At 45.8% G+C, this 54211-nt stretch overlaps 1 protein-coding gene across 1 annotated transcript; it reads right to left on the reverse strand.

Moving 5' to 3' along the window:
- Positions 1–341: 341 nt before the first annotated feature.
- LOC142802689 (uncharacterized) lies at positions 342–48096 on the reverse strand. Its single transcript, XM_075887654.1, has 6 exons — positions 48079–48096; positions 47645–47790; positions 45422–45475; positions 43154–43226; positions 2978–3131; positions 342–346 (listed from the first exon to the last, which is right to left on the reverse strand). The coding sequence occupies exons 1-6, from the start codon at positions 48094–48096 to the stop codon at positions 342–344; spliced, it is 450 nt and encodes a 149-aa protein (XP_075743769.1).
- Between the last annotated feature and the right edge of the window lie 6115 nt (positions 48097–54211).

Consider the following 54211-nt stretch of genomic DNA (forward strand, 5'->3'; position numbering starts at 1 on the left):
ATAACGACGCGAATTTAAATGAACTAGGGCGGACAAAAAAATCATCCTTTCCGTTGGCGGGAAAACGTGTTTTAGTTCATTTTTGCTAATTTCAATTTGCGTCGTTCACTTAATCGGCAACTATCGATGGCCCATAAGTTTTCCCTGACCTAATTGTTCATTTATTCATGTGTTTGTGCTTTGCCTAATTAAACTTTCGCGAAAAGTTGAAATGGCAGCTCACGAGACCTCCATGTTGTGTATGAGCAGAATGATTTTATTTTTCGGCGTCGCACTGACAGAAAAGAGCCTTGACGAGTCCACGAAGCTGACGATGTGGTCGTGGAATTCGCCCGCTCCGATCACACTGCGGCACAAAAGAGCAAAGTTAGTGAGTGCTCATGCGTACACAGGTGCTTCTGGCAATGTGCGAAGCTACATGATAATTCTGAGGTGTTTACTTTGATGCTGCAATCAGGACGAGCACAAAGATCGGCAAGGGCTTATACGTATTTTCTTAATACTTTAGGGCAAGTAAATAAAGTTTTTCATCCACCCGGCCAAGTGTTCCTACCATCGATTGCTTTTGCTTATTTTTCTTTTTGTTCTAACAGTTTTTTCTGACCTGTCTGTTTCTTTGGATAGCTCTTTAAGTTTTCCTATTCTATTTTATCGTACACCATGTACTCCGATACAGACCTTGTGAGCAAAGGTGCCTGAGCGGTTCTTTCCGTTTTCCCCCCGCATTGATGTTTTAATCCTCCCAACCTCACTGCCGACAGCTTGTGAAACAGAGTGCCGCGTTTCCTGTGGAAATAAATCTACTGGAGGGAAAAGCGCCTGTAGGAATGGCGGTAAAGTCGAGAAAGAAAACCATTTCTCTCGCCGTGGAAATCGGAGCAGTTCAGGGGAAGCTGAAACCACATAGTTTATTTATTTATTTATTTAATATATTCTCAGGGCCCGAACGCTTTACACAGGGGAGTGGGTAATACACAAATACAGTGAGTTAAGTAGAGGCAGTATGAAGCACAAAACATTTCTTAATTATTTATTGTTAGCTAGGTAACAAAGCAAATAAGTGCAGTGAACAGTAATTAGAGGCAGGTAAGTAAAAAAAAAATGCTAATATACAATGTTAGCTAAGGTTTTTTTTGAAGAATACTTGACTTTGTATACAGGCAATGGAGTCGGGAAGGTGGTTCCAGTCTGTGGCTGTCCGCGGGAAAAATGACTGTGAGAAGGCGTTAGTCCGTGCATGGGGTATCCTGACTTTATTTGAGTGGTCTAAACGAGCAAAAATGTAATGAGGCACTTGAATGAATTCACTGCGTAGTTCAGAGTGATAGAATATTTTATAGAAAAGACTCAGACGACGAACTTTACGACGAGACGTTGGAGATGGTAGGTTAAGCCTCAATTTCATGTGTGTGACACTGGAGGTACGGTTATAATGGTACGGTTATAATTTTATGGTGGTTATAATGGTTATAAAGGTACGGTTATAATTTCATGTGAACTAATTCAACTTTTTGCGTCAGGTTGACTTGGCTTGAATCCCAGAGTGATGCCGCATATTCAAGCTTCGGACGAACCAGCGTCTTGTAAAGTAGTAGTTTTAGTGAAAAAGGTGCTCTTAAAAAATTACGTCAAAGGTATTCTAATGCGTGGTTAGCGTTGTTGGTGACGTAAATGGTGTGAGAGTTTCAGGTAAGGTCAGCTGAAAGGTGAACATCTAGGTATTTATAACAAGAAAGATTTTCTAGAAGGGAGTTATTAATAGAGTAATAAGGTAGCTCTTGAGGAGTTCGAGGCACACGCATATACTCGCACTTGTTTGTGTTAAGCTCCATGCACCAGATTTTACACCAAGATGTTACACTGTTTAGATCTGCTTGTAATGTTATGACGTCATTGTCAGAGATTATTTGACGATAAATTACACAATTATCGGCGAACAAATTGATGTGGGAAGAAAGGCAAAACGGTAAATCGTTAATAAAAATTAGGAAAAGGGGAGAACCCAATACCGAGCCCTGAGGCACACCTGAGTGAACGCTGCTGGACGCGGAGTCATAATTGATAGCTGAAACGTACTGGGAGCGGTTAGTAAGGAAAACTTCAAGCTATGTTAGTAGCTTGTCATCTAGGTTAAGCGAGCACAGTTTATGTAAGAGTAATTTGTGAGAAACTTTATCGAAAGCTTTAGAAAAGTCTAAAAAATACAATCAGAAATGGAGTATTTGTCGAGACTGAGGTTAAACTTATGTGTAAAGGAAATTAGCTGTGCTTCACATCAGTAGGTCTTTCGAAAGTCATGCTGCGATTTAGAGAAAAAGGAATTCGCTGAAAATAGAAAAGAGGATGTGCTCAAGAATTTTACATGGAATGCTGGTTAGGGAAATAGGCCTGTAATTGAGCGGGGAATGTTTGTTACCGGACTTATGTAGGGGGACCACCTTCCCGATTTTTAATTGAACAGGAAGGATACTTTCGTCGAGGGTTTGCTGGAAAATTTTTGTTAATATAATTGAGGAATATGTACATGTGTTAGTTAAAAACTTTGGTCATATTTCGTCACAACCAGAAGCAGAGGAAAGTTTCAGTGATTTTATAAGTTTCTCTACGCCACCCACGCCGAGTTGTGATGCATCAAACGAGCGATCACTGACAGTTAATATACACTTGTATATCAGAAGTGAAAGGAACACGACGTGAGCAGCCGAACAGGCAGACAGACAGACAGACAGACAGACAGACAGACAGACAGACAGACAGACAGACAGACAGACAGACAGACAGACACAGACAGACAGACAGACAGACACATAGATAGATAGATAGATAGATAGATAGATAGATAGATAGATAGATAGATAGATAGATAGATAGATAGATAGATAGATAGATAGATAGATAGATAGATAGATAGATAGATAGATAGATAGATAGATAGATAGAAAGATAGATAGATAGATAGATAGATAGGACAGTGCACCTGCTTGCTTTGTCGGCGAGTCGGATGCGCTCTGCGTGTGGAGGAAGTCGGCTGTCCTCTGGTACAGTCTGGCCACCAGCCCCGCCGCGGAGAACAGCGTCAGGCCGAGCCACATGCCGATGTGGCCCTCCAGGTACGAGAACAGTGTGTCGCCCTGCAAGCGTGGTGTACTGGGCGTCGGCACTCGTAAAATAATTGTAGTCTCTTGCATTATTAGAACCACCATTTCCGAAACATTCAATGGTGGCAATAATTTCGACGGTCATGTCGGTAATACTAATGATGAAGACGTATCCATTGGCTCGGGACTTTAGTGACGGCGCGAGTGCCGTGAGTGAAAACGACTGGCGGCGACGCACAGCTATAGTTTTTACGCTGGTGGCAGTGTGCACATGCCCAATTTCTTGTCCAACAAAGCCGATATCGGCAGCACGTGTTCGTTTCAAAGAAAATGCACCTTAGGGCATCGGCTTGTCATGTCGTCGTCATGGTCCATCATGAAAAGCGTCACAAAAATTCGTTTAATCTCACTACTCGCCTTACTATATGCACGTTAGGAGTTCGTCCTTACTGCCCAAAACATCAAGCTTGGCTTAGGAACAGTGTCGAAATTCCCGATGAAATTCATCGAGGCGCTCAAATTTTTTATAGAAAAACAGAGACGGTAATATCTGCGGCAAAGTCGTGTATTTGAATTACCACTTTTTGTAAATATATTTGCAAAGTGATTTAAACAACAGACACACCGTGGTGGTCTATGGCACTCGGCTGCCAACCCGCAGGCTGTGTGATTGAATCGCGGTTGCATTTTCTATGGATGCGAAAGTGCTGTAGGCTTGTGTGCCTACTTGAGATGCACGTTGACGAAACCTAGGCGGGCGGAATACCCGGTTTTCTCTATGGCGTCTCTCATAATCCTGTGGTTGCTGTGAGACACCACAAACAAGGTGACAGTTAGCCCAACAACGTCTTTAGTTGAACGTTAACAGCCTTCCACAGATGTCACGGGCAACTGATACCAGGCATGTGGAGAACATAAAAAAAAAAACACCACTTTCAGGTAAGCTGTATTCCGATGCAATTTTCCGATGAGGAGCTGAAACACCCATCGCTACATGCCCGCTTCCGGGCTTGGTGCCCTCTATAGAGGGCACCAAGCCCGGAAAGAATGAATTGTTCATTCGGGCACCAAGCCCGAATTGTTCATTCAGCCCGAATTGTTCATTCATTCGGGCACCAAGCCCGAATGAAAGAATGAATTGTTCTTTCGATAAGGCGCTATAGCGCCTTATCGAAAGAACAATTCATTCTTTCATTCTTTATTCATTTAAGGCCCCAGAAAGGGGTATTACATAAGGAGTGGGTTTACAAAAATAGGAAGAGAAAAAGTAAAAAAAATGAAAAATTATGGTGACAGAAATGCAGACACTTCTTTGATGGACTCAGATGAGCAGATGATAGTAGCGATGTCGTAGGGAAGGCCGTTTCAATCTATTGCTACACGAGGGAAAAAAGATGAAAAAGTGACAGTGCGCACTCTGTGGCGAGCAACATTCAATGAATGACCGTTGTGGTGTGATACTTCCGTGGCAATGTGGTTGAAGAAAGAACCTTCTGTCTCCCATTAGCAGTGCTGTGGGAAACAAGGGCGCCTATGCTTCACACACCCATCGTCATGTTCCAGCTGAAACACCGTTGTTGAGATGCAGAGTTTTTCTTTCTCTATTTTTTGCTCTCGCTCACACCTGTTTCTGCATGCACGTTTTTTTTTCGGCACTGCGCGTTTCACGTATATGTCACCGAAGTGACTTCCTGCAGCTAAGGCCTTTTTGAAGTCTTTCCAGTGCCTGCTGATAATAATCGACCAACAAACCCATGCAATCAGGCCGTAACGTCAAGTTGCACCCACATGTCACTCCGTTAAGAGTTGCCATAAATGTATAGCAATACCACTGAAGCAGTCTCGCGAATGCATAGTTCAGTTTTCAGTTGCCATAAAACGCCACTCAGGCTGATGGCGCGTGGTTGTGGTTTTCCAACGTACGCACTCGCGTATCCAGCTGGGGTTACGCGCATCGTTGGTACGCGGGCTCGAATCTCGCTGCTTCATAAAATAGTAGCATAGTAGTACAAAACTTTGTTGTATTGTAAGCACAGTTATCGTAATTCATCTTCTCATTTGTACATTACCATCATCATTGCCATTGGTCTCACTCGTTGCTGTTCTGAGCCAAGGCAGACATCGCACTTCTGCTGACCCTGCCTGATGAAGTCTTCCTGCGTCTTCCAGAGTGGTGGAGGTGGGTCAAATCCCGACTTCTACGTTCGGGTCCCACCTAGAGCTACAATCCGGTCGCCACTTGCGCCCGGTCATCCCCACAGCTATGGAGACAACGGGACCAATACCTAGCCCTAACCCTACCGCACCGATAACCTGCGGCTGCCCTCCTTTCGTCCACTGTCACCCACCCTCAGCGCGAACCACTCTTGTTGGCGGGTCTCCGCGGTGACGACGTCGAGGACTGGCTCGGCCTCGACGGCCTCAACCGTGTGGCTTGAGCCAATCGGTGGACCGAAGCGAAGGAATCCAGCTATTTCCCATTTTATCTGACCAGCGTAGCCAAAAAACGGTATTTTAACCACGAAACTGGCTCGTCGATTGGTTGACCTTTGCCACCAAGCTGTCTTAATCTTCGCATGCTCGTGAGGTCGTTACTAAAGCACAAAACAAACGGGCTGCGCGGGTTTCACTTACATACGAGACATACCCTTCTTATATCGAGGATGTTCTGGCCCTCTGTCGCCGTGCGAAGAGCAATATGATGCAAGACGAGTGCGTTCACCACATCCTTAAATAAATCGGCACGATTGCATTCAATGCCTTGGCTGAAGTAGACAGACAGCCAGCCAGAAAGAAAGACAGAGGGACGTAGAAACAGACAGACATACAGAGACAAATGGGCAGACAGACGCACAAACAGACATATGGAGCTCGTGGATATGCTGGGATTTTTCGCCATTCTCTCTTTATATATTTCTGCTTGTGCCCCGCCGTAGTGGTCTAGTGGCTAAGGTACTCGGCTGCTGACCCACAGCTCACGGGATCCAATTCCGGCTGAGGCGGCTGCATTTCCGATGGAGGCGAAAATGTTGTAGGCCCTGTAAAGAGTACGATGTTTATGATGACATCCCGCCGTCGCCACCGGTTGTAAAAGGCTCGAAGGTTTGATGGAAGGTACGGTGGGTTCTCTTTAGTGTAGCTGGCTCCCCGCCGTCGTCCGCATAGCCGATCTTCGCCAGTGAGAGTAGGCGTTATTAGAGAAAGAACGAAGGTTTATTTACATGATAGTTGAAATATGGAATTGTAGAGTGATTCAGCAGAGAATCAGCTATGTACAAAGAATCAGCGATTATTTACAAAGTGTATTCGGCCTTTATAGTCCGTCGTCCCCTTACATGGAGGTCCGAAGAAGGTGGTGACCACTCGTGCCACAAATCAGGTGACGCAGTCTCAGTGGTCCACCCACCAGAAATGTGGCAGATTTGGACAACTCGGCTGGTGAAAAACGCGGGTAAAAAGTCCAATGGTAACGAGAGCGCACCAAACAATGACGCACCCGGCCCACGTCTGGAAGACGCGGAAAGGCGAGGAGGTAGAGTCTGGTGGAGGGGGAAGTTGAACTTCTCCGGGGAAACGGCCGCTGACAAGAACGTCAGCAGTGGTCCAAGGCAGTGTTCTGCTACAGTGTTGCCAGAGGTTTCGCGAACTCGGCAGGCCAGGTGCTCAATCCCTGAGAACTGTGACTGCGGCGCCTTCCCTCGCTTCCGGACTGTCTGTGCTTTTGTGACAATTTCGCGTCGGTGACGACAGCCGAGTTGAGAGATTGACTCCATGAGAACTGCCAGAGTGGCGCTTTCCCACGCTGTTCGAACCCGTTCAACAAAAGGGTCGTCTCGCGAAGCTTCGTTGAGACCCGACCACTACCTGGAACATCTACAGGACAGCCTGTAGCTGACTGGGTGCCGATGGGGTCGAAAGCATCCTAGCAGACCACCTTCGGCAGACCACCCGGCAGTTCGTCTGGGCGTCTACCCAGACGAACTGCCGGGCCAAACGTACCAGCTCCTCCGCAGCCCGGAAAATCTCGACTGGCTAGCGCTTCCCACCGCTGGTCACGAAGAGAATGGCTGGTGACGAGGACGATGGCCTGACTAGGAACCACTAGCTGCAAACTTGCAACCAACTTCCTAACCACCTTACAATGATTAACAACAGCAAAACTAACCACACAACATGATACCATGCTGCAGTCAAGTTTATTGGACTCGCTTCAATGCCTCCAGGCTTTTCAAGAAACACAAATAAATAAAAACCGCCACACTAAAATTTTGACACCATTTCCTGCCGACAGAGTTACAACAATCATGGATGTGCAGATGCGTATAGAAGATGAATCAATTCGCCGTTGAAGAAAAGCACTCAAAAGAAACTACAATTTGGCCCCAGATAACCAAAACCAATCTCTTTTAAAAGTAGTGTTCGCCTACCATCCGCACTACTATGTTGTCACAGATCTGCTAAATCATCACTGGCTTCAAGCAACTAGATCGTTTTTACTCGAATGCTGCCAGGAACCAACACAATATAACTGGGCGCATTCATTCTCTCAAAACATGCATTCAATGCGTAGTCGTGAGTACCTGCTTGTGGGACACCCTGACGCCAACAAAACTCTCTTACAACAAACCAAACTGTGTCGTTGAACTCCTTGAAAAGTATTCCTAACCTTATCGTTTGTAAAGCGTAACGCTAAGCCCATGCGATCACACGACCGTTATTATGACTCACTAAAATAACAAAAGGGAATAAACCTCGTGTACTAACGCGCTCATTTGCTGAATGTACCCTTATGTCAGCCGATGTTTTTCAAGAACGCATAGGACTCGGCTATATGCCCTAGCATGACATCATACTCACTATAATAGAACGTTATCATATCAATACACACCTACCATAGGCCTTATCCCATAACTCAGGCACCACTAAGCACGCGCCTGAACATAAATGCTTGCAAAGAACAACACGCAATGAAAATAACACTTGACGCCGTACAAGTCAGGAGCACGTGACAAAACCTGCGTAGGTTTTGTGCTAAATACCCTGTATCAAATGATTTTAAACATGAGAATTTCGAAAGTCGCTTTTGGATTTATTTTAAAACCTTCTTTATTATTGCTCACTTACTCCATTAAGACGATATACAACTTCGCACAACACACACACACGAAAAAAAACTACAAAGCATACACCCTTCGGCTCCGCTCGACAAGGCTACCGCGCTTTAAAAATTAGCGGGCATACCAAATCTTCATTTACGACTTACTTGCTCTTATCTCAAAGCATAAAAAAACTTACACGGCTGACCGATGCAGATCACTGCTTCGGCATAGCGCTTAACAATTTAACTCGAAGCTCTTACAAAGCTTACAAAAAGATCTAGAAGGAAAAAATAAACTGTATCTAAACCAAGTAGCCGTGGAGATGACAAGAGATAATATACTTTAAAACCAAAAATAAGCAAACAAACACGCTTCTAGAACTCTATCATATGACGGAGGGGACCCTAGCAATGCGTGGGAAAGAGTGACCATGCCCTCTTTGAGTTTGTTCCCGTGTGGTGCTTAGCTACTGTGGCGTTTCTTCTAGGACCCCTTTGACACTCCTGTCCCCGCAAATCTTTAAATCTCCGGCGTGCATTTCGCCGCGAGCATATGCGCTGTGGCCTACCCTTTCGCCGCTGACGCCTTACTTCACGCCACAAAGGCCTCTTCATTGAACTGGCCGAAGAGGTACCCTCTTTTCTCTCTCCCAGATGCCTGATTCCTCCTTCTTGCCTTCGCTTTGTCGCGCACGTACGCTTCACTCTTTTAGGGCAACGTTTGCGACTGACTTTTACTGTACTGCTAGGAAATCCCCCTCGGGTTGCGTCATCGGAGGTTGTACAGCTGAAGGGTGCTTCTGCACCACCTTCCATAGCAATTTGGCAGTTCGATTTCGTAGCACTGTTGCCATGTCGGTCCGATTCACTTGTGCTAAATCTCTACTCGCGCGCACCGTGAAACGGGCTGTCGATAAAACTCAAGTACCGACACCTTACACGGGAATGCATTAGGGAAGAACTCGCTTTTCTTTTTCTTTTCGTCCGGTGGCTCGGATGCATGCAGATCAACTTTGACGCCGATGCGAAACAACTAGTTTTGCCTGCTACGCTCAAATGCTGCGAGCTTTTTTTCAACACGCGTAGTGCCCTTTGCCTCGTTCGCGGCTCTCTGATGTCTCTTGCGTCTGCGCCGCTTCTTGCGGATCGTTTCTGAGCCTCTCGATCGCATCTAAAGCTGGTGAACCCGCTCACAGCTTTCGTCAGCTCTCTCACCCACGCAGTATAAATGATTTCCGACCGAATAATCTTTCTATTTACACTCTGCACTGGAGGACAGGTTAACAATAAGGAACACAATAAGAAACAACGCAGCTCTTTGAACTATCTCGATCGCATTCCTGGGAGCAATTTGCCACTGCGCTGGTGCACCCCACTCTCTACTTCGGCTGCTTCTCTTGAGCTTTCTCCGGTGTTCTTGGTCACTTCGACCTCATTTTCAAGATCCACCGTTGCGACAACCACAGTTGAGGCCTGTACCAGATTTTCTACCGCTATTCTAGCTGTTTCGCTAGCATTTAACTGGCACAGCACCTCGTCGCATTCGCTCTGACCCTTAGTGGCCTCTCTCATGGGAGCAGCATTTTCGCAGCTCTCGCATTCGGTTCACCTTTGAACCTGCTGCTGTTTTCACACGTGCTAGCCTTCTCTATGGCTGTCCACTGCACCTCACTCATTTGATCATCGCACTTCTCGTGCGCTACAGTCGCGGATGGCTGAATCTTCCACCGCATTGCCTCAACTTTGCATTCCAGCATTTCAATCTCTAGATCGAGTGCTCACTTGCGCTCTTCCATATCTCGCTCACGTTTCTCTCTTTCTCACTTTTTCAACTTCTCTTTTTCTCTCTCCTTTATTCGTCCCTCCAATCTTGTGAAAGCTTTCAACGCGTACATTCAATATCTTCCTCACTGGCATTTTGCAAAATCAGTTCTAAAACTTGTGACCTACCCATTCCTTCCTTAACCGTAATACCCAGCTCTTCGGAAACATACAAAAGACCATCTATCAGCAGTGTCTTCACCTCCATGATTGCTGTTCTACTTTGGTCCTACATCTTACAAATATTTATTTGATCCCTCTCACTCAATACTTACAAATAGGTTATATCCCTAACTCGCACACAATATAGCTTCTACTTAATTCACAAAATGAAGCCTGGAAAGTCAAAGCAAAAACCAAGTACTCCCCACAACACGCCCCCCCCCCTCGTGAGGCCATCTCACCGCTGCCAACCAATTGTAAAAGGCTCGAAGGTTTGATAGCAGGTACGGTGGGTTCTCTTTAGGGTAGCTGGCTCCCCGCCGTCGTCCGCATAGCCGATCTTCGCCACTGAGGGGACGCGTTAATAGAGAAAGAACCAAGGTTTATTTACACGAGAGTTGAAATATGGAACTGTACAGAGATTCAGCAGAGAATCAGCTATGTACAAAATTCAGCGATTATTTACAAAATGTCTTTGGCTTTTATAGCCTATCGTTTCCTTACATGGAGGTCCGAAGAAGGTGGGGACCACTTTTGCCACAAATCAGGTGACGAAGTATCAGTGGTCCACCCAGCAGAAAGGATGCAGATTTTGAACCACTCGGCTGGTGAAAAACGCGGGCGAGAAAATCCAATGGCAACGCGAGCGCACCAAACAACGACGCACGCGACCCATGTTTTGAAGACGTCGAAGGGCGAGGAGGTAGAGTCTGGTGGAGGGGGAAAGTTGAACAACTTCCGGGAGATGATTGTCGACACGAACGTCAGCAGTGGTCCAAGGCAGCGTTCTGCTACAGTGTTGCCGGAAGTTTCCCGAACTCGGCAGGCCAGGTGCTCAAGCCCTGAGAAATGCGACTGCGACGCCTTCCCACGCTTCCGGACTGTCGTTGCTTTTGTGACAATTTCGCGTCGGCGACAACAGCCGAGCCTAGAGGTTGGCTCCATGAAAACTGCCACAGTGGCGCCGTCCCACGCTGTTCCAACCCGTTCAACAAAAGGGTCGTCTCGCGAGCTTTCGTTGATACCCGATTACTGCCTGGAACACCTACAGGGCAGCGTCTAGCTGACTGGGCGCCGATGGGGTTGAAAGCATCCTAGTAGGCCGGCTTACGCACAATGGCGTCTGCCGAGACGAACTACCGGGCCAAAGGTAACAGCCCGTGTGCTCAGAGTTGGGTGCACGTTAAAGAACCCCAGGTGGTCTAAATCTCCGGAGCCCTCCACTATGGCGGCTCTCATATTCATATGGTAGTTTCGGGGCGTTAAACCCCACATAACGATCAATCGTATTTCTTCTCGTGTTTCTTTCTGTCACTCGGTACTCGTTCTCTCTTCTCACCCATCAGGATTGTTGACACGCTGGTGAAATCGGTGCACGTGTTTTTGAATCGAAGGTGAAGACAATTCACGATGGTGGTGATTTCTGTTCGCGCCACCCGGGGCCACGATGAAGAGCATTGCTATAGGGAAAAAAAAACAAACTTCCTCTTGCTAACCTTTCGTGACGCTGTCGATAGTAAGTATTTGTTTTAAATGCGAAGCATTTCTTAGTGAACTTTGGTGAATTTGAATCTATCTATCTATCTATCTATCTATCTATCTATCTATCTATCTATCTATCTATCTATCTATCTATCTATCTATCTATCTATCTATCTATCTATCTATCTATCTATCTATCTATCTATCTATCTATCTATCTATCTATCTATCTGTCTGTCTGTCTGTCTGTCTGTCTGTCTGTCTGTCTGTCTGTCTGTCTGTCTGTCTGTCTGTCTGTCTGTCTGTCTGTCTGTCTGTCTGTCTGTCTGTCTGTCTATCTATCTATCTATCTATCTATCTATCTATCTATCTATCTATCTATCTATCTATCTATCTATCTATCTATCTATCTATCTATCTATCTATCTATCTATCTATCTATCTATCTATCTATCTATCTATCCACCCACGTCTGGCTGCTCTCGTGATCACCCCCTTTCTTGGGTTAAACCAAAATTAGTTATTGAAGGTAAGATGGTTTACCTACTACGAATCGCTGGTCACGTCATAAATAATGTCACAATATCATCATGTACGTCGTCAAACATCTTCCGCCATAAAGTGGCACATACCCGTGGGCGGGTGTGTGTAGCTGGTATGCGCCTGTTGCCATTGGTGATTGACACAGAGTGGAACCAATCAAAGTGGTGTGGCAGCGTTTCTTTCTTCCGGGCCGTTACGTCTTGCGACACCGTGTTTTCCCCAAGCACCTGAGCTCTTACGCAGTACCGCCAAATCTTTCATTATTTATTTTACCGTAAAGTGAAGTAGCCCAGTTTTTTAACATGGAGAAGAGGAATGACAAGGACACGACACTCGCTACTCTCGCAACTAAATTTGTTACAGAAAAATACTTCATTATGTGCGCCCACACTGACCCCCAGTGACACGGCTATGAAATAACAGGCACTGAAAACTTGTCTAATATCAAATTGTTGAGCACCTAATGATAAAATAATCCTGCCACGTGTGGAAAGGAGCTTAACATATACGCTGTTTTACCAACGAAACACACTATGTGCAAACTCAAGCAACAAGAAACGAAGCATGCGTGGCTTTTAGACTTTAAAAACATACAAACATAAAAATTAGTAAAAAATAAAAAAAACAGGTCAAGGTAAAAGAGTGGATGCTTGGGCTGGTCGGTATTGCATTTTTGAAAGAAATATACTTCCTTAGTGCGCAGGGAACGTTTAGGAAGGAAGAAATAGCAGAGAGATAGGACAGAGAGCACATTTACAACGAATTTTATTGCACAGATGGCTGGAATATATATATATATATATATATATATATATATATATATATATATATATATATATATATATATATATATATATATATATATATATGGGAAAGACGTCTATACCTAAGGGCTAGTTTTTCCGTGTTTTAACACAATATTAATCAGATCTAACAGACAGTAATGCCAAGGAATGTACAGGGGAAGTTATTAGAACCAATTGAATGTAAATAAGAAGAAAGAAAAGTGGATGAAAAAATAACCAGCCGTGAGCAGGCTATTTTTTCATCCACTTTTCTTTCTTCTTATTTACATTCAATTGGTTCTAATAACTTCCCCTGTACATTCCTTGGCATTACTGTCTGTTAGATCACACACACACACACACACACACACACATATATATATATATATATATATATATATGTATATATATATATATATATATATATATATATATATATATATATATATATATATATATATATATATATATATATATATATATATATATATATATATATATAGTCAAGAGGGCGAGGAGATCACACACAGAAGAAAGGTCAAATGATAGTGCATGCACCAGACCACCTTATTCTAATCTTGAAATGACAACTTAACTGAAATGATACTTGCATTCATTATCCAACAGATTGATGGATGGCGCACTTACAAACGCAGTTTCTGCTCGAAAAAGTTTCATATATTTCACGTGCCCTCTTGTACTTCAGTTCAGAGTAAGTTGGAAGACATTCAAGTATAAGTCGTATGTGCTCAACACGCAAGTCTGCAACAAGAACCAGTGTTACAAATGTAAACCTATGTACTTTCACTTAATGTTTTTCCAGGAAGGTGGCGTCCCGATGACCCAATGAAACTGATGATGGGCTGGCGCAGCAGTCTTTTCTTTTGTTAATGTGAAATGTTTCAGCTATTTCTCCGGTTAGTTAGTTTCCTTGATTAACAAGCACTGTGGTGTCATCAAATAGTGGCACGCAGCCACACTGAGAACAGTGATGCTTAAGGTGGGAATAATTGTTTGTCACTAAAGATTGCTTATGTTCTAACAGCCTGGTGTTCAGACACCGACCACTCTCGCCATTGTAGACTTTCCCACATGACAAGGGTAAACAATATACAACAGATGATTTTCATATAACAAACTCTGTGTTGTGGTTGATCTGGCATCTGTTGACATTAAAATTTCCCGTCACCGAAAGTTTGCGGTCTAATTTTACACATACTTTACCAAGCTTTTATCGTAGCAAAAAGCTTTTTCTAGGCCAAACCAGGTCGACCCCTCACACACCCGTGTCTTCATAGACCCTCGCGCTGCCATTCGGGCTCACGAAAGTGGGAACATCGCTCGAGAAGCAGCCTACATTCTACAAACACGCAAATGCATTGTCTTTCACTGCCTCTATTGGCTTCCTGGCCACATAGGCAAAGAGGTCCACCCACAGGAACCCAACCTCAAAGAAAATGGATCGAGCGTGAAAACTGACCCACCGTGGCGATCAATCAGCCACCAAATAGCTGGGCCCAGACGAACAGTCCTTCACTCACCTTTCACGAAATTACCACCTACTACCAAAACCATGGAAGCCAATACCCTTTACCACATGCAAATTTCGAACGCGCGCAAGAGGTAGCTTTTCGCATGCTACAAACGAGATCGTACCCATCACGGGGCCGACTCAGCTGTTACAACTCAGGCGTAGATTCACAATGCCCAGAGTGCTCAGAAATGTACTGTTCACTCGAACACATGCTCTGGCTATGCCCCGCGTCACCTCGAGGACCTCTCACCAGTGAGTCTGACTGGGAGGAGGCACTCAGATTGACATGTGGGGTTTAACGTCCCAAAACCGCCGTATGAATATGAGAGATGCTGTAGTGGAGGGCTCCGGAAATTGCGACCACCTGGAGTTCTTTGACGTACACCCAAATCTGAGCACACGGGCCTAGGAGACATTCAGGAGCCCCAGTCTCAGAAACCAACAAAAGGCAGTCCAGAGGGTCCAAGAACTGGCGGAAGGCCACCACGTTCTCGCCCCGACTCGGGCGTCGCCTACAATAGCGGCTGCTAGAATGTCTCTCGTGGACACCCTGGTGGCTTATACTCATCAGGACTATTTAATAAAGTTTTTGACTGACTGATAACTAGGCCAAACCTACTGCCCAGGTTTTTTAAGTTGTTATCTACACTGTGCGCATATGGTATAGAAACTACCTTTTTTCGGTCGCCAGCTGTTTCTGTCATTGCGTTCCCACAGTTACCTCGTACTTACCTAATCAGTTTGCTGATCTACGCAGCACGTGTTTTTCATACCCTACATTTAATAAATGTCTGCTGATTTGTTGGCTAAAGCTTTTGTTCACCTTTTCTGGGCACGACTTGATAGGGGCTGCTCTCAGACATGAAAAGGTTGTACCACTCGTCACCACCTCAGAATGTGCCAAACTGTAGCTAAACAATAGTTTGTCCGTTCGTGGATTGTATGACCAGCATACATGTTGTGCTGTGGCTGTGGACTCTACATCCATAAACTGCAGATTATTAGCATTTAGTAACTGAACAGTGAAATCCAGGCCTATACTATTCTTTATGAACACTCGTAAAATTTCTGCTGCCCTTCTTTCCAGATCAACCGTGTTTACAAAAAAAATCATTAACAAAATGGAAAACCTTTACTGCGCGTGCGTTGAGGTTCAAATCAATGGTCTTGTCCACTATAGCTAAATATATTGTGCTGAAAACCGGGGATACTTTTGATTTTACAGTAGTGCCAGATTTTTGATGGTACATTATGCTGTTTCATTTTATAAATGTCGAGCTTAGGTAAAAGGTTAACAGTTCATGAAAAGCATCAACCTACACACGACATTTGTTTACGAACTTTAACTCGTCGTTATCTTCTCTTATACATAACCTTACGCTTGACAATAGAGGACTATGCGGAATGTTGTAATACATATCTTGTACATCTATGCTGAAGAAACCACGATCACCCGGGTTATGCGAGCTTTGATACGCAACTAATGCATCCGGGTTTTGATGAAAAAATGAATCCGACACCTTTAAATTCTTAATGTGATTCTGATGATACGATGACAGACATAACTTCCACGAGTCTCTTTCGGTTAATGCGACTCGGAATGGAACACCAATCTTAAGTGTCTTGGCAGAAAAGAATACTCTAAGGTGCAAGCTGCCTGCGCGTTTGACTTTTGATGTCATACGTTTGAAATTATTTTTCTCTAGTAAAGCAATAGCTTTTTGCTTAACCTAATCTGCTTTACGTTAATACGGACAAAATTCTTTTCAACTGCAGCCAATGCCTTTTCTTGAAATAATCCCTCTGGTATTACAGGTAAGCATCCTTCATTATCCGAAGAACATGTAGATTGTTCTTTCTTTACATCAAATCTCCTGTTAGGCTTCTTTCTACATTTTTCAATTTTTTTTCGTTAAGTGCTCAAAAAATTTGACATTAGATAAGTTTTCAGTGCCTGTTATTTCATATCTGTGTAGCTGGGGCTCAGCGTGGGTGCATATAAAGAAGTATTTTTCCGTAATAAAATTAGTTGCAAAAGAAGCAATTGTCATGTCCTTCTTACCCCTGTAATCATCATCATCATCATCATCATCATCATCAGCCTGACTACGTCCACTGCAGGACAAAGGCCTCTCCCATGTTCCACCAGTTAACCCGGTCCTGTGCTTGCTGCTGCCAATTTATACCCGCAAACTTCTTAATCTCATCTGCCCACCTAACCTTCTGTCTCCCCCTAACCCGCTTCCCTTCTCTGGGAATCCAGTCAGTTACCCTTAATGACCAGCGGTTATCCTGTCTACGCGCTACATGCCCTGCCCATGTCCATTTCTTCATCTTGATTTCAGCTATGATATCCTTAACCCCCGTTTGTTCCCTAATCCACTCTGCTCTCTTCTTGTCTCTTAAGGTTACACCTACCATTTTTCTTTCCGTTGCTCGCTGCGTCGTCCTCAATTTAAGCTGAACCCTCTTTGTAAGTCTCCATGCCTTGCCATACTTCTATTTGAATTCGAATGCATTTCTTAGCCGGGCTATGTCGGGCATTCGGCGTCATCCGAAGCGGTCCTCCGCCAACACTCCATCTTGCATAGCAACAGTTGTGGGCACATGCGCTTATTCTCGCCCCTAGTAACCGGGTAATGTGCTGCGAGAATGTGTCGGAGAGGGTAAGTAGAGTACTTCGCCGCTCTTTGTATCTCTGTTCGCTCTTTCGGCTCCCTGCGCCCCACTATCCTATCCACTCGTGCCTCACTCTCGACCGTTCGCTAACTGGTCGATTCTCAAGAACATCTGGAAACGTGTGCTCGAGACGCCGCTTCGAAACGCTAACGCCTAGCCAAGAAAACTGGCGCCCCACTCTCCCGTTCACTCGCTCCTCAATCTCGACCATTCGCTGGCTGGGCGCCTCTCAAGGCGATGGCAGAAGTCGGTGAAGGCGAATGTCTGGCGGCAACGGTACCCTCTTTCGGCGCGAGAAATGCATTCGAATTTCCTCAGAATTTCTTTCGGGGAGGTGGGGACATTTTTTACTGTATTGTGTGCTTGAAAATACGTGGCTAAGTTTGCCTAAAAGCTCAAATCTATCCTCGAGCGTGCGCATCTGGAGTACGACTTCACAGCGCTCTTTTCTGTCCTTGTTTTTTCACTTCCGTAGTTACGAAGTAACTACTTCTAGGTTGCGCTGTTCCCGCATTCAGACTTCATACGCTCGCACGATCACTCGCAACTTGCCGCGTCCGCGAACGAAACATCCAGGTGGCGCACGCCGCCTCGAAAACAATACATGGTGAGCTGCCGCGCCGCTGACGGCTTAACAAGCTCACGCCGTCTTAGTACAAGTATCAATCACTGCACAACACGATGCCAAATCACGCGAAAGCGATCGTGTTCCAAAAAAGCTATAGGATGTATACCTGCTCAGCTATCGCGTAGTATACGTCGCAAACACTCATTCACCAACTTGTGTCTTAATTGCAAATGCATTTCTTAGTCGGGCTATGTCAGGCATCCGGTGTTGTCGGCGGCGGTGTCCGCGTGCCTGCAGGTGTTATCTCTTCGCTCTCAATCTCTCTGTCATAGCAAGAGCTGTGGGCGCGCGTGCTTATCCTCGCCCCTAGCGAACAGAGCATGTGGTGTGAGAGAGTGTAGGAGAGGGTAGGTGCAGTGCTTCGCCGCTTCTTCTCTTGCCATTTGCTCTCTCTCTCCTCTCTATGCGCTACTCTCCCGTGTGCCCTCTCCTCACTCTCGATCGTTCGCTGGCTGGGTGCCTCTCAAGGCGATGACAGAGAAAGGTGAAGGCGACCTTTGTCAATGTTAACGGCAACGGTACCCTCTATCGGTAGTGAAATGCATGCGCATTTCCTCACAATTCCCTTCGGTGAAGTGGGGGCATTTTCACAACTAAAGCTGTTATAAGATCACAACTCGAGTGACGTGCAGTTGTCCGCCGCCGCCGCCGGTGTCCGTGACTACATCGCGCGAAATTAGAAAAAGAAACCTAGCACTAATGACACAGCGTGGCTTGAACCTGGGCTTGCTGCGTGCCATCTAGTATTCTATCACTGAGACACACCGGTTCTTGGGACTTGTTGGCAAACTTGCGTTAGGCAAGCTTGATCTCTGGAAAGCAAACGCGTTAATACGAATTATAAAGCGTTTTAAAACACGAAAGAACAACCAGTCGTCACAATATGTGAAAAGCGTAACGAGTGGTTCGTCCAATGCTTCAACCCATTACAAAAGCTTGTTCTTGTTTCCCTATTAACTGCGGCGCATACAGACTAGCCATAATTCCTCATCGTCGTCAGCCACTGGATGAAGAATTGGCACAAAATTCCTTACATGTGTTTAGCGGATACCACGCTTCTCAGAAGAATGACGAAAAACAGCATAGCGAATGCCAGCCTACTACTACTACTAAGTGGTTCTTAAGAGAGAAATGAAGAGAAAAGTGAGCCCCGTAACTGTCTGCTTCAGCGAGCGACACCTCAACAGTAGTTCACAAGAGATGGGGGTGAAGAGGGATTGAAAGGGAAGGAATAAAGGTGTAGAAAACAGAAAGAGGCGTGAGGTTGTAAGCCAGAGAGAGCGACGACAAATCGAGGGGATAGGAGAGATAGGAAAGATGCGATGCACAGGAGAGATAGGAAAGAAATTGGGATAGAGATGAGGACACACACATACAAAAGTAAAGAGAAGATATAGAAAGATGGACATGGTCGCAGGAGTCTGAGGACGGGACACCACTTAGCGAGAGCTTCACAGCGTCAGGAGATGGCGAAGGGTGAGCCGGTCGGCCAGAGCTGCCCTGTCGTCAGAGATCGTGGGGGCACATCGGTCGGTATGGAATCCAGTGAGCGAGTATTCTTTTTGAAGAAAATTATTTTCCGTAACGAGCAAATGCTTTGACAGGTCGTGGAAAAGTTTGCTCGTTCCCATTCTTAACTTCAGCAACAAGTCACAGCAGCATAAAAGCATGAACAAGTGATACAATATTATATGGACCCTGTTCAACGCTTGCCTGCTCTACAATACTTCAGAACAAGACGCAAAGGTGTCGCATAGGCGACCCGCACCGCAACGAGCCCACATGGAAAATCATCAGATAGAAAATGTTGGCGAAATTTCGCTATGTTGTAACACTGTCTCTTAGCATTTTCATTCTCCTAGCTGTAAGAACATAATTGAGAGATTACTGATGTGACGGAAAACTTCATCTTACTTGTCGGGTGGCCCAGCCACGGTGGTCTAGTGGCTAAGGTACTCGGCTGCTGACCCGCAGGTCACGGTATCAAATCCCGGCTTTGGCGGCTGCATTTCCGATGGAGGCGGAAATGTTGTAGGCCAATGTACTCAGATTTGGGTGCACGTTAAAGAACCCCAGGTGGTCGAAATTACCGGAGCCCTCCACTACGGCGTCTCTCATAATCATATGGTGGTTTTGGGACATTAAACCCCACAAATGAATGGATGGATGAAAAACTTTTATTGGCGTCCTGAAGGATTCCACCCCCGTTTTATAGGGGTAGAACCGCAGGCAATCAATCAAATCAATTTCTTGTCGGGTGTCTCAGCGCGCAGCAACAGAGACCACTATCAAAGGTGGGGGGGGGGGTGCTGGCACGCTTCTTGCCCCCTCCCCTTGGTTGATACGCTTATGGCGTAGTCTATAGCCACTATTACCCCAGGTCAATACAGTGGCAGGTGCAAAGTATGTAAGGAAAGGGCGGACCTATTTCACATCCTGGGGGCCTGCCCAAAGGCTGTTCGAAAGAGTCGCACAATTTATAATGATGAGCAGTGGGGGACCGTGCTTCTCAGCTCAGACTCAGAAGAACAGTTGAGGGCATTTCGACGGGCCGAGCACGCCGCCAGAGACCAAGGGCTTCTGGCTGACACCTGGGCGTGCCATGGGCTCCGCACCACCCAGGGAGCCGGATTTTCAAAGTCAAGTTTTTTTCCAGCTCCATCTCACGTGGCGATTACACGAACTTACATTCAGGCGAAGCAAGCGCGTTGCTCTATGCATTGTAGCGCTATTGTTGTTGTGGATGGACGCTTTGGGTAAAGCTGCCGCCTGGAAATGTGTTAAGGCGTTGACCAAATTGCTAGAAAGGCATCGAAAAGAACGAACGCATAGAAACGACGCGCTGAAGGAGCCAATCGTGGATTCCACGGTCATGATGCATCAAATACAGTTTACCTAGATAAGCGTGAAGGGGCACTGGTAGGTATACGAGGCAGCTTTTAATGTCTATAAGGTTTGTTTCCGTGGCGCATTTTATCGCGTGCCCAGCAGCTGTTGTCGCCAACCGAAAAGTCGTGGGCTCAACTTCCGTTGATGGAACTTGACCTTTTGAAAGTTATATTTAGGCGTCGATTTCGTGACGAAAGTACGTCAGTGAAATCTTGGTGAACCCCTGGCATAAAACACTTTCATGTTAAAGAAGCGTCGTTACATAAAGGTCATTTAGCGCGTATTCTTTTCAATATTTTGTAGTTGCCACTACCAATTGTTTCGTTATCGATGTTTACTCAATCAGTCTGAACTAAGTTTATAACTCTAAAAGTAATTATGCAATCTTTAAAATGCTAATGAGACATGTGGAGACATGTTGAACTGACACTTAACTAAGCTACTTTCAGCAACGTATTCATTACGGGCTTATTTTCCCGGCTGGTAGATTAAACACACAAACTATGAAAAACATCAATTCATTAGGCGTCTCATGAGGGTCAGCGCAAAAAGAAAATTACATCCGCAGCGACCAACTGCACACGCCACGTGGCGTCATTTACCTTCCACTCATCGGCGCAACCAGACCGGCCTCTCTCACAAGAACACTACACACGCAGTAATAAAGCTTGTTTTTGTCGGCCCTCACCTCGCGCGTAACCTTTATGCTATATTTTATACTGATCCTCTTTTTTTCCTCCAATGTAGCACTTTTCATTAACCACTTCTTCACAATGACTTCACTGGCAGAGATCTTCGATTGTTGCCACTAATATAAAAGAATGGGGCAGACCGCGTTCACACCTTGCATCGGTGACATAAAAGCGAAGTGCTTTTACCTTGGCGCACAAAACGAGCGGGCGTGCTCTCCCCAGATGCCGGCCTCGGCTTCGTCGCGAGATTAAATCCGATACACGACAAAAGCCTTTGGCACAAATGACGATTTTCCCCCCTCTCCTGTACGTCGAAGCCTTTGGCTTTCATGCCATCCTAATTGCCAGTTACGAAACTTGTTTCACGACTGCAGTCAATTTGCTGTCTTCCAATGCAAATGCATGTCGTAATTTTGTGACACTGCAGGGTAGGGCGGCGTATGCTATAGCCAGACACTGGACAATTATTGAACGCAGCATATAGACGATGACGCTGGTAGCTGATGTTATAGCTGTCTCGAATAAAAAACTCGGCGCCCACGTGCGACCTTGCGTTGCTCGTGTCCGCGGAATCGTTGTGGTGCACCAAGTTACGTCACCTGGTATCCTTTATAGAACCACGCTGCACCTGAATGATTGGACGGGGCTGCGTAGATTTGTATGCATTCCTCAGCTGTTGCGAAGTTACCGCTGGCGAAGTGCCCACAATATGGCGCCTGTTGCCATGATCGGATTCAAAGAGCCTAAAAAATTATAACGAAGTAGGATAAGTATGTTTTGATGTCTTACAATACCGAAAAGCTCAGGCAGTTGGTTAGGACCAACACCCATCCAAATCCAGTGGCCGTGGTTATGACTTTCAAATGCCAGTGTACAAAAACAGGGCTCAAGAAGGACCCCACAAACGCAATGGTGGAAAAGACACGAAGACATATATGCGCATGCCCATGCAATGTGTGAACTTGTCGGCCCACGTGAAACATAATTGTTAATATATTGGATGACATATTTATCCAAAGTAATCGGCAGATCGCTCCCCTATGTGCTATAGCAATATGTCGTGCTTCAACCACAAGACGCGTTTCCTGATTCCGGAGTATTTCGAGCAATATGAATTGCACGTAGTGAAGCCTACCGCTATGTTCATTGGCGATGAACGAGTTCGGGTGTCTGCCAGGCCCGTGGCGGCACAGGAAGCGGATGTCAGGCTAGGGGCCATCTGACGGTGATTACGTAACGAGCCGCAAGAGGTGTGGGCCTCTTCATCCCTTAACACGCCGAATGAAGGAAGGCCGCGAAAGCCCGAGGCCAACATTCTCGTTCCTGCTAAGCCCAAGGAGAAAATCAAGCACAGGCACTATGTTTCGGCGCTGCTCATGGCATTGACATCAGAGTGAACCCACGTAAGAATGTCATTGCGATTGGTGCTCGCATGTTGCCGCACTGAACATACTACGCAAGGTCAAGGAGCAGGATGGAATCAACGTCCGCTCCGACATCCCGATGGGCTCCAACGTCGTCACTGGTGTCATCTACAATGTCAGAAAGATAGTATGTGGGGTTTAATGTCCCAAAACCACCATATTATTATGAGAGACGCCGTTGTGAATGGATTCGGATATTTCTACCACCTGGGGTTCTTCAACGTGCACCCAAATCTGAGCACACGGACTTCACAGCATTTCCGCCTCAATCGGAAATGCAGCCGCCATCTACAACATCGACACTGCCAGTCCCAGCTCCGAATCCTGTGGCCTCGTCAAGCCAGGTAATGAAGCTAGCGTGATCGCCTAGGTTGCCCATTTTGGTACCTCACGCTGCGTGAAACTAGAGTTTAGATGCAACTATCAATCTTCGCACGTAAAGATAGGCCACTTTAGACGCCCTGTAAGATCTTTTGTGCCAAAGCCATTGCAATCTCGCAACTTGAAGCTCAGTCACGTGAGAAGCGTATGCGAGGGCAAGCGAGTACGCTCTCGCTGCACTGAAACCCATTCCGCGGACACTCCTAAAGCCAATGCTCTAAAGTGTTCCAATTGCAATGAATCCCACGAAGCTCCCCCAAAAGTTTGCCAGGAAACAAAAAGAGAGGTAACAGTATTGAGAGGAACGACGAGAGATCGTACATTGCGTCGCGAGGCCGTCGCATCCGTCAGAAAGCGGCGCCGTCAGCACCGAAGTTTATAAAAAAACGGCAGATCCCACGTGCAGTGGGAATCGATGATATGCGAAGCACGAATGAGAAAGGTTGATATGTCCTTTTAAAATCAGCACAACGTTACAAGGTGGAAGTAAATGATGACATACATGACTTCCCTCTCATGATTATTATCTTTGGATGTGTGGTTTATCTTCGTCATCTATTCACGTCACGTGATACCAAACTTAGTATATATGGATCTAGTTGAACGGCCGCGAGCATACTATGAGCGTGGTATGTTGTCATGTTGTTACATGAAAAGTCATGATTTTCATTTTAGGATCTGTCGCTTGTGTTCGCCATGTCATACCGTACCATGTCATACCGTACCAGTTTTGCAATATGCTATGTGATGAAAACCATCGCAGGAGCTGCAGGACCATGAAATTTATATCATAACATTCATGACATAAATGTTATGATTTTCATGGTATGACTAGTCAAATATGTTCTTCATACAGTCACGTTATGCTATACCAAGTTTGGTATCGATACCATTATCGAAACGGCTGGGAGAGCTAAAAGTCGTTGGCGGCTAGATAGATAGATGAATAGATAGATACGTTTTTGATTGATGCTGCAACAAAATGCATCCCACAAACAAATGGACACCTTGGAAAACGAGGTGTGCCATGGTGGAATTCTGAATGCCGAAACGCGCGCAAACAGCAAAACAGAGCTTGGAGGCTGCTTCGGAACTCACCGACAGCCGAAAATCTTGAAACCTTCAAGAACATAAAGTCTCAAGGCAGGAGAACGCGTCGGCAGGCCAGAAGAGAAAGCTGGCAGAAGTTTTTATCAGGGGTTAATTCATACACACAGGAGGCTAAAGTTTGGAACATGGTCGGTAGGATAGCAGGAAAACAAGTATACACACTTCCACTCGTAAACACTCAGGGTGATACCTTGGAAGATCAGGCAAACTTCCTCGGTGCACACTTCGAACAGGTATCCAGCTTGTCCCACTATACTGACACTTTCCAAAAATACAGAACAAGAATAGAAAAGCAGAAACTCGAACACAAATCCACTAGATACGAGGCATATAACCAAGCTTTCAATCTAGCTGAGCTCCAAACATCTCTAAACTCCTGCAGTACTTCTGCCCCAGGTTCTGACCGTGTGATGTATGAAATGTTAAAAAACCTACCAAACGAAACCCGAAAAACCTTACTTTGTTTGTACAATGCTATTTGGTCTTCTGGCACTATTCCTACCTCCTGGAGAGAGGCTATTGTTATTCCCATTTTGAAAGAGGGCAAGGACCCTTCTTTACCCTCGAGTTATAGGCCTATAGCACTTACAAGCTGCTTGTGCAAAGTCTTCGAAAAATAATAAACTGCCGACTTGTACATTTTCTTGAAACAAATAATTTGCTCGACCCATTCCAGTGCGGGTTTCGAGAAAGTAGATCCACCACAGACCACCTTATTCGTATCGAGGCACAGATCAGAGACGCGTTCGTCCATAAACAATATTTCCTCTCTGTGTTCCTCGATATCGAAAAGGCTTATGATACTACATGGCGTTACGGAATTCTAAGAGACCTGTCCCACCTTGGTGTGCGCGGAAGAATGTTTCATATAATCGAAAGTTACCTGTCAAACCGGACATTCCGTGTCCGTCTGGGCAGTGTGCTCTCCCAAACATTTGTCCAGGAAACAGGCGTGCCACAAGGTGGTGTGCTTAGTTGCACACTCTTTATTATTAAAATGAATTCTTTGCACTTGTCCATTCCCCGCAATATGTTCTATTGTACATATGTCGACGACGTTCAGCTTGGCTTCAAGTCATGCAACTTGGCCATGTGTGAGCGGCAGGTTCAGCTGGGCTTAAACAAGGTCTCCAATTGGGCAGATGAAAACGGATTTCGACTTAACCCCAAAAAAGCACGTGTGTCTTGTTCTCTCGAAAGAGAGGCATGCACTCTGAACCTGACATTCGACTGAACGGCCAACGTCTGTCCGTCAAAGCCGAACATAAATTCTTAGGCTTAATCTTGGACAACAAGCTGACCTTCGTTCCGCACATCAAGAATTTAAAAATAAAATGTTTAAAAGCCATGAATGTTATAAAAGTGCTGTCACGTACTACGTGGGGTAGTGACAGGAAATGCCTCATGAACCTGTATAGAAGCCTCATTCGCACCCGCTTAGATTATGGGGCCGTTATTTATCAGTCAGCGACTCAAAGTGCTTTGAAGATGCTGGATCCCGTGCACCATTCGGGCATCCGCCTTTCTACGGGTGCTTTTCGCACCAGCCCCGTAGAAAGCCTTTACGTTGAGTCAAATGAGTGGTCGCTTCATCTGCAAAGAACCTACATGTCCTTTGTATATTTCCTTAAGGTGAAAGCAGACAAGAGGCACCCCTCATACTCTACTATTAATGACTTGTCGAGCTCCATTCTTTTTCAAAACAGGCCTTCAATGAGACAGCCCTTCTCAGTTCGCCTGAAGGGTCTAGCTGAGGACACTGGAGTGTCACTGGAACACAGTTTAATGGCTCCTGTAGCATACCCGCCACCGTGGCAGTGGCAGACTATAGATTGCGATGTGTCTTTTTTAGAAGTTACTAAACATGCGCCTATTGCCCATATTCGAACATACTTCTTGGAGCTTCAACACAAATACACACGTCCTGAGTTTTTTACAGATGCCTCTAAGTCTAACTCCTCTGTGTCCTACGCTGCTGTTGGCCCTTCCTTTTCGGATGCTGGCCCTCTACATCCAGGCACAAGTATCTTCACCGCGGAAGCTTACGCGATACTTGTGGCAGCTAAACACATCAAACAATCACAAATACAAAAAGCAGTAATTTATACAGACTCCCTCAGTGTGGTAACGGCTCTGCACAGTCTTAAAAAACAAAAAAACCCTGTCCTCGTTTCACTTTACTCCATTTTATGCACCCTCTACACACTCAACAGACATGTTGTTGTGTGCTGGGTGCCAGGGCACCGTGAGATTCAAGGCAACGTGATGGCGGATCAGCTTGCTGCATCCGCCCACGAAAGCACCGCCATTACACCGACATCAATCCCGGCCCTTGATCTTAAGCCGTCTCTCAAACGAAAACTCAGGGACTACTGGCAGAGCAAGTGGGATACACACACACAAAACAAACTACACGTTATCAAGCCACACCTTGGCCATTGGCCACCAGTATCAAAATCACGTCTAACAGAGGTAACACTAACAAGACTCAGGATAGGACACATATACACGACACACACACATCTTTTGTCCGGTGGTGACCCACCATTGTGTGATAAATGTGGTGAGGCATTAACAGTACTTCACGTTTTAATTCAATGTAAACATTTAGACACTCTAAGAAGACAACACTTCCCACTACCCTACCGACAACATATACCTTTACACCCTGCAATGTTCGTCGGTAGGGAACCGCTTTTTAGTCACAAATAATTATTAGCGTTTTTAAAGAAAATTCATAATTTTCATATCATATACCCGGGCATACCGTAGCACGACCTCTCTAAAGAGGTTTTTGCTGCGGTGGCTACACAGGAAAGCACTTGCCTCACGGCCCTTGCACGCAAGGGTACTAACGTGTGAGGTACTTGTGCTAATGTCATACATGTCCACCATCGTTTTTCATTATCACCAACTTTTGTCACCTATTCACACGACACACACCTTTCACGGCATGGTCATGATTTTATTACTTGTATGTTTTTACCCGCTTTACTGCGAGGAATTTTATGGCCCCTATACAGCCGCTAATCACAACCATTGTCCACATTCCTGTCTCATGAACTGGCGCTCTTTGGCCATCGAATGGCCCTTGCGCCAAAAAACACCATATATCATCATGAATAGATAGATACGCTCAAAGTCACCGAAATTCGCTGAGAAATGCTTCGCATTTCAAAAACTAATGCCTCTGCATCCGCAGCGCCCAATCGGCGCCCTGCTTCACGAGCTTCTTTTCCAACCGGATTGTACTCGGCTGGTGTAAAGCAGTAGGCAATAAAAGGAATAGTTCCTGCGAATCGCACTTGGCTTACATTGCCAAAGGCGCCGCCACATGAATCAGCGACATTGGAGTATAAACAAGAACACCATGGACGCAAGTGAGGCAGCTTGGCCATCGTTGTTGAAGTCGCAGCGACATGCGGATGAACGGCGTACCTTGGCAAGAGTTAACCTTGAGTCTCCGACTGAGAAGTTGTCAGAAGAAGACAACTAAATTTTGATAGTTCTTTAACCATTGTTAGACTCACTTCGAGTGTTGGAGTCACTACACGCATCGGCAGTACAACAGCTACTGGAGTTTCTGCATCTAGTGCTTGCAAGCCTTCAGTAGGCACCGTGAAATGACGGTCTACAGTGCAACGTGACACGGTTGAAGTCCTGCGTCCACTACTGTTAAATGCATCAGTCTAGTAGAAGCTCACTTTGTATTTTTTTATGTTTTCAGCCTCTCTGTCTTTTCGTCCCTTAATGTCCTCTCCTCAGTGTAGGAACTGCACGTTCGTCCTTCCTCCTCCTTTATTCAATACTATGTCTGTACGAAACTGCGCATTCATCGAACATTGGCAGGTAATTACGTTTTCGGCAATGTAGAGGCAAATTGGATGATGAGCCTTCGGTTCGCAATCTCTTGTGGCTCAATGATCTCTGGTTATCGCAACCGCTCGTGTCTCCTACACAGAAGCGGCTGCCGCTGAAAGGGACCTATAAAGCTACACTTGGTGCTATGCAGGATGATTACCCACAGGGACAAGATCCAGCACGTGCCACGTTCCCCTTGGAGCGCGAGGCGGCCAGTGCTCGCTTCTGGGCTTGCAGTATGGCCCGCGCCTCCGTAGGGCAAGCGGGCACGCAAGAGTCTCCGTCCCTATCCCCCCCCCCCCCCCGTTTTACCGGATGGAACCTATAAAGTTCTCTCTCTCTCGGGCCGACACGTTTGTTCCGAGCTCGCTCCGCACTGGTCATGGCATGAAGACAGTGCGGAGTGCGTGATAAGAGGGTTGATAAAAATGGCTACAGGAACGCGCGCGGCGTGGGAAACGCATGTGGTACATTTGCGGCGTTTGTACAAGAAACACCACGCGCGCACACGTTGCCACTCAGTCAACATTTTAACAGTGCAGCGACATCGGCGTGATCGTCGTGCTACTTCTTTGCCAACTTAATACGCGCCTCCCACGGGCGTGTCGTGGGCGTTTTTCCTCTTTCGGACAGGTTCTTTCGCTTCGCCTACAGCATGGAAATTTACTGTCGAAGGCAGCAAGAGCGAACACGCAACACTCTCGTGCTGCTCGTTTCGCTTCTCTCAAATATCGCAATGAGGACAGGTGGTCAACAGGGGCGCTCGCATCATGACGGCGACGCGGCTGTGATTGGATACATCGTGAGCACGGTGAAAGTGAATGCGAGACATCGTAGCCGCGTCGTGATATCATTTTTACTTCTGTGTGCGTGTGTGCATAGTCTGCGCGAGAAATTTGATAGATTGATCGTTCTGCTCATGCTGCTCCTCGGCAAGAGCAAACGTGGTGGGCGTACCCAATCTTCGCCGTGGGCGTCTGTCAATCAAACTGATTGACGCGTCAACTCGGATACAAACTCGTTGATTCTGAGAAGGCCCCAGTTCAACTCATCACTGTCATGGTGCCGGTGTGACTGTCAACCGTTTCATGCGGTGAACTCTAAGCGGCAGCTTCTTTGAATATAAAATATTTTGGTGAGGTTGCTCATCTTGTTCAAGGCTGGAGCCATAGAGAACCTTGGTACAACCTAGCTTCTTGCAGCTTCTTAAGTTGGCCGTTTACAAATGTGCAAGGTCGGCTTTTAAGTGAACACCGCATCAGCTCTGTCTTAATTTTGATTGTACTAATTGACTAAGGCTTAACGACAGTTACACTGAGCTGTATTGTCTTCATTGATAAGGTTTCAATTAAATGGCGAAATTAACAATGGCATGATCAGTATGCAACTATAACGTAACCCTCATTAGCATGATACTAATTTACATACTGGTAAGGACTGGTTAGCATGGTTTTACGTAGCGTGCTTATGATCAGCGTCACGTTAATTAGCAAGGTTTAGTTAGCTCATGAACTAGCATGGTTTTGTTAGCCCAGTCTTAGCTTTACATGGCGTCATTAGCATTGGTTTCTTAAGATATGCCGTAATTACCTCAGCACAGGCGCGTAGACAGAAATTCTTTAGGCGCGAAGCTCCTAAAGCCGTAAGTATGTCCCTCCTAGCTCGTACTTGACCACCTATTTAGATGACTCTCTCAATAGGTGTGCACGGACTGACAGATGGATGGACAGACGGATGAACAGACAGACAGACGGACGGATGATTCACGGCTTACCGAGAAAGCCCTCTGAAGCTTCGCCCCACTCATCATCATTCACTCCTTGGATATGCTGTGATTATTTTTTTGGAGGGGGGGGGGGGAGGAGTGCACCTTTTTTATTTTGGGAGGGACACTCCCTTGAAATGATCTTTTTCTGCTCTTTATGCTATGGCGAAAAAAATTCGGGGGTGGGGGGCACGAACCCGGAATGCCAACTTCTCACGCCTCTGCCTCGGCCTCACCATGACTTGGCGCAATTAGCTTGGTCATAGCATGTACTGTCCTAACTAGCCAAATACACCGTCCAGCCGAATATCTAATTAGCCGATCGCACGTGCTCGGGTGCCAGCGAACGATGACAACGAAGAAACACACAGACCGAGCAGCGCGCTAGAATGTACAGGCTGCCCATGATGATTAACACGAAGCCTCGGGTTTAGTTGCACTTGCGACGTTGCAAGACGCTCGGCCGGTACTAATATCAGAGGCCACTGCACTGATCATTCTAATCAATGATTATTCTAGTCACGTCTTTGATGATGTAGTGGGCGATATTCACGTATGGTTCACGGTTTAGCCATGAAACCCTCCAGCGCTTCACCCCACTCATCATCATTCACTCCGCGGATATGCTGTGATTTTTTTGTGGTTTACCATGTGTGCTAATCGTCTAACCTTATGGGGTCATTAATTGGCGGATGCGGAGTGGCCAATGAACTCCTCGCCGAAGCCCTCTACTCTGGCAGAGGGCAACTGACGGGAATCTGCCAATAGAACACACGTGCTCCCTCTGGAGCAAATGGCAGCGTCAGATTGGACCACGATATGCGCGTCTTTTTTCTTGTAACAATACTGATAGTTGGCGTTGTTGGAACTTGTCTAATGACATGCTTTGACCGCAAATAACACATACACACGCACAAAGTAAAGGAACATTCAACGACAAGCACAAGCGGCATTTCCAACTAAAGTAGACTGGGCGCAAACCCAGACTTGAGCAACAACATACAGACATGCGCAGTCTTCACACAGTCTTACGCTATTCTTCTATCAAACAATTCCTTTTCCGATACGTACAACGTCCCCGACGCTTGAGTGGGCACGCTGCGCACAGCAACGCTACGCAAGCAAGACGTGATCAACATCTTGCTAGCGTACTAACGTGAGTGGCGTCCGCTGGCAAGCCCAATGTTAGAACCGTTTCAAGGCACAGGGAGCTTGCGGCTTCCGGTCGAATCTGCCAATTTTTACGGAGTAGAAAAAAGTTGCTCCGTGGAGTGGATTTCACGAGAGCGCTGCCCCAGATCTGCCAATAGAAAATATAGGGAGAACTCTCTTCGCTATGATGTCTGAGCGAGCGAGCCCAAATTTATGTTGTCTTTCAGCATCAGTGCTCCGCTTGTTGCATGCCACCTAGCATCGTTATGTAACCCTGGGAAATCCTTCCGGCTTGTGAAACTCCCGGAAGTAGCGGCGATATCTTCCGGGCACGCCTCCTTGGGCGGAAACGCCGCAAAGCTGCAGAGTGAGAATGGAGCGAAGGACGGAATGCCGCAAAAGAAGCACTCGTGAGCGCGGTATGCGCACGTAGCAGCTCCGTGACCGGTTAAATCCGGACTGCACCGCCGATTCTAAGAAAGTGTGTCGCCCGACTTTTCAGTCAGCACGCTATGAAAGGGCTGCCGTTGGGTAGATCTGAAAGCGAGCCATAACTCAATTGCTAAAATTAGCCAAGCAGCCATGTCGTTTAGTCTCAACGCCAAACTAGTGGGCAACTAAAAAAGTGATTATATATAGAGTAATATTGTCAATATGATTCACTAGTAGATATGATTTTAAGCGAGCCAAAACGAAGTGTCAGTCCTCTTGCTTGGTTTCAAAGCTGAAGGCAAGTTGCAAATAAAATGATCAATAATAAAGAAACTTTCAGTGCACCAGCATACAGTTCGTGTACAATAGATAGAGGTCTCGCAAAAGTAATTTCGTGCCAACGCGTTATTGGGGACATTAAACGTTGAAGCGCTTTTTCCTTGACGCCGTGGACTGAAATTTACAGCAAGTTACACTAGTTCAGTTTCAAGTACCACAGTTTGGTCAAATTTGAACAGGTCAGGCCCTTGCTACTCCGGATATTTCTTTGACGTTTCAGCATGATAATCTGATAAGGTGGAAGGACAAGTAGACAGGAAAGCTTGCAAAAACTTCACACTAGCTTTCTATTTTACCTTCATAAAACACGCAGAAATAGCCAGTAAATGCGGCCACATACAAGTTCGAAATAGCCAGGAAATAGCCATGGCGCCGACTTGAATTTTTTGTGGCCATATGGGGGTCGGAAAGTACCAGTTTGGCTCAATGTAGCCACCAACAGCTATCCTGCGCTACGGTGTGTCTCAGGCGGCTGCTTTGTGCCGTAAGACAACCACGAAGTTTTTATTTTTTACTGTGTGGGCTTTAACCTCCTAAAAACACAATATTCTTATGAGGGATGCCGCAGTGAACGGCTCCGAAAATTTCGACCACCTGGGGTTCTTGACGCACACTGACATCGCACAGGGCCATTTCGCCTCCATCGAAATGCCGCGGCAGGGTTGAGCCTTGGGGCCAACACCCCTACCACTGCACCATGCACAGCACAACTGCTACACCGGCGTAATGTGGCTATTCATTCAGGCCCAACATATGCTGAGAGTCAAGGGAATTCGCATGGCTTGGTGTTGCAGCGTGAGGCCTAGACGAAATGATGGCGTCGTCAGTGACGTCATGCAATAAGATGACGTCATTTTGTCACTTCGTCGTGGTGTCACAGTTAATCGAAATTTATGACGCACATGGCGGACATGATGATGATGGTGACTTTATAACCGTCGCTTCGTCGAAAGTGCGCCGGCGCCTCTAAAAGAAGTGCAGCAAGTGAGACGCAGATAGGAAAGGTTGATTGACAGTGTAAAGCTTCGGGTGACTCGTAAGAGCTTTCTCCTGTTTCATCCTTAGCGTTAGCTAAAGGGAGTAGTCATAGGGAATTAATGATACAAGAGAAGTGACTCAAAAGGCACGCCATAAAATCGTTATGCACTTGACTTGTTGTTCAGTCACTGATGCAAGTGTGCCAGTACCGGGTGGGATATACAGTGCTCTGTGGGTCTTGTCTCTTCTTTATGCGCAGTAACTTTCGAGTGGTTATGACATTGTTACGAGAAGGATTCCTACTCGCAAGAGTAGACACCGATGTATTTACTGGCGGTTAGGCAAGCAGCGCTAGCCACACAGATTAGCTCGCGCCAGTATATCCGCTGTCGTCCTCCTCTTCATCATGTGGATCGCTGCGCCACTCGTACGTAGCAATATTTGAGGCGGCGATCATGGTACTTTGGTTTGAAACATACACAACAGCAGTGCCCTTAGGTCATGCTATAGTATGCAGTCAGTCATGATCACGGCCTGATAGGGACGTCGTGCGTAATCCAACATCGGGTGCCTTCCCGAATGAACTTCAGGTGCGCGGACGCTTACGCTAGTCGAGGGTTCTCCCAGGCAGCAGGCTAACTTTTTTATAAGCCGAAGGGGGTGCTGGTTTACGCGGACATCGGGTGACGGCGTTCAACAATGCTTCTCATATGACCCGGCATCGAGCCCATGGTGGTCGAGGTGCCATGCTTCGCTTGAAAGGTAACGGTGGCGTGTGTTCAGGATTCACACAAAAAAGCTGTATTAACACACCTGCATTAGTTAGCCCTAATTAACGCTCACTCACTTACAAATCTCACTGTGTATTGTATTTGTGTTCAAACGAAGGAAGGTACGATCTGGTGTAGGGCTTTATTGTTCGACGGGACTGGCTATTTCGACTATTCGCTTCCATAGCTGTAAGCATGCGATGAGCACAGTGGCACAGAGGGCTTCATCAATCGTGGAGTTAAGCACGGACTTGATAAAATAATATCCTGCAGAACCCACATACCATGGTATCGATGTCATGAGCATGCGGAGAGAAGTTGACCTTGGTGTAATTTTTCGTTGAGCGAACCATTGCGAAATTGCGCTAAACATATGTACGAATGCTGTACGCACAGGCAATTATGTTGAAGAGTCGCATATATTTTTATAAAATCAGTTTTTTAACGTTGCATAATGATGGCAAGAGTGACATGGGTATTGCCATCACCATAAGCGGTAAGCTGTAATGTAGGTAGCAGTTAATTTCAACTTCCTCGACTAGCTTCTACAATAGCTAAGTAAGGAAGAAGCTTGAAGTTCGGAAAGGGCGTCCCTAGATGTCTTGTGTGCTCGGTGGCAGCGGAAAAGAAGATCCGTTGTCCGGTGAAGAGACGCTTTATTATACAGCACTCAGGCGTCTGCCGGAGTCCAAACCCGAATCTCTGCTGTTCTTTCAGATCCAAACACTCTCCTTTCAACCCTCGGTCAAACGAAGGGTCTCCACACAAGCCAATCACATGTGGGGTCTCGCATCAGCACAACTAATTGCAGAAACGCGTTCATAGCAGACATTGCATTGGTAAAATGCACGTAACAAAATACAACATACGAGGGGATAGGTTCTCTGCGTGACGCGTGTCGTTACACTCTACCCCATGTTAGCCCGTGTATCGGCTGACTCCCCCGGTAGCCTTTCCCGGACTCGAGCTCCGTCAGCTCGCGCACTAACTGGCGCCTCGTAAAAGCCACCGTAAACGTGGTGTGAGGCCCTGTGCCCTGACAATACATGCATGCGACAGGGATGCGCCCCGCCATCCCTAGAACACTCGGTTATGCTGTGAAGCGGGAAGACAAGCTCAACCGCATGCTCGGAAAGCCGTATTGTCAAGGAGGCATTGATTGTCACCAAAGGTCAATATGCGTACCTCAACAATAGACAGTTATAGTATACCGGGCTTACCGGGATACCGGGCGCACCATGATAGCGGAATCAAAATGCGCATGCGCAGATACGTACGTCACCCGTACCACTTACTGCACGCGTGCTATTTTTCAGATTTCGCGTTACCGTGTTAACGTAGCTGTACGCAGTGTACGTGAAACATGGCGGTGCTCTCGGTCACCTGCTTTGAAGCGATTTTGGCGTAGTTGTTGAAAGATTCACTTTGTTCGCTGCAAACGACTGCTTAAAGTGGCTTCGCTTGCCTTCAGTTAACTTCAATGACCGAGTATTACGAATAAGTTGGCGTAGTTTTTGAGATAGCTTCCCTTTTCGAACGCGTCTAGGCCTAACTACAAGATCGGTGTAAACGAATCGGCAACATAGATGTTTTCACGTTTGGTACGTTGCTCATATTTATTTACTTTATTATCACTAAAATAATCTTCTAACGATGCTTCGTGCGGTGGCATAGGCAAACATTCTCGTTTCCTTTTTATTTTCACTGTTCTTACTTCTCATCCTTCCGATAGGTGGCTCCACCGTCCCAGCTGGGGCACGTAAACAACGTAAACGCTATCCGGCTAAACTATTAGATGCTGTCCACAACGACCGTTTGCTGCACGGTAACGCCAATCTCTTAACCTCCGCTATCATGCTAACGGTAAATTGTAACTGTCTAATGACTCAGCCGGCACATCCGCGTCGTTACAGCATTCGCAAACGGCGCACGTGAGTGCCAAACAATCAACTCGGAACCAGACGGCTCCTGCAAGACGCACCTTCCGGTGGGCTTCTTGTACCAAGCACTCGCGAACCGTGTGAAGTAGTGAGCCACCTTTCTGCGTGTCTTCCGCGTCCGAATGGCGGAACGGGAGCTTGCAGCACTCATGTGCACTGCACCCCACAACAACCATGCCGCCCTGCATACCTTATACTAACTGTAGCGCTTGTGCTTGCGCGGATGGTATACACCTTATTAATGGTACGGAGCCCAACAGTAGTGGATGTCACTTAAGTACGCAGTAAAAATGTTTACACCCTTAAGACTGTAATACAAAAATTTTCGTTAAAGGCACCCCAAAACACCTTTATTACACCCTCATAGAGCACTTTTTCAAACCCTAATTTACACCTTCATTCGAGTGGTGTTGTGAACAAGGCTAAAAACGCACGCTATTTTTGGGCATGTATTGCTTAAATTATAAGTATACCTTAATCGTCCTGACACACAATAAAAATCGAGTATTCGCTGAGCGTTTGTGCTACACAAAAATAATCGTCATCTACTGCGAGTACTGTCCTCGCGTTATCACCATGGTTCCGGTAGTTCGCGGTCGCGAACGGCGCGTGCGTTATCTGTGCGACATAGCATTCTCGACCGAAAGTGGCCAGCGCCAGGCTTTCACGAAAGGAAACGGGAGCTAGTTAGATGACGATTATTGTTGTGCAGCCGAACTACTCCCAGAATATATTTTAGATGGGAAGCATCTTTTTGACACACGCGTGACGTCAAGAACAAGAAAGTAGCTTCTAATGCCCTCGCAGAACATGTTGCGTCTACTGGGCACGCTATCGACTGGCATAAAGCCTGCATCATTGCCACAGAAAGAAAGTTGTTACCACGATTGCACATGGAATCTCTGGCCATTCAAACTACTGCGCATGCGTTGAACAGAAATATTGGGACACTCCCCTCTGTGTACGCGCGATGTCTGCAACACGTGATAAAACATGCATAAGAAGGGCGCACTACACCATTTGCGGTCACTGTAAACAAGGCTCCCGTGTGGGGAGCCGAAGCGTCTTTTTAAGTTCGGTGTATTTCACCTTGGTCGGCGTTTTTTGTTATTTTGCACGCGTGTAACGCCGGACGTACGTCCGTGCGAACGTGAACCAACGCGTTCCCCTTGCCACAAATGTTGGAGCGGTGCAATGTAGGTCAAGTCGCAGCTCTGCGTTGACGTCCCGCTTCCCTCGAACGCTTCCCTCGTAGGTGCACTCTGGCCTTATTACCTCACCCACAGCACGCTCGCCGCCGTGCCCGCAGCAGTCACATACTCCGCCTACTCGCAATACACTTCTTCCTCGCTTCACCCTCTCCACCTGCTGCTTCGCAACCCACCAGGGTTCTCTTTGGGGAGATGGTCCATTTTTTCTAAGAGTGTACTAGCTAACCCACTTCTGTGAGCTGCTTGCACTGCTAGTAATGAATCGGAGCAGGGAGTAAAGTAATGCAACCGAAGCTCAGTTTTCATCGATAAAGCGCGCAAACAGCAAAGACGGAAGACACAACAGTAGCGGCGCTTATCCGATAGGATATAAGCCAATCCTGTTGTACCTGTTCGTGCGCCCGTTAAAGTACCCCAGGTAGTCGAAATTTCCCTAGCCCTCCATTACAGCGTCTATCATAATGGTAGTTTTAGGACGTTAAACCCTTCATATCAATCAATCTTGTAGCTGTTGCTCTTATCTATGTCGCTTGCGGGATTTGTGAACACTCAGAAAGTGCACTAAGTAAGCTTAAAGAGAAGCTGAAAGGATTTTAGAATTCAATCAAACTTCGTGTTTAGAAGGACTGACATTATTGTTGACGATGTCATAATTTTTTTCGTGGTTGCAGCAGCAGGAGATTTAAAACAGGCGAAGGAAAAGCTTGTCTTGCTCCGTCCTCGTGAGTGCGCTAAAAGTGTAGGCGTGGAAACACACGTCATCTTCGTTTTATCTGGCCCGGAGCAAGTGTTCTTTCTTATCTTCAAGCACGGCTTCTCTGACGAACCCTTGACGTGCCGTTGCAGGAACTAATCGAAGAGGCCACACTGCAGCAGTGCTGCTGTTGCAGATGACGTCACATGTCGAGAATGACGTCACCGTGTTCGCTCTGCATCTCAAGAAGCCCGGCGGCCACAGCCACTGTTTTTTCACCAAAAAAGTGCTATTGGCGTGCGCTTTGACAACTCTCTCATCGTTTTTCTAATTCAGCAGGGATCAAACTGTCCTTACACGCTCCTAAGTCATTTTTTATAATAATGCTTCAGCTTCCCTTTAATCAAAGTAATGACGCGCACAATAGCCCCCTCCCCTCTCTTAACTTAACCCCCTTTTCCCTTAACTTTTGGTAACGTGAAACGTCAGCTGCATACACAGCAGTATGAAACCATGCTGTTTGTGTTAGCAGCAGTTTGTATGTTGTATCTGTTGTGACTGGTGACGTCACACCGGCCTTACATATACTCGTCACTTAGCGCAGAATAAAGGCTGATTCCTGGTTGATGAAGCAGTGCCTCGGTCATGTCACCCCACGGAATGATTGGGTTTGATTCCAGCTACGACCATAGCATATTCGTCTGGTCAACGCTGCCGATGTATGGCTTTTTCTTAACGCTGGCACGCTGGAATTACTGTTCTCACCGTTCCCCGGTAGATGTATAACACACGTGGTGCATACCGCAGTATGGGCTACACGTGTCTGGAGGAAAGGGTTTCACGTAATAAGCGATGACATTTTCACATTGTCATGAGCAGCAGTACCAAGCTTATACTAAGTTCGATCTATCCCAAGTTACGGAGAAAACCAGGAGAGCACCCAGACATAGGCGCTTAGATAGATAGACGGATATATACGCAGGTAGAAACGGTCAAATTGCCAGCAATACGCAAAGAAATGCTTCGCTATAAAAAAACGCATCTGCGCTCAATACTTGGTGGTACTAGAGTGACCGAAGAGCATTAATTATGGTGTGTCAGGCTGATGTGTCAGGCTGGTGTGTCAGGCTGATATATATATATATATATATATATATATATATATATATATATATATATATATATATATATATATATATATATATATATATATATATATATATATATATATATATATATATATATATAAGGGAAAGAAGTGTATACCTAAGGGCTCGTTTTTCCGTGTCTGCTCACAGTTGGTAATTTTTTCATCCACTTTTCTTTCTTCTTATTTACATTCCATTGGTTATAATAACTTCCCCTGTACATTCCTTGGCATTACTGTCTGTTATATCTCATTAATATTGTGTTAAGACACGGAAAAACGAGCCCTTAGGTATACACTTCTTTCCCTTATTTCATTGAACGAGGGTCTCGTACTGGCAGACTTGGTGTGTTTAGGTTGTATAAGAGGGACAATTAATCAGCTGCCCGCTCATAATAAGTTCACGTGCTACGTGACGCCAAACATGCGCATAAGAGTGTTTTCACACTCGTTGTTTGGCTTATAGATGGCGCTGACTGTCGCTCCTACTTCTAAATTCACAGATAAACCCAAAAAAGTGGATGGAGGGAGGGCCGCTGTGATAGCTCAGTGGATAGAGCATCGAACGCGTAATTCGAAGGTCGTAGGTTCGTTTCCTGCTCACAGTTGGTAATTTTTTCATCCACTTTTCTTTCTTCTTATTTACATTCCATTGGTTATAATAACTTCCCCTGTACATTCCTTGGCATTACTGTCTGTTATATCTCATATATATATACATATATATATATATATATATATATATATATATATATATATATATATATATATATATATATATATATATATATATATATATATATATATATATATATATATCATCAGCCTGACTACGTCCAACTACGTCCACTGCAGGACAAAGGCCTCTCCCATGTTCCGCCAGTTAACCCGGTCCTGTGCTTGCTGCTGCCAATTTATACCCGCAAACTTCTTAATCTCATCTGCCCACCTAACCTTCTGTCTCCCCCTAACCCGCTTCCCTTCTCTGGCAATCCAGTTAGTTACCCTTAATGACCAGCGGTTATCCTGTCTACGCGCTACATGCCCGACCCATGTCCATTTGCTCTTCTTTATTTCAGCTATGATATCTTTAACCCCCGTTTGTTCCCTAATCCACTCTGCTCTCTTCTTGTCTCTTAAGGTTACACCTACCATTTTTCTTTCCATTGCTCGCTGCGTCGTCCTCAATTTAGGCTGAAACCTCTTTGTAAGTCTCCAGGTTTCTGCTCCGCAGCTAAGTACCGGAGAGATACAGCTGTTATATACCTTCCTCTTGAGGGATAGTGGCAATGTACCTATCATAATTTGAGAGTGCTTGCCGAATGTGCTCCACCCAATTCTTATTCTTCTAGTTACTTTAATCTCGTGGTTAGGCTCTGCGGTTATTACCTGCCTTAAGTAGACATAGTCTTTTACAACTTCAAGTGCACAATTACCTATCTCGAAGCGCTGCTCCTTTCAGAGGTTGTTGTACATTACTTTCGTTTTCTGCAGATTAATTTTAAGACCCACCTTTCTGCTCTCCTTGTCTAACTCCGTAATCATGAGTTGCAATTCGTCTCCTGAGTTACTCAGCAATGCAATGTCATCGGCGAAGCGCAGGTTACTAAGGTATTCTCCATTAACTCTTATCCCTAACTGTTCCCATTCTAGGCTTCTGAAAACCTCCTGTAAGCACGCGGTAATTAGCATTGGGGAGATTGTGTCCCCCTGCCTTACACCCTTCTTGATTGGTATTCTGTTGCTTTCTTTATGAAGCACTATGGTAGCAGTTGATCCCCTGTAGATTTATTCCAGAATGTTTATATATACTTCATCTACGCCCTGATTCTGCAGTGTGTGCATGACTGCTGATATTTCGACTGAATCAAATGCCTTCTCGTAATCAATGAAGGCTATGTATACTGGTTGGCTGTATTCTGACCATTTTTCTATTACCTGATTGATAGTATAAATGCGGTCGATTGTTGATTTGATTGGTTGATTTGTGGGGTTTAACGTCCCAAAACCACTTCATGATTATGAGAGACGCCGTAGTGGAGGGCTCCGGAAATTTCGACCACCTGGGGTTCTTTAACGTGCACCCAAATCTGAGCACACGGGCCTACAACATTTCCGCCTCCATCGGAAATGCAGCCGCCGCAGCCGGGTATCGAACCCGCGACCAGCGGGTCAGAAGCCGAGTACCTTAGCCACTAGACCACCGCGGCGGGGCACGGTCGATTGTTGAGTAGCCTGTTTGAAATCCTGCTTGTTCCTTTGGTTGATTGAATTCTAATGTTTTCTTTACTCTGTTAGCAATTACCTTTGTAAATAGCTTGTATACTACAGAGAGCAAGCTGATCGGCCTGTAATTCTTCAAGTCCTTGTCATCTCCTTTCTTATGTATCAAGATGATGTTAGCGTTCTTCCAAGACTCTGGTACTCTTCCCGTCAGGAGACACCTCGTAAACAGGGTGGCTAGTTTTTCTAACGCAATCTGTCCTCCATCTTTCAGCAGATCTGATGTTACCTGATTCTCACCAGCAGCTTTGCCTCTTTGCATGCTCTCCAAAGCTTTTCTGACGTCTTCTATCATTACTGGTGGGGTGTCATCTGGGTTACTGCTAGTTCTTATAGTATTAAGGTCGTGGTTGTCTCGGGTACTGTACAGAACTCTGTAAAACTCCTCCGCTATTTTAACTATCCCATCCATATTGGTAGTTATTTAGCCCTCTTTGTTCCTTAGTGCATACATCTGACTTTTGCCTATCTTACGTTTCCTCTTCACTGCTTTGACGCTACCTCCGTTTTTCAGAGCATGTTCAATTCTCTCCATGTTATACCTTCTTACGTCGCATACCTTACGTCTATTATTCAACTTCGAAAGCTCTGCCAGTTCTATTTTGTCTGTTGTACTTGACACTTTCATGATTTGACGCTTCTTAATTAGGTTCTTCGTTTCCTGGGAAAGCTTGCCAGTGTCCTGTGTAACTACCCTGCCTCCAACTTCCACTGCACACTCCTTAATGATACTCGTCAGATTATCATTCATTGTATCTACGCTAAGGTTGGTTTCCTCACTAAGAGCCGAGTACCTGTTCTGCAGCGACACTTAGAATTCCTGCACTTTCCCTCTCAGTGCTAGCTCATTGATTGGCTTCTTGCGTATCAGTTTCTGTCGTTCCTTATTCAAGTCTAGGCGAATTCGAGACCGTACCATTCTATGGTCACTGCATCGTACCTTGCCAACCACTTCCACATCGTGCACGATGCCTGAGTGGGCACTCATTATAAAGTCTATTACGTTCTTATTTTCGCCGTTAGGGCTCCTCCATGTCCACTTGCAGTTTTTTCGTTTTAGGTAGAAGGTATTCAAAATCCGTAAATTATTTCGTTCTGCGAATTCTACTAGTAGCTTTCCTTTGGCGTTTCTAGTACCGATGCCGTAATCTCCTACTGCCTGGACTCCAGCCTGCTTCTTTCCTATCTTTGCATTAAAGTCGCCCATCACTATAGTATACTGTGTTTTTACCTTACTCATTGCCGATTCCACGTCTTCATAGAAGCTTTCAACTGAAGCGTCATCATGGCTGGACGTAGGCGCGTAAGCCTGTACTACTTTCATTTTGTATCTTTTATTTAGTTTAATTACGATACCTACCACCCTTTAATTAACGCTATACTATTCCTCTATGTTGCCAGCTATGCTTCTGTGAATTAGGAACCCCACTCCCAGTTCTCTTCTGTCTGCCAAGCCCCGATAGCAAAGGACGTGCCTATTCTGTAGCACCGTATAAGCCTCATCTGTCCTCCTAACCTCACTGAGCCCTATTATATCCCATTTAACACCCTCTAGCTCCTCGAATAGTACAGCTAGACTTCCCTCACTAGATAAGGTTCTAGCATTAAACGTTGCCAAGTTCAGGTTCCAATGGCGGCCTGTCCGGATCCAGAGATTCTTATCACCCTCTGCTGCGTTGCAGATCTGACCACCGCCGTGGTCAGTTGCTTCGCAGCTGCTGGGGACTGAGGGCCGTGAGTTATTTGACGTATGCATGTGGGAGGTAGTGGCCAGATACTGCACTAGGGTGGCCAATCCTTCTCTGGTGAGGGAGTGCATTCCCGGCGGTGGTTGCCGGTGAGGCCGCACCCCAGGCCTCTTAATGCAGTTCCATCAACACGCGGATTTTTTATTTTTTTTTAATCCGGTTGGGAACTGCGCTGCACCGGGATTTGAACCATGGACTTCTTGCATGCGAGGCGGATGCTCTAACCACTACGCCATCGCCGCACTCTTGCACACACACACACACACACACACACACACACACACACACACACACACACACACACACACACATATATATATATATATATATATATATATATATATATATATATATATATATATATATATATATATATATATATATATATATATATATATGATTTTGCAAGCATGGATTCTCTAATGGACAACGGGGCATGTAGGCGACGCCCATTCCTACTTTGGGAGGTTCTGCTGATGTGATAGCAGAGGCGCAGAGTTCTCTTACCGTCAGCATAGGCCTGGACTCGATGATTTTCCTTCGATAGGATCCGAGAAGGAGCACGACGTAGATTTCGTGACTGTGGTGGGAAAAAAACGCCAGAAACAGACTTAAAAATAACGACTGCTTTTTTTTAACGTAGTACAACAATGAAACAGACAGAGCTTAGCTGAGACGTCACTTGTGGCGTTGTGACGTCATGCCACCCGCACGTACAAATTGAGTCAAAGGCAAGCTTTTGTCTGCACAAGCATCGCTAATATGCCACTGCTGGTGGTTGGCCCGTATCACTGGAAACGGGTAGAGTATAAAGTGCCCGCCGTGCTGACTCGCGATTTTCGCTGTTTTGCCAGTATCGCTAATAATGCTAAAGCCAGGCTTGCAGCGACGTCACACGCCACGTGACCTGGAGCTATTGAAGTGCAAGCATACCATCTCTTATTGAATCGAGCCGCAGGTTTTCAGCGTCATTTACGCACTGGGCGGAAGTTTTGATGCTGGCAAGAACGGAAGCAACGACAATAACCACAGTTTCATATATTCTGTGCACTCTTTCACGTGGAAACAAACAAAAAGTAGACTTGCATGGGACGGAGTCAATAGGCAGCGATGTGGCTGGCATGTGTGTCAATTTGTTTAATTCGGAATCACTGCTAATTTATTTATTTTTCTTCGTTAGAATAAGCTGTCGACTTCACACGCCCCATCGGTTTGCTAGAGCTGAAACGAAACATGGGCTATCGCTGTGCTTTTAGTCCCATACTGACGAGCCACTCCTGCCTAACCTTTGATGTTCGAGGCACTGTGTATATATGCTTGGTGTTTTCCAAAGGCACATCTATAGTTATGTTGACCACTAGTTGTTTCGAAATCAAAGTGGAATGTTGGCGACCAAGTTTGTGGTGGTTGGCATAGGGGGTAATTATTTCTTGCCCAACTAAGATATGTAAGCTGGCATTTAACGTAATAAGCTTCATGAGCTTTGACCTAAATGAAAGGGCTTACAAATGCGGGCACAAGAAACAATTCAAGACACCACCAACTCCCCGCCTCGGTGATCTAGTGGCTAAGGTACTCGGCTGCTGACCCGCAGGTCGCGGGATTGAATCCCGGTTGTGGCGGCTGCATTCCCGATGGAGGCGGAAATGTAGTAGGCCCGTGTGCTCAAACTTGGGTGCGCGTTAAAGAACCCCAGGTGGTCGAAATTTCCAGAGGCCTCCACTACAGCGTCTCTCATAATCATATGGTGGTTTTGGGACGTTAACCCCAAACATCAATCAAATAAATCAAAAGACACCACCAACGCCGACTAAAGGTGCACAACGGCGAGAAAAGAAGGCATGAGTACATAAATGGGCGTGTCCAGGCAATAATCGAGCCCATCAATTCGGTCTACGTGAGAAATTACTGTTAAGGCATTTGATATGCTCTTTATCAGAGTTAATCGACGCCGGACTCGTAGGTTCGCCTGGGCATTTCAGTTTTTAGGCGACGTTTTGTGCTTATCAATTTGTTACTTGCGCCCGTGTCTGCACGTCTTGTCACTCTGAGAATGAGCACTTACCGATCAGCGCAACTGTGAGGTCTTAGCCTTTTAATTGAATGTTCTGTGCATTCATAAGAGCATCTCGCTGGTCAATTTCAAGGTATTAAAATAATTTAAACGAATCACATCAAATGCGCAAGCATGGGCGGACGAAAACGCTTCAATATTCTCATAAATGTTCATTTGGGGGCAATTTACGGGCTCCTATTTGCTGACTTCAAGTAGCCTGAAAGGCAAGGGAACGTGGAGTGAGAAGTGACCTAATCATACAGAGCTATTGATAAAATGCGAAGCGTACAATATGCGGCAGTCTTCTTGGAGCTGTTGCACTCTACAATCTGAGCAGTCGAATAAAAAATTACAAAAAAACATGCATTCAAGAACCTCCATGAATTATGGCGCGAATTCAGTAAATAGAGCACTAATTAAGGGGCTGGTGACTAATGGTCGTAACTATTTCCTTTCTGTCTGCATTTAGTTTGTTCACCATAACAACAATTGGTACGTCTTTCGTGCCAACCATGGTCGAAGCACGCGCGTGGATTTCGGATCAAGTATCCACTGCGGTGTTGTTTGCGTGAGCCCAAATGCGTTCCCTCCCTCTCACTCCCATCTTCATGCGTTCGCCAGGACTCCTGCGCACGGGTCCTGGCGTGTCGCAGCGCGACAGGTTCACTCATGAGTTTGTCCAGAAGACCCTTTATGGAGTCTGAGTTGCGGCAACTCACGGTTCTGCGTCCTTGTAGTCGCTGCCAAAGATGTTCGCGGCATACATCGACATCCTGCGAAGAAAGCGCACAAATACCGTCAGACAACGAGACAGTCACGACAAGTGTTCATTGATAACGCTTATAGGCGGGCCTCATTTGCAGCAGCTGTCTGGACAGCGTCCAGGGGCGACGAGGAAAGTAACGGACTCGCTGCTCAGAATCACGCCATTCAGGAAGTGTAATTACTCACAAGCACTTTCTTGAGTACGTCGTCAGGATTAATGGGCTACCTCGTTTATTGAGATTTCTACAAGCACTGCGCGCCTCTTTATAAGAAATTAGTGCGAACTATCGCGAACAACAGCAGAAAGAGTGTCAAGCGAACCCTGTTTTGAATGCAAAGCATTTCTGAGCGAACTTCGGCGACCTTGAGCGTATCTATCTATCTATCTATCTATCTATCTATCTATCTATCTATCTATCTATCTATCTATCTATCTATCTATCTATCTATCTATCTATCTATCTATCTATCTATCTATCTATCTATCTATCTATCTATCTATCTATCTATCTATCTATCTATCTATCTATCTATCTATCTATCTATCTATCTATCTATCTATCTATCTATCTATCTATCTATCTATCTATCTATCTATCTATCTATCTATCTATCTATCTATCTATCTATCTATCTATCTATCTATCTATCTATCTATCTATCTATCTATCTATCTATCTATCTATCTATCTATCTATCTATCTATCTATCTGCCTGCCTGCCTGCCTGCCTGCCTGCCTGCCTGTCTGTCTGTCTGTCTGTCTGTCTGTCTGTCTGTCTGTCTGTCTGTCTGTCTGTCTGTCTGTCTGTCTACGGCTTTTAGCTCTCCTGACCGTCTCGATAATGATATCGATAGCAAAAATGGTATGGCACAACATGAATGTCTCACGAGCATAATTGATTAGTCACAACATGAAAATAATCATATGTATGTCATGAATGTCACGATTTGCATTTCATGGTTTCGCTGCTGTATCAGTGGTCTTGTTCACGTGACATTTTGCAAAACAGGTATAGTATGACATGACTGCATGACGAACGAAAGTGACAGACCCTACAAAAATAACGACATGCATGTCATTCTTTTTATGTAATGATTAGGCATGACTACATGCCACACTCATGATGCGCTCGTCGATGGCCCCGCCGCGGTGGTCTAGTGGCTAAGGTACTCAGCTACTGACCCGCAGGTCGCGGGTTCGAATCCCGGCTGTGGCGGCTGCATTTCCGATGGAGGCGGAAATGTTGTAGGACCGTGTGCTCAGATTTGGGTGCACGTTGAAGAACCCCAGGTGGTCGAAATTTCCGGAGCCCTCCACTACGGCGTCTCTCATAATCAAATGGTGGTCTTGGGACGTTAAACCCCACATATCATGATGCGCTCGTGACCGCTTCGATAGCTTCAAATATACCAAGTTTGGCGTTACGTGAAGTCAATGGATGACGAAGGTATATGACTGATGCAAACATGATAATCATGACATGAGTGTCATGTAAAACCATGACAAAATACCACGCTGTGATGATGTGCTCGCACCTTTTGGCTAGCTTATACATACCAAATTTGTTATTATATTACGCGAGCGGAAGACGCAGATAAATGACTCGTACAAACATATTATACTTGATATATGTGTCGTGCAAAACACGACTACACGCTACGCTCATAGCACGCTCGTGGTCGTTTTGCTAGCTTCACATATGAGAGAACGTGATACTAAATTTGGCTTCACGTGACGTGAATAGATGACGAAGGTAAATGACACATTCTAACATGATAATCATGGCATGGAAGTCATGTGTGGTATAATTTACGTCCGCCTCGTAACGTAGGGCTGATTTTAAAGTAACTATCAAACTTGCGCATTCGTGCTTCGTATATCATCGATTCCCAGAGAACGTGGTATCTGCGTTTTTTATATACTTTTTTGCCGTGCGGCACAATTGACAGTGCTTCTGACAACCGAAGAAGGTGTCGGGGCCCCTGTGATGAACAAAGACGGAAACTGCAAGGCAGGCACGTTAAGCTCAGATATGGCCAGTTTCGAACTGCAGATGTCACTCCAGCTGTACCAGCGTATCGACTAGGGGGCGGAGTGGCTCTTAAGGGAGGAAACGAAGAGAACAAGTGAACTCCGCATCTGAGCAGAAGACGGGCGACATTTCATTGAGCTCACCCGCATGGCCGACGGCACATGGTGCGGCACTCCCGCAGCTTCTCCTTCCGCGACGCGTCCGACCAGCAGGTGACTGCAACGCCAAAGGTGAGGAATTCAATGTCACGCCTTGAATTACACGAGTGCCACTTGCGAACAAACGGGGACTGCGGTTGTCAGACAATCGCAGTTCGCGTGTCGAGCACAGATCACTGCCGCATTATTTCCACGTCCCGTCGGGAAACTGCCACACACTTTTCACACGCTAAGCGCACTTGCAGTCGGGAAGTATGAGGGTCGTGCGACATCACTTAATTTCATAAGAATAGACGCTTGAGTAAGTTGGTATGCGTTCATCTTGGTTGATACAGCGCACACAAGATGACAACGGAGAAAGAGAACAGAGATGCACTGTCTTTTTATTGGGATAGCAATACTACAGACGCTTGGCTGACTTTTGCCGCCGCCGTCATGTCCCGGATTTACCGGGTGTTCAAGACTAAGCTTTATTATTTTTTTAACTAGGCACTCGAAGGCACGTGAAAACCACTTGAGCGAATACGTTAAGCGGCCAGGGCGATAGAAAGTTAGATAATAATTGATGCTGTCAGCAGGCCAAATAACTAAATTATTAATTGACATTTCACTGGCTGCGGTAAGTTGCCATGTTTATATTGAAAAAAAAATTTAGGCAGTGGTGTTTGTACAGTTTCAATTGGAATATTTTTGTAGCACGCCTGTACTACGAGATGGCTTCAAAGTTTAATTTCTTTCGCATGACTACGCATTTAAGAAGGCAAGGGTCCACGCAAACTGACGCATCTGTTGCGTCTGGTGTGAAGAGGGCGGAAGCGTAGACATCGGTGATAACAATTTTCCTTACCCTCTCGGCCGGTGAAATCAAAATGTGACCGCGCGGTGCGCCATGAGCCTCACGCGTGATGCTCATGAACCAGATAACAGGAGACCATTTTTCTTGACGTTGTTTCGTGACTTTAAATGACACGGAGATATCTTCTTGTGAACGCGTTAGCTTGACCACCCTGTACTAGGGTGCCTCTGGAAGCATAGCGTCTCTGCATTGAAGGTCCACCAAGGAAATCTACGTGGAGTTCTTTCGAGGTAATATGACTGCTTCTGGCGTGAAGTATTCTACCAAAGAAAAATGAGACGTTGTGCTTGCAATGCTTTAACTGAATGGCAACGCTTCGTTAGCAATAAAGCCTTACGTGTCTCGTCACTGACACCATCCCCTTCCAACAAGGACCACTTTCATAAACCTATTTACACTTTTGCACTACAGGCTCTGTCCACCTTCCAAGATGGACCACAAAGGCAACTGTCGATGAAGACTCTGAAATCGACGTTGTCGCGTACGTAACCTCGATGCCAGAGCTCATCATCCGACAGATCACCGATGAGTGTAGTTGCAGTGTCGGAAAAGTGACAAATGCTCTAAGAAAGCATAAGATCCATCCGCATCACATTTACTTTCATCAGGACCTAAATAAGGTGGACTTGGAAAGGTGAGTTGACTTCTGCAACTGGGGCCTCATCAAAACTGATCAAGAAAAAGACTTCTTGCACAGAATCATTTGGACTGATGAAGCTCGGTTTTGCCGAAACGGAAGTGTTAATCTTCACAACGCCCATTATTGGGCACAAGAAAACCCACACTGGCTGAGACAGCCCAAGCATCAAGTTTGCTGGAGTGTGAGTGTGTGGTACGGCACACTCGGGGACAGGACCATTGGACCTCACTTTTTGAGGACTACTTGAACGGAAAGATGTACACAGAAGAAATATTAGGTGTTGTCGTTGATTACCTTGTCTGCAGTGTTTCCCTGAGCGACCTGCGCCAAGTACGGCTTCAGAACAATGGACCGTCACCACATTTGTTTACCAGGGTGAAGAACTGGTTGAACAGATCCACGACAGTGGATTGGGCGTGCAAAAGCAATCTTTTGGCCACCAAAATCTCCTGACCTTTCCCCGGTTGACTTTTCCCTTTGGGGCTAAGGTAAAGATCGAGTTTACGTAACAGAGCCCAGTGCTGTTAATGACATGAAGGACAGAATAACATCTCAAAAGTTAATTAGAGCGCGAAAACTTGACACAATCACTCACACACGCACACACCCATGCATCAAACACACAGCGCTCAAACACACAGCGCTCAAACACACAGCGCTCAAACACACAGACAGAATAACATCTGTCTGTGCGAGTATTATTGCAGAAGTAGTGCGCCGAGTCATCGAGTCGAAGCGAGAGCGGTTCATGTTTTCCGTTGATGTCGTAGGCAAGCATTTTGAACACGTCTTGGGGCATTGACTTCTTGAGAGGCGAAGAGTTTCGATGAGATTTGTGGCTGACCAAAATAAACTTATGTAGCAGCAGGAAATATGCGTTAGCAAGGAAAAAACTGTTTAAGTCAATGTTGGTGGAGTCTTTGCTCTTGATTTCAATGAAAGTTACAGTACTCGGACATCAGCAGTCACGCTATTCGCGTAGCCCAGTCAGCGACCAGGCACACATCTCTAGTAAATATTAAGCCCGCGCACTGGCACCCAGATTCTCCGCTCGCACCAATGATTTCATTACAATGTTATTGTCAGTATTACAAAACCCGCTTTTGGAAACAAGTATCGGTTAGTAAATTATTTCATACGTTCCACAGTTGCCAAGCATTGTTAAGCTTGCTATTGTTTTCTTAGTTTTTTTTTAGAAAAGATGAAAAAACGCCAGACCTACGTGGGATGCGCTGCACAGTAACAGAAAAAGCTGGAAGAGCAGCGGTTCTGGAGCCTTTTTTACAACTTTTTTCAGGAAACAAGAACTCGTCTAGAGTTACAGGTGCTGTTACACGTGCTGATACACAAAAATGCCGTAGGGCCGTGTGCTCAGATTTGGGTGCACGCTAAAGAACCGCAGGTGGTCGAAAATTCCGGAGCACTCCACTACGGCGCCTCTCATAATCATGTGGTGGTTTTAGGACGTTAAATCCTACATATCACCATCAAAAATAAATTGAAGCACGCGAGCCAAACGGGGCGAAACTGCATGCCAGGGCGCTCTACCACAAGATGCACTGCTTATGGCAGTAAATCGACAAACCGGATTTTGCTCGCCTTATCGCCGGCTCGAGCGAAGCCGCGCTACTACCAGCACGGCTCGACAGGGGCGAAAGTAATGATATTCTTAGCTATGCCGGAATCACACGCATCGAAGATTTCACAAGTTTACGCCAGCAAAAAAATGCATTGAACTTCGGAAGCGTCATCTGACGAGGGGTAGCGCGGCTATATGCTTGAGCCGGTGATACGACGAGCAGGACGGCTCTCCATTATTCTCACTGTTTCGTCCCGCTCGGCCACGGACGTGCTCTCTGGAGTTCGCGTGCCCAATACGCCACAAATGATTATAATTTTTCTGGCTAGGCTTGGCTATGGACCTGTCACGGGACACACCTGTTACGCGTGATATGCTTTTAGTCTCGTGACTAGCTGTTGCGTTCTTCATGGCGGGAGTGTGTCACATGACTACAATTATGCGATGTTGCATGATTTTAGTCGACTAAGTGTTATGTCATTTTTAGTCGCGTGTGTAACTGCTACGTGTTACATGCGCTTGGTGACATGACTAGAAGTTACGCCGCTTCTATTCACGCGACTGGCTATTTCATGATTTTGCGAAGCATTTCTTAGCGAACTTCGGCGACTTTGAGCGTATCTATCTATCTAGCCACCTACGACTTTTAGTTCTCCCGGCCGTGTCGATAATGGTATCAATACCGAATTTAGTATTGCATAACATGACTTACGACGAGCATAATTGACTATTTGCAGCTTAAGGCGCGAAAACGACACGGACGAAGAGAGACAGTACACACACACGGAGCGCCACTTCCAACAAAGATTTATTTCGAAAGAGCACAGAACATATATAGACACCGCGCGCGCCGTCACCGTGCCTTAATGCGCAGCCGCATTTAAGTAGCGTAACTCCTTTGGCGATAAAGAAATGGAGGCTACGCTGACGCATAGATCACCTAATTCGATTATTCTCTTGGCCTCAATGATTAGTCTTACTGATTTATCAGGGCTTCGGGCGACTACCGCGCAGGCGCTAAAGTTAGGAACGCAATGACAATCCCGGCAGTGAATTGCGAGATGGCCCTCTCTGCCATTTCTGACGTTGTTATTATGCTGTCTTAGCCTATCATTCAGGCATTGCTCGGTATGGCCTACGTACCATCTACCACACGAACAGGGGAACTCGTAGACCACACCCTTCTGACAAATTACATACTTGTTCTGGTGGTTCACATTGCAGGCCGGAGCTTTCCTGAGAAAGGGGTTAGTCAACTTGCAGAGCCTGGAAAGTTTTAACGGCGCAGAGAAGACCACCTTTACATCAACCTGTTCGGCAATCTTTTTCAGATTATGGGATACGCGGTGTATATAAGGAATCACAGCAAGCTTAACATTATCCTGGGGTGACCCTTCGCTTGTGTGGCAGTTCCGCGACTTCTTCAAAATCTTCTCCGCCACTGACACCAAGGTGTGCTGTGGATAGCCCGCCTGCTCAAGACGGTCAACCTGCTTGAGGAAACTGTCTGCTGCTCTGTGTGGGCAGGATTTCTTGAAAGCATTCAGCAGGCACATGTTGGCGAAGCTACGTTTGACAAGCTTAGAATGGGACGAGCTAAAAGGTAGTAATGGTTTGTTAGCACGAGGCTCATACTGCCAACATGTATGATCAGTTGTTACAAACTTCAGTTGCCTGGATCAGTTGTTCCAGGCTCTGCAAGTTGACTAACCCCTTTCTCAGGAAAGCTCCGGCCTGCAATGTGAACCACCAGAACAAGTATGTAATTTGTCAGAAGGGTGTGGTCTACGAGTTCCCCTGTTCGTGTGGTAGATGGTACGTAGGCCATACCGAGCAATGCCTGAATGATAGGCTAAGACAGCATAATAACAACGTCAGAAATGGCAGAGAGGGCCATCTCGCAATTCACTGCCGGGATTGTCATTGCGTTCCTAACTTTAGCGCCTGCGCGGTAGTCGCCCGAAGCCCTGATAAATCAGTAAGACTAATCATTGAGGCCAAGAGAATAATCGAATTAGGTGATCTATGCGTCAGCGTAGCCTCCATTTCTTTATCGCCAAAGGAGTTACGCTACTTAAATGCGGCTGCGCATTAAGGCACGGTGACGGCGCGCGCGGTGTCTATATATGTTCTGTGCTCTTTCGAAATAAATCTTTGTTGGAAGTGGCGCTCCGTGTGTGTGTACTGTCTCTCTTCGTCCGTGTCGTTTTCGCGCCTTAAGCTGCAAATATGTTAAACCAACAAGCCCAGTCTGCTATTCTTACATAATTGACTAGTGATAACATGAATGTCATGACTTGTATGTCATGAATGTCATGATTTACATTTCATGGTCTTGATGCTCTTGCAGTGGTTTCGTTCACATGATACCTTGCAAACTTTGTATGGTATGACATGACTGCATGGCGTACACAAGCGACATACCCTAACGTGGAAACTTACATGACATGCATGTCATGTAAGTTATGAGTCATGACTCATGACTACATACCACGCTCATGATGCGCTCGCAGCCGTCTCGCTAGTTTCACATATACCTAATTCGGCATTACGTGACACGAATGGACGACGAAGGTATGTGACTGGTGTAAACATGATAATCATGAGATGCGTGTCATGTGACAACAGGACTACATGCCACACTCATGATGCCCTCACGCCCGCTTTGCTAGCTTCACTTACACGAAATTCGGTATTACGAGACATAAATGGACGACGAAGGTATGTGACTGGTCAAACATGATATTCATTATGTGGGTGTCATGTAACAACAAAACCACATGCCACGCTCACGATGTGCTCGAAGTCATTTCTCTAGCTTGACATGTATCAAATTGGTATTGCACGACGTCAATACACGACGAAGTTAAATGACACGTCCGAACATGATAATCATGATATGCGTGTCATGTAAAACATGACTACATGCTACGCTCATAGCATGCTCGCAGCCGTTTCACTAGTTCTCCACATACCAAATTTGGTATTACGTGACGTGAATGAATGACTTATGTAAAGGACACGTCCATACATAATAATTATGACACGGAAGTCGTGTACCTTCGCCTCGCAACGCTGTGCTAATTTTAACCTGACAAATACAACTTCCTCATTCGTGCTTCGCGTATCATCGACTCCCTCTGTGAGTGGGATGGATGTCAATTTTTTTAGTTGCGAAACTAGTTGTTATGATTGTGAAGGTTACTGACTAGTTGTTAGGCGATTTTGCAGCAAAGGTCATTGAGATCACAACAACGGTCGTTTTTGGTGCCGTAATCGTTCGCTGCCGCTCTTGAGCAACCACGAAACAAAAAAAACTATATAAGTGAGAAATGCCGACGACAAAATCGAATTTGAACCAGGACCCCCTGCATGTCAGCCCTCTACCACTGAGCTCCGCCGCTGCTTCAAACTCCTTTCCGAACTGACCCTATATGAATAGGCAGGCTTCGTGTCGGATGAAGAATCACCATATTT

This window comes from Rhipicephalus microplus, chromosome 3, assembly GCF_043290135.1.
Source record: "Rhipicephalus microplus isolate Deutch F79 chromosome 3, USDA_Rmic, whole genome shotgun sequence".
NCBI classification, from domain to species: Eukaryota; Metazoa; Arthropoda; class Arachnida; order Ixodida; family Ixodidae; genus Rhipicephalus; species Rhipicephalus microplus.

Bases quoted from the DNA above. Each gene is read 5' to 3' on its own strand.
- LOC142802689 (XM_075887654.1), bottom strand. The intron at 45,476-47,644 runs GTGAGCTCAATG...CTTTCTTCGCAG, and splicing joins ATGTGCCGTCGGCCATGCGG to GATGTCGATGTATGCCGCGA. The intron at 43,227-45,421 runs GTGAGTTGCCGC...TTCCCACCACAG, and splicing joins GACTACAAGGACGCAGAACC to TCACGAAATCTACGTCGTGC.